General features: G+C 44.4%; 2 protein-coding genes and 1 long non-coding RNA gene across 8 annotated transcripts in view; 1 reads left to right on the top strand and 2 right to left on the bottom strand.

Moving 5' to 3' along the window:
• Window positions 1–174, top strand: part of LOC125439823 — a 7824-nt gene extending 7650 nt beyond the window's left edge. The window contains exon 3 of the long non-coding RNA XR_007245589.1: window positions 1–174. This exon is cut by the window's left edge and continues 3929 nt beyond it. This is a non-coding gene — a long non-coding RNA (uncharacterized LOC125439823).
• A 5946-nt stretch (window positions 175–6120) lies between these two features.
• KLHL8 (kelch like family member 8) lies at window positions 6121–31489 on the bottom strand. 6 transcript variants are annotated; one of them, XM_048509296.1, is made up of 11 exons: window positions 31442–31489; window positions 23766–24087; window positions 16425–16973; window positions 15187–15373; window positions 13712–13855; window positions 12448–12559; window positions 10718–10886; window positions 10249–10408; window positions 9096–9297; window positions 7199–7680; window positions 6121–7088 (listed from the first exon to the last, which is right to left on the bottom strand). In XM_048509296.1, exons 2-10 carry the CDS (start codon window positions 23967–23969, stop codon window positions 7557–7559), a joined length of 1851 nt encoding a protein of 616 aa, XP_048365253.1. In that variant the 5' UTR covers window positions 23970–24087; window positions 31442–31489; the 3' UTR covers window positions 6121–7088; window positions 7199–7556. The 6 variants fall into 6 exon arrangements, with proteins under 6 accessions (XP_048365253.1, XP_048365250.1, XP_048365252.1 ...); XM_048509293.1 differs by lacking the exon at window positions 31442–31489 and adding an exon at window positions 31141–31286; XM_048509295.1 differs by lacking the exon at window positions 31442–31489 and adding an exon at window positions 31173–31241.
• A 19035-nt stretch (window positions 31490–50524) lies between these two features.
• On the bottom strand, window positions 50525–61241 carry LOC125439929 (estradiol 17-beta-dehydrogenase 11-like). The gene is made up of 7 exons (XM_048509299.1): window positions 60976–61241; window positions 60411–60518; window positions 56711–56842; window positions 54755–54861; window positions 53220–53357; window positions 51624–51740; window positions 50525–50904 (listed from the first exon to the last, which is right to left on the bottom strand). The coding sequence occupies exons 1-7, from the start codon at window positions 61183–61185 to the stop codon at window positions 50805–50807; spliced, it is 912 nt and encodes a 303-aa protein (XP_048365256.1). The 5' UTR covers window positions 61186–61241; the 3' UTR covers window positions 50525–50804.
• Window positions 61242–71347: the final 10106 nt, after the last annotated feature.

The raw sequence follows: 71347 nt of genomic DNA, 5'->3' as shown, positions 1-71347 counted from the left end.
TCCCTCCCCCTCCTGTCTATTGTTTCTTTATCAAATCTGTACATTTAAATTTATTATGGGGTGTTGTGTCTCCATCTTGTAAATAACGTTTATTTTCCCCCCTGCCCTGTGCATTGGTGGTATTTCCAAGCCTGATTTGTTTAATTCATATGGGATAATAAATATTAAATGAAACGGTCTCTTCTTCCTTGAGAGTCGGTCCAGAAACATTTGAGCGTAGTGGTGGTTTTTATCTCAAGAGGCAGACTGGTAACATCTACAGTGGCGTAGGGAATCGTGTTTTGGTGGCTGTGTCGTGGCGATCGGGGCAGCGGGGTTCCGGTACGAGTGAAACGGTTGCCCAAATGAAGGGTTCCTTGCCATTTCGAAGCTTGATACTCAATGATGAGAGCTGTCCAACAAAAGAGGTGACTGAGAAGAAGGCCCACCTCTGAACCACTTGGGGCGAGGTCTGTGCGTTTGTCACCTGTCAAGCAAAGCGTGTCTCCCCTGCTTTGAATGGTACCCATTGATCATTCTGTTTTCCAGTACCTCATGAAAGGGCTGCATGGAACTGGGTAGACCACACAGCTGCAAGCTTCATTTGGGGTGTTCTCTTTTTCACTGTTTTTTTTAATCAAACAATTCAGATTTCCATCCAAATTTAGCTTTCTGCTTAGTCAGCGTGCAGGGTGCTCGTGTAAATTATATGATGAGCTTCTAATCTCTGAGGCAGCAGAAGGCAGCTGAACACAGAGCCAAAAGGTGAGCTGTTTTTCAGGTGTTAAGCCTTGAAATCATTTCTTCAACACATTTCTTTATGTGTGTTTTGAGGACCTGAGTGTGTGTGTGTGTGTTGAGGGCTTGGGGGGGTTGTTTGTGTGGGCTGGGTGGTTGCCTCAGGCCTCTAGAGCTAGGTCTCCAGCTCTACTTAACTGCCAGCCAGCTTTTCTGAGCACTCCTCTGACAGGACGCGGCACCCGCCTAGCAGTGCACACAGTGTGGTGGAGTCTTCTTTATTTTTTTATTTGTATCCCGCCCTTTCCAACAGGGCTCAAGGTGGCAATCTTCTTTGGAGGTTTTTGAACAGAGGCTGGATGGCCGTTGGGGGAGGGGGTAGAAGGGCTGGGTAGGAACGAAGACCCAGATGGAGCATTCTGCAACAAAGGAGGTCCAGCATGCTTTGTTCTGTGGCCGAGAAATATACAACCTTACTATCTTCTTCCTGTGGAACATAGTTACCAGTACCAGGATTAATGTGGAGTCATACATTTGAAAGAAAGAAAGAGCATACAGATTGGCATAGTTTACGTTAGGTGGAGGAATCACTTCCTCTTGACAAAGAATGTCGATACTTATTTTGATTAGGTGGTGCGTACCTCTCTCTCTCTCTCTCTCTCTCTGCAGTGGGAGGAGACAACCCTCCGTGATTCTTGTACTGTGTGAGCAAAGGAACTAGCACAGGGCCTGTCACAACCAAGCTGCTCCCTCCCCTTTCCAGCTGCATAGATTCTGTTTTAAAAGACTGGTTTTCGGAGCCATTAAACAAACAGCACCCGGATCAATTATTCAATTGTATACAGCCAATGAGGGGGTGCATGAAAACCAAAAACTTTCTACCACAATCTTGCTTTCTCCCTCCATAATCCATGCTAAGTTTATGTGACCATTCCAGACATAATTAATGCTACCTGGATAGCCATTCAGAATTAGCTTTCATTGAGTAGCTGGCTAGATCTTTGCCTACCCTGCAACAGTGCTTCCCCTCCCCCCCCCCCCAATACTGACTGTAGAGCACTGTTATCTGCGGCACTAGGGGAGAGGGTATGTTAAATTTTTAAGGGTAGCCCTACCGCCAGCTGGATAGTTCAGGTGTCTAGGCAGGGAGGATTTTTTCCCCCAGCCCTGATTGCATCTGGTTTAAATTCCAGAAGACGAGTTGTGTTCCGATGTAACAAGAACAACTGAGTCCTGTGGCACCTTTGAGACCTTTTGAGATGTCTCCAATGCATCTGCCTCTGAAAGCTTGTGGCTCGATACCTTCATTTGCCTCTAGAGTGCCAAAGGACTCCTTAATTAAAGCTCAGATAATGGGTAGCCTTGGGCACGGTCTCAACTCTGTCCGAGCGGGGGATTTCAAGACCAGCCTCCCAAGTTATAAGTCCCTGACGATTCAGAGCCAATTTCCATGTTCCTTGACTCTGTTTTGTAGGGAAGATTACGAGTCACAGCTCTTCTGCTCCCTCTACTGGAAAACAGGAGTCTTGTAGTACTGTATGAGTCAGTGATGGCGAACCTTTTTGAGACCGAGTGCCCAAATTGCAACCCAAAACCCACTTATTTATCGCAAAGTGCCAACACGGCAATTAAATCTGAATACTGAGGTTTTAGTTTAGAAAAAACAGTTGGCTTTGAGGCGCATGTTACTCAGGAGTAAGCTTGGTGAAGCAATTGTGCAACGCTTCGAATGGGTGAATCACCCTAGGAGGGTTTACTCAGAAGCAAGCCCCATTGCCAGCAACCGAGCTTACTCCCAGGTAAAGGATCATGCCCAGGCCAGCCTAGGTGTTTGTGTGGGTGTGATTTTCCGCCCCCCCCCCATGATGAACTCTGTGCACGCGTGCCCACAGAAAGGCTCTGAGTGCCATCTCTGGCACCCGTGCCATAGGTTCGCCATCGCTGGTATAAGTGAACCAAGTTTTAATTCCCAGACACTGTTCTGGATTAGGCCACACGATCCTTCTTATGCTGTTATTTTACACTGGAGGCTTGAAAAGCAAACAGAAGGGCCAAAAGACCATGAAATGCACCAAGTACAGGGTGGAGCATAATGTATCTCATTCTCTATATGGCAAAATCTTCAGAAACTTAAATCCAGAGTGGGGTCATGGACAGACAAGACAGATATCGCTACAAATTTGCAAAAAGGCCATCTATTGAAGAAAAAGCTGAAATCTTTTTTAAAATTGCATGTGGGAGGTTACGACCCTCCAAAATGATAGAAGCAGTAATAGCCTTAAACAAATGTCCTTAGTGGCTGTTGCTAGGCAACAGCACAGTATTGCCAACCTTCCACCCAGGGATTTTGTCAGTAAAAAGTGGGGTGGGGGGGGGAGGTATTTGAGGGCAGAGTTATCAGGGCCTGACACCCGGTTACTTGGTATCATCTGACTTGAATGGCCGCTTGCTACTGTTCAAATAGCTCTGTTTATACTGCACTGGATGTTTTTAAACTTGGACTGCTAAGGATGTGATATGCCACAGGTCAGCTAACCAAATACAAGCTGCAGCCAAGATTTATTTTTGAAATTGTATCTGTAGATAATTGGGCCACAGGAGTCCCGTGTGCTGCAAGTGTAAATCTTATGAGGGAGGCACGGTTTTAGAATTATACTACTTTCCAGCATAAATGTATGCTGAGTTTATTTTTTAAAAAATAGACAATGCAATGTTAAGCTTTAATAGACGGTCCAAAATTCATTATTGGCAGCCCAGAATTCAGGAGAGTATCTTCATTACTGAATTTCACAAAGCCGCATGGGCACCGACATGTGGAAAAGCAGCGCCTTCTGGCACTGAAATTCTTCCTTTGCAAATTATAACTGTGGGAGGTGGTAAGAAACGTTTAACATTTCAGCACTCTACTTTCTTATGAAAAACTATCAAGTGTTTTATTGCAGAACCGACGCTTCAGCTCCTATGCCAGCATTTTTTGGGGGGTAATACCCGCCTCAAAGTGAAAGTTATTTTTCCATTTATAATCATGCTTGGAGCTGAAAAGGCAGCACTGGAAGAAAGCAAGAATTGTGCATACATCAGCTGTAAAATAGCTATTCGAAGTAGCAGTCCATGCATTTTAACCTCCCTCCAACTCCCACAAGAACATTCTGTAGAAAGGGCAGAATACACTTTGTAAAATGCAATATTTGGCATGAGGGGACAGTTCAGATAGCTTCTGTTCCCTTGGTTTCATGTTTCCAAAGGTCACTGTCATAACGGCTTGCTGCAATGTGCTCCTAGGGATACCACTAAGCTGTACCACAAATATCCCTTTTAGCAGAACTCTGACAAATTCTAGCTCCTAGTGAATGTCAAGGAGCAGCTGATTACCCGAAGCTTATCCCCCAATAGCCAGTTAGACATAATCACTTCCAGCTCATAATGAACAGAGTATGTCTCATCCACATTCAGTACCTCACTAATATCTCTTATTAAGCACACTATTTCAAGCAATCAAATATTAGTTAAGGCGTGCTAGAAGGACACAGTTCTTATGCATAGCTGCTCTGCAGATGTGAATAAATCAGGGCCAGTTCCAGATTTTAATGGAGACATAGTGCTCACTCCCCTCCCCCATACACATCACCAGAAACTTCCCCCAATCACACCTACCTTCCTGCCCTCACCCACATACCTGCATCTACCCGCTCATGTCCTCTCCCAGAGTCCCCTGCATGTCCTTTACGGGACTGGGAGTGTTTGCAACTTGAAGGGCTCCCTTTGCAACCAGCCCCATGCTCACTCTCTTCCCTGGCAGCTCTGGGCAGCCCGGGCAGCTAGGAACACACAAGGTGGAACAATTGCAAGCGAACAATGAAAGGGTGCACAGGCAGGTGGCAGAAATGGTGTATAGGGGTGGTTGTGGGCCCTGCCTGAAGCCTGAGCCATGGTAGATGCTGACTCCAGCTCTGGATTAAGTTCTCAGGATTATCCAGATGCTTGGCAAACACGCTACCTGTCAGAAATGTCTCGCTTTAGTCTTTCTGCACAATCTCTAAATAAACACTCAAGGCTGATAAATAAAACGTGTTTTATTATAAAGTTCTACAGTTGTCATACAACACAATTCACCACTTCATTCTGCATTTTGTCCACTGGATACCACAGACTAATACAAAAACAGGTTTTCAAAGTGGCAGTGTAGTAGTACTTAAGCAGTGAGGTGTGCTTCGTGAACAGACTACAGACACACACAGTGGTGCTGAATACAAAGAATCGTTACGTAACTGTTTCTCTAAGAAACATGCTCTGGCACCGGCACCTTGCCCCCCTCTTAACCCCTCATGCAAAACGATTGCGGAATAAAACTTTGCTTGGGTTCGTCTCCCTTCCCCCAAAGTTGTCATCTTCAGAGTTTGCCAGTTCCGGTTCTCTGCCACAAGTTGTGCTTGAACCCATTTCTAAGTCCTCCTTTTTCTGGGCAACGATGCCTCACTTCTTCTCAGTTAAAAAGAAAACACAGTCTTAACACTGGTTGCCTTCCGAGCGGCTGCTGCCACGTCGAATTCTGTTTGCCTCAAGGACAAAGGCAAGCGCTTATTCTTATACTGCAGCTACTCATGCTGTTACATAACAGCAGCACATGCAAAGCATGACGCACAGACACAAAAGACAGCCTAGATGACTTCAGACAAGGAGCGTCAGCAGCAGAAGGACCAGATACATTAAACATGCAAATTCATATTTAATAAACAAACATTTTGCTTTAAAGGATATTTTTCATCTAGTCTGTAGGAAATCCAATTCCTTTTTTTCTTTCAAATGGCTGTTCAGGGGCATTTAACAATGTTGCCTGCCAGAAGTTGCACCTTCTGTAAGGAGAGCAGGATGCTTCTCAGCCCGTTCCTGATAGTGTCTCTCCAGAACCCATGCAAAGCCACCAGTAATCAAGCAAAATGTGTGCAGATGAACCGCTAGGCGTGGAGGGTCCATCTTTCTCTGAGAATAGCCTGTTCTCCAGGGAACCAAGGCTCCTAGAACAAACTGCAAGATGCCCAACATGCATGTGAGCAGAGTTACTAATGGACAAGGGTGGTTTAACTTCTCTTCCTTGAAGGCAGCGGTGTTATTAGGCAGCACACAAAGCAATAATTTTGGAGGGGAGGAGAAATCTTCACTTCACACACCAACCAGGTTTTAGAACCAACTACAACAGATTTCCAGCGATGTTGATATAGATATATATATATCAACATCGCTGGAAATCTGTTGTAGTTGGTTCTCTCTCTCTCTCTCTCTCTCTCTCTCTCTCTCTCTCTCTCTCTCTCTCTCTCTCTCTCTCTCTCTCTCTCTCTCTCTCTCTCTCTCTCTCTCTCTCTCTCTCTCTCTCTCTCTCTCTCTCTCTCTCTCTCTCTCTATATATTTGCTACCTCTTAGCTTGGCATATATACCCTCCCTTCAATCATGCCCCTTGCCACCTTTAAAAAAAATCTCATTCAAGGAAGACTTGGAACGGGTCTGCAACCTGCGGCTCTCCAGATGTTCATGGACTACAAATCCCATCAGCTGGCAGGGACAGCCGCAGGTTGCAGACCCCTGAAGGGAGTGGTGGGATCGAGCTCCAGAGTCATCACTGCACATAACCTTTCCGGTCACTCCAAAAGCAAAAAGCAGAACGGCAGCGGCAAAGGGCCTGAGGTGTGCCTTAGATCACAGGAGTCATTTCGAGGTCAGGAACACATCCGAACTAGCCAGCTAATAAGTGAATTGCTGAATGATTGTCTGAGACGCCTACCTGATTACTCTCCAATTACGCTGATGCATATCTTCTAGTTGTGGCTTACACATGTTCTAGGAATGCATGCGGGATATCAATGCCAGGCGGTTTGGAGAATGGGACATTACAAGATGGAGATGCAACGTTTACAAGCCTGGCAGAGCCAACCAACTGCCTTAGCACAGTTCACGGGCGACAAAATAAGTGTTCCAAATGGAGATAGGCTGTAGTGGACAAAGCCCTGGTTTTATTTCAGTGGTAGCTAACATTTTCCTTCCGGAACTGAAAAGCGTACCCCCGGCTTCTGTTGCAAACTTTCACCAGAAGGTGTGCAGCAGTGATTACATTCCACACAAAGCCAGCCACGTGACCTGAGCAAACGTAATCTCATGCTTTAGGATTTTGAAGACTGAAATGGATGTTAACAAGATCGATGGTTATTAGGTGCTTCACTCTGGCAAATGAAAGCTGTTAATTTACAAGTGCCCTTTCCATAACATGTTTCAGGAGGCCAGAGTCAACTGAGCTAGTTTAGGTTTGCATAGCAATAGCATTAGAACAGAACATGCTTATTCATAAATGCGGCTATTATGTTTAACCCCGGGGTGGTCAACTCTGGCGCTTCAGATGTTCATGGATTACAATTCCCATCAGCCAACTGGCCATGCCAGCAGGGACTGATGGGAATTGTAGTCCATGAACATCTGAGGGGCCAGAGTTAACCCCTGGGTTAACCAAAACATCCTTCAGATAAGAGATGTAAATGCTCAAGTACAAAGATTCTGGAGAAAAGCTCAGCCATTCAAAACGCCTGAACAGCATTTTCCGCACAACCTGTCCCCCTTGGTTAGACTACCAGATGCTGGAGATCAAAGGCTCTTCAGCTTCTGAACTACTTCTGGGCATTATGGTATCATCCAGCACGGAGGGCTTCTTGTTCTATGTCTGCCAAGCCTTCAGTTGCCAGATACTCAGATTCTCTTACAAAAGCACTGGTGCATATTTACAAATACAGATTTAGGAAATTCCTAGGGATTCTGAAGTCTTGTGACATCAACAGACGATAGACTTCAACCCAAATTCACATGCAGTCTACCACGTTGCTGGATCCTTGACCCACATCACGGATTTGGCTGCCCAGGCAGGCACACACCGCTACACCCGCTCCAGCTCTGCAGTGGGACACAGAACCCACAAGCTCCCACCTAAAAAGGAGGAAGGAATGCAAAAAAAGAGAGAAAGAAATCAGTTTGTTTCTACCTGAAGCTTCAGTACTAGACACAGATCTGATATATTGTAAAGCCCCCCCCCCCCCCACCCACAAAAAGAGACCAGCCTGGTGTAGTGACTCAGGCGTCAGACTAGGACCTGGGGAAACCAGGTTCAACAAGAAAACAAATCCTCTGCTGAGGAAGAAAATGGCTGCTGTGTCAGCGGACCCATGAAATATGAGCTTGGGAGCCACTCTGGCTTTGCTGAGATTTTTTATACCAGAGCAAAGCAGATTGGAGAAAGATCGGAGATGAGCTGGGGGGAAATCTGGGAGGTGTACAAATGCACTACGATGATGTGGGGATGAAGGGGGAAAGCCCACTTCCAAACACCAGAGAACGCCAGACAAATAACGTGTGCAGAAACAACCTGAGCAGCACAATCCAGATTTTTTGGGGAGGGGAGACACTGAGGTAGTTGGGGATGGGGAGGTGAAGGTGGGACCGTGCCACCTCCAAAGGGGTGACAGTGGAAAAACCCTCCTGCTGCCCAAATTGCCCCTTAGCCAAAACAAACTTGTTGTCTGTGGGCTCGGAAGGTGGCATTCCCACAGAAGCCAGCTAAAGTCGGCTCTACCCCCGGGAATGTCCCAGTCCGCCCACCCACCCATTCCCCTCACCCAATGAGACTCCAGAATAGCTCTGCAGCAATGCCTGCTTTCTGGTTTGGCCACTGCAGAGCTGTGAGGCACCAACATGTTAGCTCTCTCAGCCGGTGTGGGTGTCCCTTACATCGGCCGAGGGGGCAAATGCATTGGTGCAGTCCTCTGCCACTCCCAAATAATTTCCCTCCCATCTGGACTCGACAGAGAAGGGGAATTAATTGGAAGTTTTTGTAGTATTTTTTCCTTGCTTAATTGCACTGTATTACTCTGAGCACCTAGTGGATTACAGGCCTTGGAGGGGACACTTAAGAATACCTGGGAGGAGGCAGCACCGTAAGTTAACTAAAAACAAACAGAAAAACAAGTAGTCTAATATTTTATCTATAGTGTTATCAAGGTCTTTACTCAGGAAAAATTAGTTTAAATCAATCCATATCCCCCTCAGCGCTTTTGAACTCAGTGCAGAGAACAGTGGGGGAGAATATGAGCTGCTTGACTTCCTGACCTGTACAGAGGCTTGGTTAATTTTTAGTTGCAAATTTAGAAAGCCGTGAAATACGGCGGGAACCAGGCAGGACAGGCCATAGATGCACAAAATGCCCTGGAGTGGATCCAATTTTAATAAAAGGAACAGCTAACATGGGCCAGTTCCATAATGACTCAACGTTCTGTTAAACAAATTCCGTATATTATATATTCATCCAGTGTGGAGACTTAGTTTGGTAAAAGAAAGATTCCAATCACCTGTTCACCACTGGATCAAAGGCTTCCACTGTATTCAGATAAGCATTCCCATTGTGACCACCAACAGCAAAAATTTTCCCCATTAATGTTGCTATGCCAACGCCACCCCTAGGAGTGGTAAGCTCAGCTACATACTCCCATTTGTTACAGCGAGGGTCAAATCGTTCAACCGAGGTAAGTGGAGAATTATCATCAAAGCCACCTGCAACAAGAAGATACATATTTGTGTATACACACACCACGTTTCCTTTCAAACCTGAAAACAATCTAACCTTTGCATCCAGCTATTCAAGAACATGGGTATAAGTTACATACAGTGGCTACACATTCAGTCAAGGACAGAGGGATCTGGTGTGAATAAAACTCACCTTGAAGAAGAAGAGTTTGGATTTATACCCCACCTTTCTCTCCTGTAAGGAGACTCAAGGTGGCTTACAAACTCCTTTCCCTTCCTCTCCCCACAGCAGGCACCTTGTGAGGTAGGTGGGGCTGGGAGAGTTGTGACTAGCCCAAGGAGGAATGTAGGAGTGCGGAAATACATCTGGTTCACCAGATAAGCCACAGGAGGTGGTGATGGCTACTCACCTGGATAGCTTTAAAAGGGGCTTGGACAGATTTACGGAAAAGAAGTCGATTTATGGCTACCAATCTTGATCCTCTTTGATCTGAGATTGCAAATGCCTTAACAGTCCAGGTGCTCGGGAGCAACAGCCACAGAAGGCCATTGCTTTCACATCCTGCGAGTAGCAGAGAGCTGGACTAGATGGACTCTGGTCTGATCCAGCTGGCTTGTTCTTATGTTCTTAAGCCTCTGCCACTCAGGTGGAGGAGTGGGGAATCAAACCCGGTTCTCCAGATTAGAATCCACCTGCTCTTAACCTCTGCACCCTATACTAAGTCCCTATATTGATGTTCACAAAAAAGGGTGAACAAATGTAGCATGAGGACATGACATGTGTGCATCTAGTGGTGCACTTCATCACTCCATATTATTTTACACAGTTCCATTGCAAGAAAAATATAGCTTTTCCCAACGGGTCACCCACTTACAGGTTAAAATTAGATGTCATGATTGACTGCGGCTTTCTCAAACATGTAAGTTACTGCAGCTCTACAAAGTGATCCGCAGAAGGAGACTCTCAGCATGACTTACCTACTACATATAAGCAGCCGTGGAGTTCACTGACCCCATTGCCAGCTCTGCGCTGACCCATTTCTTTTACTTCTATCCATTTATCCAGATGAGGATCGTATTTCTCCACACTGGAAAGGGAAGCTACGCCATCATTACCACCAACGGCGTATACATAGTTCTGTAACAAACAAACAAAAGATCGAGTGGATTAGCTAATATTAAAGTGGCAAAAATAACTCCACCAGTGCTTTTTTACTCCCACAATACAAGGAATTATGCAACCAGCTGATTATGAAATAGCTGTTCGTCCCAGCTGTAAGGCTTTTATGGTAATGAGTCTGCCAACATATCTCGTCTGGTCACCTCCATTACATCTAATTTTATCCTTGCCGCAGATTGCTACGAAAGGTAGCACACGGAGCATGACGGTGGTGGCTGACATGCATTACACTCACTGCACTTTTCGCACTAGTGAAAGGACACTTACCACGAGGGCCACTGAGCCCACTCCCCCCCGAGGAGTGTTCATTGAGGCCACCGCGCTCCACTGATCGGATTCAATGTCGTATCTCTCCACATCACTGAAGCAAGTGTTGTCGTCTAGGCCTCCGATGGCATAGATGGGGCCTCCCAGAGAGGCAAGAGCAATTCCTCTCCTGACACACACACAAACAAAAAAATCACATACTCCGTTACTACACAACCGTAGCTGGCAAAAAAAAAGGTAACCGGAGATGATCGGTTTGAAAACAAAGATGCACAAACTGTAACAAAACAGCAACCCACAATTTAACCGTTTCATCCACAGCAGCGGCGCACAGATTAAAAGAGACGCTACTCTGGTTAGTATGCAAGTCTTCGTCCTGCTTTACATTAATGAAGAATGTGCTGAACTCGGCTCAAAAACAGAGTGAAACTATAAACAAGACGACCCTCTTCATCAAGCTTAACAGTCTAGGACAGAGGTGTCAAACTCGCGGCCCTCCAGATGTTATGGACTGCAGTTACCATCATCCCCTGCCAGCATCATGCTGGCAAGGGTTGATGGGAACTATAGTCCATAACATCTGGAGGGCCGTGAGTTTGACACCTGTGGTCTAGGAAGTTAAATATAGCAGTTAGATCCTCTTTTTTAAAAAAGGTAACGTTTCCCTTCAGTCATGTCCGACCCTGGGGTACCACTGCAAACAGTGATTGTATAGGCAAGCCGTTTTTTGTGGGGTAGTTTGCCACAGCTTTCCCTGGCTATTCTTTACCCCCTAGCTATGAGCTAGGTACTCATTTACCGATCAAGAATGGATGGATGACTGAGTTGACCATGAGCCAGCTGCCAGGACATCTGACCCACAGGGGGCTTGAACTCCTGACCATGTGAGTGGCAGTGCAAGCACTTAACCACTACACCACGCAGCTCCTGGATCCACTTTAGAGGATCTTTAGAAAGGTGTTTTCAAGGGTCAATTGTGGCTAATAAGTAACCTTTTGAAAAGATCCTCTTTAAAAATTACTTATTAGCCACAACTGCCCCTTGAAAACACTTCCCTAGGCGTGGCAGCCACACAGAAGAGCAACTTTTAAGACTTTATATAGCTTGCACTGAGACCAAGAATCAATGGCGCACAGTCAGGGCAGAAGGGAAAGAAGAGGGCTGACCATGGCATGCAAAACCTCCACCTGTTTCAAAACCATCAATGCATGCAGAATAAGCATAAGTATTACACGGATTACCACCCATCCAAGGAAGGCTATAAAACAGCCACCAGAGAGAAATACTGTTCAAATAGGCTGTTGGAGAAGGGAAGCGCTGCCAATGCACCTATTAAAAATATGAGCCTTGAGTGCGAGACCATTTACAGGCTTGGAATTCAGCCAACCGCACTGGGAAACGGTGTTCAAAAGAGCCACAGGTAGCCTCGGAGCATCACTACTGTAATCAATGCATTCTAATCTCTACCCCTGTCTGCTATCTGTATTGAGGACTGTTAGTACATTCTTAATCTTGCCTTGCAACAATTGTTACATTTAACTGTCTGATATCTCTCTCTCTCTCTCTACTTCCAGGCAAACTTCTTCCAGGCATGATATTTTCTCCATTAGTCATTTTCAGTTCGCTCCCTTGTTTTCCTCATGTCAACTTTAGATTAGGCACTTAAACATGTGTACCCCACGAACCTACTTGCTCTTAAATGGGGCAGGCACAGCCTGTGTTCAGCCTACCTTTTGGTATTCATAGATGCTTTCATCATCCACTTATTTGTAAGAGGGTCAAACACTTCCATACTTCCCAGGTGTTCATTTCCGTCATGCCCGCCCACTGCATAAACTTTACCTAAAACAGAAAAACCTTTGCGTTTAGGAAGACCTGAACGGGAACAATACCGCTTCAACCAATTTAAGCAATACAATTACAACTGAGGGAACAATAACTTACTTGTTTATATCCTATCCCCTAACCAAAAATCTGGCTCCTGGGAACAGTTAGCAATTAAAATAAATGAAATCGCAGTAGCAACAAAACATTAATATAACAAGGCAGCCAAACATAAAGATGCAACCAGCAAACTAAAAGCCAACAGCATAGAAGCAGTAATAAAATTAGGCTGTAATATGGTTTTCCAAAAGGCTTTTGAGAAAGTCCCTCACTAAAAATTCCTGAGAAACCTTCAGTGTCACGGGATAAGAGAACTGTTCTCCCTCTCCCATATTAGAACTCGGCATCGTCCACTGAAGTTGAAGAGTGGGAGATTCAGGACAGACAAAAGATAGCATTCCTTCACACAGAGTATAGTTAATTTGTGGGGCTCATTGCCACAGGATGTGGTCAACCAGCAACTTGGAAGGTTTTAAAAGGAAAGTGGACATCTTCATGGAGAACTGGACGATCAATGGCTACTAAGTATGATGGACATCAGCTCCCTCCAGTACCAGAGGTAGTATGACTCTTTAAATCAATTGGTGGGAATCATGGATCAGAAGATGCTGTCCCAGTTTTCCTGTTCATCGGCTTCCTAAAGGTAGCTAGTCCAGAATATTAGACTAGATGGGCCTTTGGTCTGATCCAGTATGACTGTTCTTATGAACCCAGGATTTAAGTACCCACAGATGGGGCCCTATTGAAAATTAGATATATTAATATATTGAGAGGGTCCCAATAAAAGGCATCATGTGGTTTTGGGATTTATCTGTGGCCCAGTGAGGCTACCTGTGATCTCTGTTAGCCTGCAGTCCTAACAGGACACAAATGCCACTGTGGGACTTACTCTAATAAACATACTCAGGGTAAGATTATTAGCCCTTTTTCTCAGCACTGGTCTGATCAAATCAAAGCCCACCACCCATCTTAAGAACAGTTGTACACTTTTTATCTCACCCCAGAACTCTTTATTTACAAAGGCTACAATTTTGGATTGTGGAATAACTGAGTCATTAAACGATAACAAAGCATAAAGTGATCTTAGAACAGAGATTTTTTTTCACCAACCTCCCACAGAGATGACACCCACGTGCCTTCTTCTACTGTTCATCTCGGGGCCAAAAAACCAGCTGTTCTTATTTATTGAGTAACATTCAATGCTGCGAAATGGGTCACCGGATCCACCACGACCACCAACACAGAAAAGAACACCTAGCAGGAAAAAGAACAAGGCAAAGGATTTCATTATTAGGCTGAGACTGAAGGCTGAGTCACTTTACACATGACTTGATGGATGACAAAGAACCAAACACTGAAGACAGCATGAACTAACAGCTCTGCCAAAACATAATTAAATAGCAGAAATCGGTCTGCTGACTTATATTTATTTATACTTGACACGCACAGTTCACAGTTCGACATTTGAACAATATAGGTTGTCGATTCTATTGCCTCTCAATATTAGCATTCAAGATTGCTCAAAGTTTATGTTACTGAACAGAAAAAATCACAGTTGTAAGTGACCAAAGACTCCAACAAATGTATACAAATGTTATTAGCTTCCTGCGTATCAACTAAGTTAGGCCCTTGTGGCAGTGCATCAATGCTATGACACAAAGAAGAAGAGTCTGGATTTATTCCCCACCTTTCTCTCCTGTAAGGAGACTCAAAGGAGCTTACAAGCTCCTTTCCTTTCCTCTCCCCACAACAGACACCTTGTGAGAGAGAGTTTGGAAGAACTGTGACTAGCACAGGGCTCTGCAACCTGCGGCTCTCCCGATGTTCATGGACTACAATTCCCATCAGCCAATTGGCCATGCTAGCAGGGGCTGATGGGCTTCGTAGTCCATGAACATCTGGAGAGCCGCAGGTTGCAGACCCCTGGACTAGCCCAAGGTCGTCCAGTGGAAATGAAGGAGTGGGAAAACAAATCTGGTTCACCAGATTAGACTCTGCTGCTTATGTGGAGGAGCTGGAAATCAAACCCCATTTCTCCAGATTAGAGTCCACCTGCTCTTAACCACTTCACCATGCCAAAGTTGCCTGGTCTAACTTGCTGAAGGTGTCCATTCAGAAGCAGGTTTTCAGTCCCATACATGACTCCAACATCTCTCTCCACCCCAAGAGATACACTCTATAGACCAACATGTCACCAGGTGACTGACAAAGGGAGTTATCTGGATCCTCTAACTATGGGATGATTAGCTACCAGTGTCAACTGAGATAATTATCAAAAATAGTAAGCCAGAAAATGCAATCTTATCTAAGCTGTTTGATCAGCAGCATTCATGTGATCAAGAACTGCTAAGATAGTGACCACATGTAATGTAATGAGCCCAGAGTCCCAAAGTATTAAAAACTCACTAAGATGTGAATGTCACTAAAACAATGAAGTAGTTATTTCTTAATTTCTAATATCTGAATTTCTTTAAATCCTTAGAATCATGGAGTTGGAAGAGACCCCAAGGGCCATCGAGTCCAACATAAATCTGCAGCACTGATTATGTCAGCTTTCACAGTATGTCTGGAGGCCAACACATCACCTGCCGTGTGCTTCCTGGGCGTAGTTCGGACGGAGTATTCAAAGTCCGGTACTGTGTGACTGCTCAGGTGCAGGTGGTAGTTTCTTGCTTCATCCAGCAAATCCCGACATTTTAGGTTCTGCTTGACAATCTCTTCTTTTGCCACTACGCCCATCAGGAAACAAACGGGCAGCAGCGGCAGACGCACCTGATTGAGGACAGGGGGAACAGACAGAAGACTCGTAATGTCAGTTCAGTTTAAAATCATGGGTCTAGGCAACTGCAAGGGAAACCTCCAAAAGAAATGAAGAACATACCCACATGTTATGGGGTAACAAGTTAGCTTCAAAGCCACCCCACTTTCCAGATAATTTCATTTCTTTGTCATATGTTCTTATCCATACAGCTGAGAACTACATGGAGATTTACCTCAACAAGAGATGAAACTATAGTCCAGCCATTCTCAACCAGGGTACCGTGGTACCCTGGGGTGCCGTGAGCATGTTCCAGGGGTACCACGGCAACACTACCGCCCCTCCCCCCTGATTATTGTGGTGTCTCCCACCGGCGCCAGCAAGGACATGGAGCTGGCCCATGGGGCAGGGCCAGCCACAAGGTCAGCAGCCACCCCCACCCCAGTGCTTCCCTTCACCCTGAGAGGGGAAGGTGGGGTGTGTGGCAAGCAGGGGCAATGGGAGGGGAAGGTGGAGGGTGGCGGCAGGGGTACCGTGAGATATGAAGAGTGAGGTCAAGGGTACCCTGACCTCGAAAAGGTTGGGAAACACTGCTGTAGTCAATTCCTCTTGGGTGTTAGAGAGGAACAACATGAACAACGACGACAAAAGCTAAGTAGATCTTGGTTACACATGCTCGATCATCAGTAGTTAACTTGCAAGTATCTAATTACATGTTTTGAGAACCATCACAGCTCATGACAGATGGACGTTCGTGGAATTAGTCTGGGTTTATTTGGGGAGGGGGGAGGAAGCAGCAAGAGAACTTGCTTTTGAGAAGCAATCGGCTCTTCTGAGGTTCCAGGCGGGAATGGTGAAGAGCCCTCCCAAGTTCAATCTGTCATACAGGATGACCACGAAAAGGTTGTTATGATTATCACCCGTTTAGACAAAACGGGTAATCCAATCCCAACAAAAGGTAATGCAACACTGACACTTTTACCCCGCAGATAGTTACTTCCCTGCAGGCTGAGACACGAACATCCTTTAGCAGCTACCTTGACCCTATTCTCCCGCGGGCCTCACCTGCGCGAGTATTTCATCTAACCACACGGCATGATGCTGAGGGTTGGCAAGAAGCCATTTGATAGCAGCCGTGTAGACCTGTTTTTCACTCTCAATGCTGAGGTCGTTGGAGGACAGCAGCCTATGCAGGTGCTGAGGCGACACGCTCACAAAGTCTTCACAGTCCACGACCTCGGCGAAATGCTCGCAGGCGTAGCGGTCGGCCATGTCCATCAAGTCAATGCGGTTGTGGCTCTCGGCAAAGGCGCGCACGGCCAGGCAGTTCGAAGGGTGGAAGTGCAGCTTCATGTACTCGCAGCAGGCTTTGGCCACCACCTCCACCTGGAGGATGCAAGCGGCGTACAGGAGGGGCTGGACGTTATCGACCGTCAGGGTCAGCCGGGACGAGTAGACGAACTTGATCAAATCTTCTATGGCGTCGCCGTCAAAGTCCTTGATCTCGATCAACGTCTGCTTGGCTTCGGCCATTTCGGAAAGGAACATGGCTCGGAAGTAAGGAATAACACAAGCCAGCACCAGCTTGTGACAGGAAATCAACTTTGATCCAACCTGCTGGCAGAACGTAATGGCGTCAATAACTTGACAGCTTTAAATTTATAAAAAACTGAACTGCATCTCAGCTCATGAACTCTAAGGCATTAACAGAATTAGGCTAGTGTTGTTATAGGTAAGGATGCAAAATTTTCCCCCCTCCCACACCAATCTATCACGAAAATGAGATACTAGTCATTCATATTATCTCATTTCACAAAAGTGGTGTATCATGGCCAGGTGGATAAACCTTATCTATTTTTTAAAAAATCACTTTTAAAAAATGTACACACTAATTTGCAAATATGGGGTTGGTCTTTGAAGCATGTGATTTTTTTCACCAGGATATTCCTCTGTCCACATTTGGTATGATGTCACAAAACCATGGTTGCTCATAACCAGATTTCTTTAAAACTGTTATTTGTAGAAATCTTTACAAACCATGGCTACAATTTTTGCAAGAGAATTAAGATTTGCACTGATGCACGTTAACAGAAAATCTTGGGGGAAGAGGGAGTCTTTTTGTTTCTCAGACTAGCATCAATGGCACATTTGGAATTCAGAGACAATGTAGTGGGAACAGCACAAAATAATGGCTACAAAATGGCTCTCACAGGATGTGGAGCCAGTCATAAAATGGCTGCTGCAGCTTATTTTTAGTCTCATAGGCCCTTTCCGCACAGGCCAAAAACAGCGCCCTACGGATGGCAAAAAAGCTGTCCCTAGGGAGCTGTTCACATGGAGGGGTGCTGATGCATCGCAGTAGTGCCGCCCTCGCTCCCCCCCAGCGGCGCGAAGCCGCTGTTTCCCAATCTCGCTCCCCGCGCGAGGTTTTCCGGAAACAGCGGCTTCCAACCGCTGCCGTGCGAACGGCAGCAGCTGGAAGGCGCCATGTCCCCCGCACCATCCCTGCAAGCTTACCTCGTCTCCTGGCTTCCGGCTCGTCGCAGAGGCTAGGGGACACGCGACTCTAGAGCCGTCGCTCCAGCCTGTGGGGGCGTGTTCCCTGGCCTCTATGACGAGCTGGAGGCCAGGGGACGAGGTAAGCTTGCAGGGACGGTGCAGCCTGTGCGAAGGCTGCGCTGCCGCCTGCCGCCCATCCATGCGAACGGATGCACCCCCGCACCGTTGTGGTGTGGAAAGGGCCAGAGTGAAGATCCTTGGGCTATGATGACAGCTGCTGCTGAAGTAACCTTTTTAAAAATCTCCAGTGGCCAATCAGAAGCCTAGCTGGGCAAAAGCCCCATCTACTTTCTAAAAACAGCACCAGGAAAGGTGTCAGCCGTCACTATGCCGCCAATGGGCACCCTGATCTTATCTCACTGATCCATTTTCCACTTCAAATACGAATTCCTGAATACATCAGGTTGCATCCAATCAGCTTTTTGACTAATAAAAGAGGAAATGGGGTCTCTTTTAACCACCAAAGATGCTGTACAGTCAAAGGACCTGCATATCCAAAATTCATGTTGGGTGGGAGCTATACCAAAAAGAGTAATTTGGCCAGACCGAGTGAAAGATCGTTAGATTTCAACCCATCACTCCGCCCCCCCCTTTTACAGACTGAAAATATGTATGCCATGTTGACCATACCACAGGCACGTCTGCACCTTTTGACGACTAAGGACCATTTTATTGGACGTTCCTGCAAAAATCTACATTTTGCTTTAGACGAAGTTACACATTCCTGTTTTTCCACCATTTTTACATTCCTCTAGATTATGAAGCAGTATTACCCACTTCAATTAGCTATTCGTTCAACCAGTTGGCTCTGGCCAGAAACCACAGCCAAAATGGTTTACTGCCAAAAGAGCGATGGGAAGGAATTAGCTGTACATGGCTTTAGACAAAGCACGGCCATGAAATACACAGACAGCATTATGCCCAGTTCTCAGCATTACAAAACTGGTGGATCTGTGTGTCTGTTCTGCACAAAAGAAAAGGCTGACACGCATACATTTTGGCCAAGTATTGTTAGGCCACAAAGAGCTAACACAAAATTGCCTGGCATTTCAACACAGCAATGGTTTATTTTCCAATAAATTGGAAGAACAGTCATCAGATAATACATCTGAAATAACAGGATAAACAGGCAAAGAGCACCCTGGCTGGACAAAATCTTACAACAGTGAAAAAAGGCGAACGACTAACGTCTTTCTACTGCTTAAAAGCATTTTATTGAAGACACTGAAGCATCCTGGAGCTACTGAAGTGTTTTGAAGTCAAGGGCTCAGGAAAATACAGATGAGTTTTGCATACTCACCAGAAAGAAGAGTTCAGAGCAAACAACTGCTAAAGTGCAATTAGTAGTTTAATTTCAATTGCTCAACCTATCAGGTTTATCTCACATGGAGATCTGTTCTGACATCACTAACTTGACTGAGTCCTTCAGACCCAATGCCCCAAAGTAACAAATAAAGGCTTCCATTCACGTAGTGGGGATGAGCAACTTTTACAAGGGTTTCTTAGTGCCAGATAGTTATGCAGTATTTTGTATTGTTCAGCTTTTGCGCACCTTCTCTTCTCAAAAGGCTGCTGAATCAATCACCACAGCACAGAGCAGTAAGCAGCAATACTACAGTTAAAGCTCTGCTCACAAGCTCTCTGTCCACTGAGTTCAATCCAATTAAAACTCCTAGTTGGAGCCTTTAGCAGGGACCATATAACACCAGTCCTGTACCATCTTCACTGACTGCCTATCAAGTATCGGGTTATCTTCAAGGTGTTGGTTTTAACCTTTAAGGCTGTGAGTGGTCTTGGACCCATATACCTTAGGAACCACCATTCCCCATATTGCCCAAGTATGCTCCTCCAAGGAGAACCATCTGGTAATTCCTGGCCCAAAAACTATACAGCTGGCCTCAACAAGGGCCAGGACCTATTTGGTCCTAGACCCGTGGTGGTGAACCTTTGGCACTCCAGATGTTATGGACTACAATTCCCATCATCCCCTGCCAGCATGGTCAATTGGCAGGGGCTGATGGGAATTGTAGTCCATAACATCTGGAGTGCCAAAGGTTCGCCACCACTGTCCTAGACTCTACCTAGATGAATATACTCCCAAATGAGATCAGGGCCCTACGGGACTTGAGTTCTTTCAGCACAGTCTGTAAGACGGAGCTGATCCGCCAGGCTTTCTCTGGAGGCTAGCCGGGCTGACATCTATCTTTCTGGCCTCCTGGGGGATAAATTGGGGGGGGGGGGGGTTTAAGTCTCCATCTTGATTGTTATTAGCTGTTATAGTGTATAAGTTGTTTTAGCATTATTGCACATGTATTGTTGTTTTAAATGTAGTAATGCTTTTAGGTTGTTGTATTGCTGCCCAAGCCCTTCGGGGATGGGCGGGGTAAAAATCTATAAATAAATAAATAAAATCCCGACAGAAGGTAGCTGTATCAAGGAGGACTCAAGTCTTCCATTGTTTGGAGATTGGTAAAATGAGTACCCAGTTTGCTGGGGATAAAGTGTAGACAACTGGGGGAGGCAACAGAACCCCCCCCCCCAAATAAACATTATCTACCTAGTAAACATTGTGATGCAGTAATGACCCAGTGCTTGCACAAGGGACTATCGTTACCTTTATAAACAGAGCACTCCAACATATTGTCAAAGGCTTTCACGGCCGGATTCAACTGGTTCTGGTGGGTTTTCCGGGCTGTGTGGCCGTGGTCTGGTGGATCTTGTTCCTAACATTTCACCTGTATCTGTGGCTGGCATCTTCAGAGGTGTATCACAGAGGGAAGTCTGTTACACACACTCTGAAGATGCCAGCCACAGATGCAGGCGAAACGTTTGGAACAAGATCCACCAGACCACGGCCACACAGCCCAGAAAACCCACCAGAACCAGAGCACTCCAACTTTACCACATTCAAGGCTGGGATCGAAGTGCTGGAAGTGGCAGAGCACCACACAGAAAGACGTCTTCCAGAGAAAGTGCAACTCCCCTGACTTGTAAGCTTTTATTGTAAAAACCAGCCCTTCAGCTCCTTGCTTTGAATATGAATAAGTTACATGCACAAGGGAAAAAAGAGTGTCTAGAATCTCTGACGCCTAGTTTTGTCCCACCCACCTCAATAAGGAAACAACACAAGAGAAACCTTTTCATCCACCCCTCCCTCTTTTTCTCCACCACGTATACACTTACACCTCCAGAGAAACTCTAGATGAAAACTAAACTGCTCTGCAATTATAGGAGCCAATGCTAATTAACATTAAGTCAATGGTTTATTCTGAGAAAGCTGTAAACCCAGCAACTGTAACCATTTGATATCCAAGGCAGCTAACAGCAGTACCTTAAAATGATCAACTATTTTGCAGAATTAAGCCCTTTCAGACAGCAGAAATAAAATTGAAAATATTTAAAAGTACTGAAATGGCAGAGCCGATAAGTATTAAGGAAAAGAGGAAGCAAGAGTACTAAAACACAGAGCACAGAACATTTAAAACGAATCATGCTTACTATTCTTCTAGAGATGAATACCATATTAAATTGATGCAACAAAAAGGAAAAAAGAGAGAATGTAAGGGAGGCATGTAATGGGATGAGTCCCATGACTGAAATGTAACAATTCAGGAATAAAACCTACTTCAGAGAAATAGACCAACTGGGAAAGGAGAAGTAGCATTGCACACCAGGGATGATTATACCTGTGAGCAAGACCATGACTTAAATCCTAGAAGCCAGGTTGAAAGGATCTGAGTAAAAATTAAGGGAAAGAGAAACAAAAGTGATCTCGGGGGGGGGGGGGGGGGCTATTACAAACCCCCAAGACAGACTGAAGAGTTGGATGGTGCCTTCCTGAAACAGATGGCCAAACTTTCAGACAGGAGAGAAGTAGCAGTAGTGGGAGATTGCAATTATCCTGATTTATTTTGGGAATCAACCTCTGCCAAGACTATAAAGTCCAACAAATTCCTCACTTGCCTTGCAGACAAATTCATGGTCCAGAAGGTGGAAGAGATCTGGTTAATGGGGTGGAAGTAGTAGGATCCTGGGTTAAGAATGAAAATGCTTTCCTAGAGTTTGTTATACAGTGAAAAGGGGATGCCAAGTATAGTCAGACACGCATTCTAGATTTTACGAAAGCAGATTTCAGAAAACTTAGAAAACTTTTGGGTGTGATCCCATGGTTAAGAATACTAAAAGAGAAGGGAGTGCATGATAGATGGGAGTTTCTTTAAAGTGAGATCTTGAAGGCACAATTTCAAACAGTTCCAACGAGGAGGAAAAATGGGAGGTATCTAAGGAAACCAGCATGGATGTCTAAAGACCTTTCAAGTAAGCTAAAATTTAAGAGACATGTACAAGAAATGGAAAAAGGGGGAAATCACCAAGGAGGAATTCAAACAAATAGTGAGGAAGCGTATGGAGAAAGTCAGAAAAGCTAAAATGCAGAACAAGTTGGTGGATGTAACATACCTTTACTTCGGTAAGGCCTTTGACAAGGTCCCCCATGATACTGCTGCTAGTGTTTTAATGTTTAATTTATTTATTGTTTTAACTGAAACTATTTGTTGTATTCAAATGTTGATTGGTTTGTGAACGCCCTGAGCCCTTCGGGGGTAAGGCGGTCTATTAAATTTAATAAATAATAATAATAATAAAATAATAATAATATTCTTGCAAGCAGGCTGGTAAAATGTGGGCTAGACAATGCTACTGTTAGATGGATTTGTTATTGGTTGACTGACCAAATGTAAAGGGTGCTCACCAATGGCTCATCTTCATCCTGGAAAGAAGTGACTAGTAGGGTGCCACAAGGGTCTGTCCTGGGCCCAGTGCTATTCAGTATTTTTATCAATGATTGATGATGAATAGAGGGCATGCTAGTCAAATCTGCAGATGACACCAAATTAGGAGAGGTAGCTAATATGCCACAGGACAGGATCAGAATTCAAAATAACCTGGACAGATTAGAGAGCTGGGCCAAAACTAACAAAATGAATTTCAACAGAGATCAATGCAGAAAAAAGTGAAATGCACAGATATAGGATGGGTGACATCTGGCTTGAAAACAGTACAAGTGAAAGGGATCTGGGAGTCTTAGTAGTAGTAATGTGGCAGGCAAGAAAGCCAATACAATTCTGGGCTGCATCAATAGCAGTATACTGTCTAGACTGAGGGGCATAATAGTACCTCTCTATTCTGCACTGGTCAGACCTCACCTGGAATACTGTTCTGGGCACCACAATTCAAGAGGGATATTGACCAGCTGGGTCAGGTCCACAGGAAGGTGACTAGAACAGTAAAAGGTTTGGATTCCATGCCCTATGAGAAGAGATTTAGGAAGCTAGGTATACTTAGTCTAGAGAAGAGAAGGTTAAGGGCCGACATGATAATCATGGCTAAATGTGCAAAGGAATGTCATGTTGAAGATGGAGCAAGCTTGTTCTCTGCTGCTCTGGATACTAGGACAAGGAGTAATTGATTCAAGGTGCAAGAAAAGAGGTTCCACCAAAACATTAGGAAGAACCTTCTGTTCAACAGTGGAATTCACTGCCTCGGAATGTGGTGGAGTCTCCTTCTTCGGAGGTTTTCAAACAAAGACTGGATGGCCATCTGTCAGGAGTGCTCTGATTGTGTGTTCCTGCACTGCAGGGGGTTGGACTGGAAGGCCCTTGTGGTCTCTTCTAACTCTCTAATTTTAACCAGCAGTTCTGCAGGATTTCTAGAGTCACATTTTTATATAGAGTCAAGAGCATTCGGCATGAATTTCTGGATGCAGTACAGTGACCCTAAACAATAAACACCTCTAGAAAACTCTGAAGATAAGCTCACACACACACAAAATGGAATATGTATCAGCACCTTCAGGGTGACATCAAACAGTTCCCCGGCTTCATAGAAGCGAAGCAGGGAGCTGTGAAAATCCTTCCACGCTTCATTCGCCTCAAACACAAATGTTTCTTCTTCGCCATCACTGTTCAGAGGGGTCTTTTCCTGATGATGCTGTCTCTTTCCTTTTACCCCACGATGCTCCACTTGCTCTGGGACCATGGAGTCAGAAGCCATTGGCTAGTTGCCTTCTTCCAAGCTGGTCATCAGTCTCCATGAAAAGACACAAAATAAATCCTGCCGAGTGAATCAGGGTAAACAAGCAGAGATGAGCAGCACTGCCCTCTTCTCATTCCTATGAAAAATTAAAAACAACAACACATTAGTCATTTTCCACAGCACAGCAGGGGCAGGTTATATGAAACACTCTGCCACAGAATACTTAATTGATAGTCAACATCTTCAAAGGCACCAGCACTCATAAGCAGGGACTTTGTACAGATGATATTTTAAAAGCAAACAGGTGGAATGCCATCTGCAGACAAATAATACCCAACAAAAACCATGGTTAGCAAGTTGGACTAGAACAAGGGTGGCCAACCTATGGCGCTCCACATGTGCAAGGACTACAATTCCCATCAGCCTCTGCCAGCATGGCGGGCAGATGGGAATTGTAGTCCATGAACATCTGGAGTGCCACAGGTTGGCCAGCCCTGGACTAGAACATCCCAAAGCTACCCTGTTTCCCTGAATATAAGACATCCCCTAAAAATAAGACATAGTAGAGGTTTTGCTGAAGTGCGAAATATAAGGCATCCCCCAAAAGTAAGACATAGCAAAGTTTTTGTTTGGAAGCATGCCCAACGAACAGAACACAGAAAAATAAGACATCCCCTGAAAATAAGACATAGCACATCTTTGGGAGCAAAAATTAATATAAGACACTGTCTTATATTCGGGGAAACACGGTATTATAAATGCAGCAGCAACACCCCTCAGTCCTTAAAAATACTCAAAACTTCCTATCGTTGTGATTCAGTTAGTTATGCTCAAATATCCACCAGTTTGGCTAACATCCTGCTTGGAAGCAGGAAGACAGATCTCGAACAAATGTTTGGAAACATCAAAGCAAATTTCTTATTTGCATATTATTTGTGCAATTAAACTGTTTTCTTGCACCTTTAGATTTTCACTGCCTCCGAGTCCTCTCATTGCCTCTGATTTTTAAACGGCACACAATTCTTTTTAATCGGTTGTATTCTGAATGGAGACGGACGACCTGCTATCCACGTGTGCCTTCAGCGTTTCTCTAGAGCCAGAATGGTTTAGTCGTTGGTTCAGGGCTGTGGGTTCTAATCTGGTGAACCATGAAGGCTGCTGTCACAGGTCTCTCTGAACTCTTTCCGCCTCGACAGCTTAGTGCTTTGATTGTGTGGTCCTGCATTGCACGGAGTTGGACTTGATGGCCCTTGGGGTCTCCTCCAACTCTATGAGTCTGTGAATTTCACAAGGTGGTGAAATTCTCTATGAGTCTGTGAATTTCACAAGGTGCCTGTTGTGGGGAGGTGTAGGGAAGGCGATTGTAAGCTGCTTTGGATCTCTCTCTTGTAGAGAAAAGTGCAGTACAAAAAAAACTACTCTTCCCCTATCTATGAACACAGCTAGTTTGATTACTGCTGGAATGGATGGATCTTAAATATTCTGAAGGAGGAAGTTATTCAAAACACTGAAGTAACACCTGCTAATGGCTAGAGGTGGCGGCGAGAACCCTCGTGGGAGGGGAGAAAAGAGCTCCCCTGGCCAGCAGGAGATGCACTTTATCTAATATTGGCCATTGAAAGGAAGTAACTAAACGTGCAGGCATAAACAAGGCACGATAAACTGCAAGAGACAGCAAGCTTTCCACAAATCAATCAATTCAATGACCCAAATAACCATGACCCAAGGGGCGATGTTGCCTCTTTTCCAGTAAATGAGATGGTTTAGTCCTTGGAATGGTTAAAAGCAGCCATAGTATCCAGTCACCAAGCAGCTACAAAGACGCTGAGCATGTTTCTGTGCCTGGCATGAACTTTGCCAGGGACCAAAGCAACCTGATCGGGATGTAATACAATAAAGGCAGTTCAAACCAGATACATCCACCTAGAGTTCTCGCTTGTGCCAAAGTTGTCAGCTGTTTCTCCTACAGCAGTGGTGGCGAACCTATGGCACGGGTGCCAGAGGTGGCACTCAAAGCCCTCTCTGTGGGCACGCGCAAACAGAGTCCCCCCACCCCCACACATCTAGGCTGGCCTGGGCTGCTGGGCTCAATTATTAGCATTAAACCTAAGACCGAGTTTTGGAGGAAGCAGTGTAGGTAACCCTGTTAAAGCGCTGTTAAACCTGACTGATTTTCATGCGAAGAACTACAGCGCGATCCTTTATCTGGGAGTATGCTCGTTTGCTGGCAATGGGGCTTGCTTCTGAGTAAACCCTCCTAGGGTCATGATTCACCAGTTGGAAGAGTTGAATGGTTGCTTCAAAGCAAAGCCACCAACTACCACCAAGCTGAGTTACGCACGCCTTGGAGCCAACTGTTTTTTTCTAAACTAAAACCTCAATATTCAGGTTAAATTGCTGCGTTGGCACTTTGCGATAAATAAGTGGGTTTGGGGTTGCAATTTGGGCACTCGATCTCAAAAAGGTTCGCTATCGCTGCCCTACAGTATTCCTGCCAGACTGTGAAAGGATCCAAATCAGAATAGAAATTAGAGGAAGTACAAAAGGACACAACAGCTGACAAGTAATACAAACTCTTGAATATGTGGTCACTTTCAACTTATACATGAATTAAGATGGCCAGATTCCCAGCCTTTGATTTAAAACATATTTGCAAATTTGGGTGACTTTGTAAAGTTGCCATTTTCTTTTAACACTTGTTAGCTCAACTTTCTAGACTTGTGTTTAACTCTGCAACATTCTGCTACCTGTTTTTAGCTCAGGCTTATACTGTGTAGCTCAAACAAGTGCGTGCACAATTGTTCCAATCTCGAACTACAACAATCATTATATTCCTAGCTTGCAAGATTACCCGTTCTAAGTAATTCTGACTTCTTGCTGTCATTATGCAGGGTCTGAACTGAAGTATCTATACAACAAATCCCATGGACTTGGAATTTCCCCCAACTGTGGGGTCTGTGGAGTTATTGAACAGGGTCCATGAATCCTTATAAGCACAAAGCAATGGCATTTTAATTTTGTTATCATTGTGTATTTGCTTAATCAATGGATACTAGCAGTATCACATGGGGGGGACGGTCTGTGAAAGTTTTTTACTTTAAAAGGGGCGCTCACACTCAAAAAGGTTCTGAGCCACTACCACAGAATGCAACCCAGAATTTTCTGAAATAAGCATGGTTCCTGGATAGCGAATCCTTTCGAAATGTGGGAAGTCAGTGATTGAATGCTGTCGAAGATGTCCTTGCTCCTGTTAAGAGAGGTCACTATTACTATTGGTTACCCTGTTTCCCCGAAAATAAGACATCCCCTGAAAATAAGACGTAGTAGAGGTTTTGCTGAAGTGCTAAATATAAAGCATCCCCCGAAAGTAAGGCATAGCAAAGTTTTTGTTTGGAAGCATGCCCGTCAAACAGAACACCAGAGCATGCAGCTGTGGAGCGGAAAAATAAGACCTCCCCTGAAAAGAAGACATAGCCCATCTTTGGGAGCAAAAATTAATATAAGACACTGTCATATTTTCAGGGAAACATGGTAAGAGAACAAGGCTGCACACAGGGAAATTCTTCCACCCAGCTTGTGAGCATCAGTTCATTTCTGCAAAAAACAAAGAAACAACCATGCGACTTTTCTAGTTCTTCATGTAAAACTACTGTCGTCACTCTCAGTACAAAAGGATCACAACCTACCGGTTCGACAGCAACTCCAGTCAAGTTCTGGCTGCCCCAAATACCCCATTTTGTTGGTCCACTGACAAAACGCCTGCCCCCCCCCAAAAGCTTACAACAGAAGGAAGCTTCGAACTAGCCTTTTAAAACACACTACTTACATCAGCAACAACCAGGTCATCTAAGAGGGGGGAAAAACCTCTATTACAGAAGAGTGAGATTTTCACAGCCACTGAAATCCAGAATACCTGCTAAACTCGCTTAGGCTTGCTGGGGGCAAGAGGGTGGGGGAGAAGCCTCCTGTATTTCCTCGCTGTATATGAAAAACTGCTGATACTGCACATGAGCCAGCTTTATTTTTTTCCCCCTTGCTCAGAGCCCAGAAGTTGCAAGATAAATTTGAGGTTTGCTGCACAACACAGCGATGAAAGCAAAATGTGCACGTTTTGTTCACCTTGCAGCAAATAAGAATAAAAGAAAAGCCACACTGGATCAGACCAATGCTCATCGAGTCCAGCAGTCGTCACACAGCGGCCAATCAGATGCCTCTAGCAAGCCCCCAAGCAAGGTGACTGCAGCAGCATTTTTGTTCCTGCAGGGTAGGAACAAACAACTCAAAACATCTAACATGCGAGTACTTTTTAACCCTTTGCCCACTTCTGTTCTAGAAAACCGCCAGGCCCCATGGCATCAACCATCGTTTTCCTACTTGTCACATACCTTTTAACAGCAGGTCCACTGCTTTTTTAAGCTATCAGGCAACCTATAACCAGAGTCCTCTCAAGTTAACAGAAGGACACTTGTGACAGCAACTCGGCATTGGGAGGGCTCTGCAAATTATGCTACTGACCTTCAACCTCTTGAAATTTCTCCAAGCTGTTCTAGCGATGCACACACACACAAACCCACATCACTGGAGAAGTTCAAGCTCCCTTTCAACAATGCTGCAATGTTCCATTCAGTTCACAAAACTGAACACAAGCCCTCCTCTCTTGTCTGCTAAAATGTGCATTTTTCACTGCTACACAAAGGAATGACAGATTCTGCGGTTTCAGTTTCCACTGCCATGCCAACTGCCCAGCGCTGTGCCCTTTTGGGCTCATAATATTGAAATCCAACCACAAGCAGGACTAATGAGTACTGTGGCTTTAACCAGCATATCTCAGCATTTCACTTTGTGACCTACTTTGGGCTATTTCAAGGAAGCTCAGATACAAACAATACCAAAAAAATAATAATCACACATCCACTGCTTTATAAAATTGCCTGAAGTACAACTAACCCCCCAGCCCCTGGCTGATTTAGATTGGACTATCAGATGTATGTTCTGGCATGTCTAGCAAACATTATTCTATCCCCCCCACCACCCAATGTTTTAAAAAGGGAAAGATCTTCAAGATAAAGATGTTTTTAACCTAATGGTTTGTCACAACTCTTCTGAAAAACCATTATTTATTTCTAAAAATCAATCAATGTCAACAGGGCTACGTACCGGGTACACAAGAATCAATTATATTTTTTTAAACAATAAAAAAATCAAAGTAAAAAAAACATTTTTTTGGAAAAATCCAATCTTGACTTTTTAACTAAAATATATCATAGCTCAAAGACATCTTGTAATAGAATATAGGTAATTAATTTATAATTCTATGGTACAAGACAATATATTTACGGAATGTTTAAGAAAAGTTTTTGTAAATGAGTTCCAGTAATTCATGGCTCATGGGCCCAATTTCATGCTCTCCCACAGGCTTCTGTAAAGATTATTTAGGCTAATCTTTTCTATCTACCAAAAAGGACTTAGTGCTCTGTCTAGACAATACCATCACAGGTGCTTAGCTTTGCAGCTCTTCTCTCAGACTGTAGATCTGTGTCTTCATTTTCTGCCGCCACTGTAATTTGCTGCACAAAAAACCAGGAGAGTATATTGGCCCAGCTACAGCAGACAAGCGACTCTACAATCCCTTCCCGACTCTCCCGCCTTGCTGTGCTGTTTGTGCCTCAGGCGACACCACACCAAAGCACTGGGGTGGGGAGGCTGCATATGAAATGTAGCATGCAGTGAAGTCGCACTCTTGGCAACACAGCATGTGGCACACTTGTCAAAGAAGCTGGGAGCATCTACAATTCAGAATGGAATTTTAAGCAAAATTGTTATTTGATGCACAAAATTGTTATTTGATGCACACATATACAAAGATAATATGGTTAGGGTCCTGGCCTCTGCATCAAGATTGATGCAGAAAGACTTAGCTATGAGAACTCCTGCATCTGATGTAGCACGCAGCACTGTAGAGAAAGTTTCTCTGCAGCAGCTAGCAAAGAAGGCAGGGAAAGGCAAGAAATCCAACAGAAAATGGCACCGATGGGGTTAAATGCCCAGAGTCTGTCTCCCACCACATTATATGATGGTTCTAAATATTGACAGAGCTGTTGATGTTTTCAGTGCTTTTTCACTGTAAGAAGCAGGAACGTCGCAGACAAGATTACCGGTATGACACCATGAAGAATGAAGATCTGCCAAGCTCTCCAAACAGGCCTGCTTAAAAGAAGACACTTATCTTTCCACCCCCTTTTACTGTTCAATCGGAAGAGGATCTCAACCTTCACTAGCACAAAATGCCTCTCACAATCCCCGTTTATCTCTCTCAATAGTGGATTCCGCACAGCACAGTTATAACAAGTTGCAATCATTATAAATGAACTCGTTTCCCCTTTTTATAAACAGAAAACGAATCCATTTATAACGATTGCAACTCGTTATAAATATCCCGTGCAGAATCCACTGATGGTTTTGCTCTCCTCTTAAACTACAATCCCAGCCTAATTCCACTTTTCATCTTACTGGGAGATGCTCTGAAAATGTTACTCACCAGTTGACTGAAAATAATTTTTATCAGGCTAGAAACGAAAATAAAAAACAAGCATGCTATGCATATGCACGAAGTCTATTTCTTTATCTGCCTGTTCCCCTCACATCTCTCCTTTGCCTAAACATTGTTTGTCCTGTTAATTTCTAGGGTTTTTCCCACCAGCTTCTCTCTTTGTTGCCTCCTTAATCACAAGGAAACCTTCACGCAGGATTTTTTTTAAAAAAAGCAGGGAACAAGCAAAAAGTTTCCCAAAGACCACCCCTCACACTTTTAAAGGCTTCAGCAAAACAATATCTGTTTCCTTTCCATCCTCCCAACGTCTGCTCCTGGTCAGAAATCCCACAGCACAAGAACAGCCCCAGACAAATATGCTCTGCTAAAACAACACTGCAATACTGACTTTTCACAACTCTGATGCTCTCCAGTACATATTTTTTCCCTCCAGCCCCTCAAAACACCATCACCCGGGCTTACACTGCGTCGGGGCACAGAGCCCCAGAACTTCCTTTATAGAAGTCTCTGAACATGTACAGAGTGTTTTCTCCCTCTTGCCCAGGCAGCAAAGCACAGTCAGTCCCCAAACTTCTTGCATGCCTCTTGGAAAGCTTCGACCACATCCCTTCTAAACCCCTTCTTCCTTGCCCGGCCTACCTGAACACGGGAGGCTGACTTCCGACCGTTACCTTTCGCACGTGCCACACCGAGGCACACACTGGCCGCTATATTGAGGACACCGCCAGCAACACGGGACGCCAACGCAACCTGACCTGTTGCGCATGCGCCCTTATGAACGACCCATCTTCGAAGGCGGAACCTGAACGAAGGGGGAAGGGTGCGGGGGGGGGGCGCGTCTGGCAAGTGAATAAAGGAGGGCGGTTGGACGCATGCGCCACAGAATCGGCGCCTTAAAACCGAAATGACTCAACACTGCCCTTCGTTCGTTACAACATACCTGAAGAGGTAAAAAAAGAGAGGTAAAAAAAGAAAAAGCGGTCGCCTGAAAAAACTGAATGATATTTCTGCGCATGCGTCATGTTTTGCTGTTGAGGCTTCTGGGAGTTGTAGTTTTTGCTGTTTAGAACAGTGAATGGAGTTTTGGCTTGTTTGGGGACTACATTTTACAGCACGACAGGTGGCATTTATTATCCAATATCAGAGGTGGTAAGCAGAGCAGGTGTCTATAAATATCTGTTTTAAAACCGTCTAAATTCCTGATCAGTATTAGTCTGCTGCAGTGAAAATAGGATCTGAAGAAATGTTGCTGTGGTTTACTAAAATTTGTGTTAGAATACAGTTCTGGTCGTTTTTAAGGTTCTAGATTTTGTCTACATCCCTATTCCAATTCACAGTCATCTTCTTAAATTAAATCAATTTCTGTTTATTGACATTTCTCTGACATGCAAAATTAGCATGGGATAACTTCTGTTTCGCCACTGCTCTCGAACAGAGATCCTGTAGGATTGTTTTATGCTTCAGCTGTCTCCTTATAAGAAATTCTAGCCCTTACATTTTCAGCTGGTTTCAAGAGCAGCTGACATTCTAGTACTCACAAGGCACGAGGGCATTGTGAAACACAAGAAAGTTTAAAAGGAGATTGTAAATAATCCTTCCTACATGGCTATCAGTTGTTTCTAAAACCTGGAATAAATACATTTAAAACCATGCCCCTGATGCATAATATAACAGAGGAACAAGCACTGAAAAGCATCGGAAGTAGACAGTGTTAAACCCAAATGTATCAAATTAAGACAAATAATTCCCAAAGCCATCAAGATTTGAAAGAACAGTTTCCTGAGAGTAAGCCCTATTGAGTAGACACACACGGAGCTGCATTAATCTGAATCAGGTCATCAGAACATCAGTGTGAGTGTTGTTTACACAGATTGGCAGTGTCCCTCCAGGGTCCCAGGTAGAGATCTTTTACATCACCTGCTACATCATCTGGGTTGCCAACTCCAGGTCTGAGATTTTCAGGGTGGGACCTGGGGAGGGGAGAGACCTTAGTAAGGTACTATAAAGCCATAGCACAGATATTCCCAAACTTTTTGAGTTTCTGAGCACTTTTCAGGAGATAAATTTGTCACAAAGCACTATTGTTACTCTTCAGCCAAAGACACATATGGGCCTTCTTGGCTGTTTTTATCTAACCATTAGTATTTTCTCAAATATTTATATAGCAAAAGTGTGGATTATTTTTCCAATTCTAAATAGCTTAAATTTTGTTCCAAATTTAATTTCCCATTGAAAGTCATTAAAAAATGGAACTTTATCTTTTTCTTAAAACAAGTTGTCACATTTAAGAAGGAATAAAGGCCTTGCCCAAAAGAGTGGGCAGTTCACTCCTAGAGAGCGGGCGTGGCTGCTACAGATGGAGGGATTCTGCATCCAGTGGCGTAGCTAGGAGGTGAAAGGGGGGGAGCTGGAGCCCTGGACACCACTTCCTCAGGGTGTACTATAGGGTCTCACACCCTTGCTCATAACTGTGCTCTGGTCCCGAACTCCAGGGGTGGGGTGCAGTTGAACATCAGAGGACTGAGCTTGTTCTGCCCCCAATCTCCAGTGCTCAACTGCTCCCCTACCTCAAACTTAATGGAGAGTTTGGGGCCGGGGCACGGTGCCCAGGGAAGCCCCGGGCACTGTTTAATAAAGCTGTGTCCCTGCCTGCTTCCAGGAAGGGGTGAGCTGGCCTGAAGCCTAATTCCAGGAGATGATTAGGATCAGTAAAGATAGACATGTTAGGATTTTTATTAGTTTGCTTACCAAACTTTACTGATCTCATCATCCTATGTGTCTCTTGAATGATTGATGTTATCAGAACTCTTTAATAAACTGTTTGTTATTCTGCCTGGAGCTTCATGCCTCATTCGGTCACCTAGAAGGTATATCCTGTTGAGAGAAGAAATAGGCAGGAGCAGAGATAGTACTCTGAGCCTTCCTGAGTTAGACTCATGCCAGAGTGGTGGCAGCCAATAGAGATCCCCCCCCCCTGGATTTTAATAGACCTTCTGCATGCAAGACAGAGGGTCTGCCACTGAACCACAGCCCCTAAATGTGAGGAGGATTCTGAGTATACCTCAGGGTATCCCTGCTACTTGTTTTCTTATAGCTCTGTCTACATTGCTGCTAAACTAAGGCCCCTTCCGCACACACAAAATAATGCGTTTTCAAACCACTTTCACAACTGTTTACAAGTGGATTTTGCCATTCCGCACAGCTTCAAAGAGCACAGAAAGCAGTTTGAAAGTGCATTATTCTGCATGTGCGGAATGAGCCAAAGAGAGATGGGATTAGTGGAGGTTGTGACAGAAGATCCACATTAGATAGACCTCCTCTTGATGTGCTTCTATAGACCTGAACTGGCACAGACTATAAGTTCTAGGGCCTCCCACCTCATACCTGTTTAATAATGTAAGCTTCTCTAGGTTCTTGCTGGGGAGAAAAGTAGGGTGTAAATAAATAAACAGTCTGACTGTTTTCAAGGCTGGGCGTATGGATAGCAGGCCAGAACAACTGGAGACAGGAAATACACGTTGAACTCCCAAGAGGTGAAGCATAATGAGGAAAAATACAAGGATCCAGAACCGTAATAAATGATTGACTGATTGGAGCCAAGGATCAGAGCTGTGGAGGTATCTTCTGCACCACTGAGCAATCTCATCTTACCACCCTGCTGCTCTTCCCAGCATGTAAATGAAAACAGAAGAAGGCCCAGCACCATTGCTCTTGGCTTATTCTTCCAGAAATCAGCTAAATGGACACTTATCACCCAGCAGGATAGTGTTTGAGTACTCACCAGAGCAGGGGTAGGGAACCTGCGGCTCGAGAGCCGCATGCGGCTCTTCTGCCCTTGCACTGTGGCTCCACGAGCCGAGCCGCTGGCCTCATCCTTGCCCACCCTGCAGGCAGCAGAGCGGGCGCACCAACTGCCCACGGCCAGCTGGGCCGTGCAGTGGGCTTCCCTCTCTCGCCTGCCCCATTGGAGCCAGGCAGGCGCTTTCCCGAGGCCGAGCCGCTGGCCCCATCCTTGCCCGCCCTGCAGGCAGCAGGACGGACGCATCCATGCACTTCTCAGAATGAGTGGAGTAAAAGGTAAAAAAACCCCAATATATACAGTGTTATCTTTATTTTAAATGTCAAAAATTATTTGCGGCTCCAAGTGTTTTCTTTTCCCATGGAAAATGGGTCCAAATGGCTCTTTGAGTGTTAAAGGTTCCCTACCCCTGCACCAGAGGGTCCTTACCCATGAGTTTCAGACCATGGAAATCACCAAATTTAGCTCCTACCAGCTGGACTATGAAAGCTCGCCAGGACCTTGATACTTCCTATAATTTGCTGCCTATCTGTTTCAGCAATGGTACCCTTAAAGCTATGCAATGTTCTTCACTTACCCCAATGCATCCCCCCTCCACATTTGTCAGATATAGAATTGGGAGCCTGCTCCAGGTGTAAAAGAATGTCTGCTTACAGCATGACTTGAAAAAAATATAGGAGCTCTGTTCCCTTCAGTATCTGGTCCACCCGAGTAGAAAAGAAAAGATTTCCACAACTCACTGAGAAAAAGAGTCCCTGCTGGAAAATCTTCTTTTATACAATGTGACTTACCTAACGAAACAATCTAAGGAATGTTATCTTTACAGGAAAAGCAGGACTTTGCACTTGATCCGCCTATCCCTTAACAGCAGGCAAGCTGAGTTGATTTTAGTCTTGGCAGTTTCCTTCCACATTGTTGTGCATGAGCGCACCAAGGAGTGAGCACGGCTGGCCCGAACAATCCTGGCACCAGCTGAAAGAATTCTGGGAGATTCTGGGAAAGGACAACTTCCCCAGGACAGCGCTAATCTTCCCCATTCATGTTCAGGGACCATGAAAAGAAGGTTACAGCTCTCATAACTGGTCTGTTTGCTCCACGCTTCCCTTTTTTCGGTAATGTCAGGTCTTCCTGCTGGTTCTTGCCACAAAATATTGGCCGCTGCCATATGAACAACTTTGATGGAAGTTATTCATTTACCAGAAGTCAAGACTGTGCTGTCCCAGGGTGGATACAGATATAGTTACAGGATAGCTGTAATTCTAAAGATGTGCAGTGACATTTACTGTTTAGATCAAGATAAGCATTATTTGCAAATGGACTGGCTTCTCGGCACCGGATAATCCAGCTCGGCACCGGATAATCCAGCTCTGAACAATTGCTACGGCACAGTGATAGCACAGTGATAGCATAATCCTGTAACCCTTCTGAAGCCATTTACATGCTTTTGGTCTCCTTCACACTGAGCTCGCATACCTTTGGATTTAATTAATTTAACCTGTTATCCCAGGTTTGAGGCAGAGAGGGCAACAAACAAGGCTTTCAGGAGGCAGAGAGGGCAACAAACAAGGCTTTCAGGGACCCAGCAGCCGGGTCCCACTCCCAAGGTGACATCTCTTCAGATGTCATGGAGAATGAGAGTCTGGGTGACAGAGGGTGCCAGTCTGCGGTGGGGGAAGATGTTCCCTTAGATGGGACCCCTTCCTTAGTTGGTGGTCAGATATCCTCTCGCACTGAGGATACCCCTCGGGGAGGTGGGGGGATCCTTGTGATGAATGATCGATCATCAGAATATAGAGTTAGGTTTGTGACGAAGCGTGATGACCATGGTGACTTACCTGCCTGGTCGCGAAAGGATTCGCGGATGTCACTTCGTCTAGATAGGCTGTTAGACAGTGCTGGGGTGGAGTCAGCAGTTGTGGTCCACATTGGTACCAATGACGACGGGAATGTAGCCGGAAGGTTCTGGAAGCTAAATTTAGGCTGCTAGGAAAAAAGGTTAAAATCAGGACCCCAAGGTGGCATTCTCTGAAATGCTACCTGTTCCGCAGCGCCAAGGCATTTTAAAACTAGCGGAGATACAGGAGTCTCAATGCGTGGATGAAAAGGTGAGGTGCAAGGCCAGAGGGTTTCAGATTTGTCAGGAACTTCAGGGAACCTTTTGGGATAAGGCGAGCCTGTACAAAGGGGCCGGGCTTCATCTTAACAAGAGGAACCAGGCTGCTGTGGCGCTCAACATTAAAAGGTGGCAGAACAGCTTTTAAGCTGATCCTGAAGCGACAGGAGCTGAGGTGACTTAGGTTGAATACAGGAGATCCATGGGGATGCAGACAGAAGGAGGTTTTTTTAATCAACCACATACAAGTGAAAGAGCACAGCAATGTGATAAGTGATAGTGTCTACAAAGGCTAGAGGGCAAAACACATAAATCCCAGGTTAGGGACAGAGACAGAGTATACAAGTGTCTCTATGCTAATAGTAGAAGCGATACGACCTAAAATGGGGGGAGCTGAATTACAGAGTTTTGAAGGAGGACATTGATATAGTGGGCATCCCACAGAGACATGGTGGAATGAGGGAGAACCAGTGGGATGCTGTTATCAGGTTACAGAGCTCTACAGGAAGAGGATAGGACAGAGGCGTATTGGGGGGTGAGTGGCCCTCTACATCAAAGAGGCATAGTGTCACATAAAATAGACAATGCAGGGGAGCTGAGGATTCCCCTACAGAGAAGCACTGTGGATATGCAATACCAGGGGTGAAGCATAGTTTAACATTAGGAATATATTATCGTCCCTGACCAAAGCACAAGAGGATTCTATGAGATGGAAAAAGAAATTAGAGGCCAACAAAGAAAGCAAAAATGTATATACCATTAGTATTAGGCGTTTTAGCTATCCCCATATAAACTGGAAAAAATGCATGTTCGGGTCACTTAGTAAGGAGAACATTCCTGGATATGCTAAATGACTTAGAGCAGATGGTTGTAGAACCAACCAGGGGAGTGTGATCCTAGATCTAATTCTATGTGGGACCCAGGACCTGGTCGCGGGGAAGTCAGTGTTGTTGAGCCGATAGAACAGCGACCACAATGCTGTCGAATTCGAGCTCTCTGCATCTTGAACAAGTGACAACTACTACTAATGTAGTTACACATTTGCCTTCAGAAAGGAAATTTCTCTCAAAGATGAGGGGATAGTCTGAAGCTGAAAGGGAAAATCAGAAGGGTCAAAAATGTCCAAGATGCTTGGAGTTATTTAAAAACACAGTCTACAAAAGCTCAGCTGGAATGTGTTCCTTGGAGTTAGGAAAAGGCAGCCAGTCCAAAGCCACCATGGTTAACAAAGGGGCGTTGAGGGAAATTATTAGGAAAAAAAAAAAGATGTCTTTTAGAAATGGAGATCCAACTTAACTGATAAAAGAATACCAGAGAACACAAATGGTGGCAAAGAGAAGCAAGTTAGCTGTAAGGGGAGGCAAAAAAGGTTATGAGGGAACACATGGCTGTGAACATCAAAACCAGCAACAAACAGTTCTTCAAGTACATCAAAGCAGGAAGCCAGCAGGGAAGCGGTAGGCCGTTAGATGACAAAGGAACAAAGGGTGTGCTAAAAGATGACAGGAGATTACTGAAAAGCTGAATGAATTCTTTGCGTCTGTCTTCACCCAAGAGGTGAGGAAAATTCCTGCACCTGAACCAAGCTTCTTAGAGGCCGAATCGAGGAGCTAACAGGAATGGTGGTAGACAAGGAAGAAGTTCTGGCAGCCGATGATAAACTAAATGTTACCAAATCTGGCCCAGATTGCATTCACCAAGAGTTCTTAAGAGCTCAAGCATGAAGTGCTGATCTTCTCACTTTAATATGCAACTTATCCTTGAAATCAGGCTCCATCCCTGAAGACTGGAAGATGGCCAATGTCACACCAATCTTTAGAAAGGATCTAGGGGGGGACCGGGAAATTACAGGCCAGTCCAGTTTGACATCTGTTCCTGGTAAATTAGTAGAATCTGTGTCATTAAAGATAAAATTATAAAACATGTAGAAAAGCAAGACCTGCTGAGAGAAAAGGAGGAGTCAGCATGTGGCTTTGCAGAGGCAAATCCTGTCTTACAACTTACTAGAGTTCTTTGAGGGTGTAAACAGGCATGTGGATAGGGGAACCAGTGGACATTGTCTACTTGGATTTCCAAAGGCTTTTGACAAAGTTCCTCACCAGGCTATTGAAAACTCAGCAATGAAGAAGGAAAGGAATAAGAGGGAAGTCCTCTATGGATTAAAACTTGGTTGAGAAACAGGAAGCAAAGTGGGTGTAAATGGGAAATTCTCACAATGGAGATGTAGGGAGTGGTGTCCCCAAGGATCGTGTGGGACCAGTGCTCTTTAACCTATTCATAAATGACCTGGAAGTAGGGGTGGGTAGCGTGGTGGCCAAGTTTTAGATGATACCAAATTATGTAGAGGTGGTGAGAACCACAAAGGATTAGCGAGGGAGCTCAGGACCTTGATAAATTAGGTGAGTGGGCTAGAAATGGCAAATGCAGTTCAATGTAGCAAAATGCAAAGTGATGCACATAGGGGCAAAAAATCCAAGCACATACATGCTACAGGGGTCAGTGCTATCCAGTGGATGGGAAAGGAGACTGAAGTCTTAGTTGATAGTTCCATGGGAATGTCAACTCAATGTATGGCAGCTGTGAAAAGGCAAACTCTATGCAGGGATAATTAGGAAAGAGGTGAGAGAATAAAACTGCAAAGATTGTCATGCCCTTATATAAAGCTGTGGTGCGACCTTACAGGTACTGTGTTCAGTTCTGGTAGCCACATCTCAAAAAGGATATTGAAAGAGATAGAAAAAAAGTGCAGAGAAAGAGGCGGCGAGGGATGATTGAGGACTGCAGCACCTTCCTTATGAGGAAAGGCTGCAGCGTTTGGAACTCTTTAGTTTGGAGAGGAGACGTCTGAGGGGGGATATGATTGAAGTCTATAAAATTATGCATGGGGTAGAAAATGTTGACAGAGAGAAATTTTTCTCTCTTTCTCCACAATACTAGAACCAGGGGGGCATTCATTGAAAATGCTGGGGGAAAAGAATTAGAACTAATAAAGGAAACACTTCTTCCCCTTAGCGTGTGATTGGTGTTTGGAATATGCTGCCACAGGAGGTGGTGATGGCCACTAACCTGGATAGCTTTAAAAGGGGCTTGGACAGATTTATGGAGGAGAATGGGATTTATGGCTGCAATCTTGATCCTCTTGATCTGAGATTGCAAATGCCTTAACAGTCCAGGTGCTCGGGAGCAACAGCCACAGAAGGCCATTGCTTTCACATCCTACATGTGAACTCCCAAAGGCACCTGGTGGGCCACTGCGAGTAGCAGAGAGCTGGACTAGATGGACTCTGGTCTGATCCAGCTGGCTTGTTCTTATGTTCTTATGTTCTTAATTCTTGGTTACGCACACGTTTCAGGGAGGTCATTTGGGATTTTATGTGGTTGGTTTTAAAATTGTGATGGTTTTAATTAGGATTTGTAAGTCACCTTGAGACAGGAGGAGAAGTCTGGTATAAGTATTTTAATTAATAAATATATAGCATGTATGTTGGGTTACTAAGGTTGCAGGGTCCCCCCGGCTACTGGTAGGGTTGCCGGATTCAGGTCGGAAAACTTCTGGATATTTGGGGATGGAGCCTGGGGAAGACAGGACAGGGACCTCAATGGAGTACAGTGTCATAGAGTCCACCCCAAAGCATCCATTTTCTCCAAAAGAACTGATCTCTGTAGTTTGGAGGCAGAGGCGTTTCTAGGCAAACTGGCGCCCGGGGACAAAACCTGAGTTTGGGGCCCCTCTCCCCCCCCATATGGGCGGCCACCCTCCCACACTACACCCAAACAATGATTTTTTTTCACCAGCTCACAAAACACCCCTCCCCAGCAAAACATACATGGCTCTCTCCCCACCAACTCTCTCTCCTAATTTTATCCTCACACCAACCCTGTGAGGTAGGTTGTTAATCTGAGAAACAGCTCCAAGCCAGTGCAAGTGGGTATTAAACCTCTCGAGGCCACCTCACCCGCCACCAGCAGGCACCCCCAGCATTTTACCTCCAAGTACATAGTTTCAATATATTTTGAGGTTGAATATGACATTTGTCATGTTTTTGGTTGAAAGCATTGGCTCTTAACTTGATAAAGGCAGGTTTACTTAAGAAGGGGACATGGCTCAGTGACAGTGTCTTATATTAATTTTTGCTCCCAAAGATGCGCTATGTCTTATTTTCAGGGGATGTCTTATTTTTCTGTGTTCTGTTCATCAGGCATGCTTCCAAACAAAAACTTTGCTATGTATTACTTTCGGGGGGGTGCCTTATATTTCGCACTTCAGCAAAACCTCTACTATGTCTTATTTTTAGGGGATGTCTTATATTCAGGGAAACAGGGTAAGAGTATCAGCTTTGCATGCAGAAGATTCCAGGTTCAATCCTTAGCATTAAAGGGAACAGGCAGTGAGTGAGTTACTGGGGGTCTGAAGCAGTTCACACACACCTATTTGAGCTATAATTCCAGGGAATCCCAAAATCTCACCTGTAGGGTGGCACCCCTATGGGTTACCAGCTTCCTGCTATGGCAGCAGGCCTCCTGCCGATCATCTGTTGTTCAATAAATTAAAAAAAATACTACTGGCCTCTGCACCAGTGGGTCACTTCAGCATACAGCTTATAAGCAACAATGGACAGCTCTAGGAATTGCCAGAAAACAAGTTGTTTTGTGAAAACCATAAACGTTCCCTGGGAATGTCTAGTTTTACCCATTGCCAGTTAACACATTTTACCCACTGCCATTTTACCCATTGCCAGTTAACACATTTTACCCACTGCCATTTTACCCATTGCCAGTTACACGTTGTAGCCAGAAGTGAAATAGTGATGTCAGCAACCTTACTGACATCATACGTCCCTAGGGTTGCCAACCTCCATTTAGGACCTGGAGACCTTTTGCTATTACAATTGATATCCAGACAATACAGGTCAGTTCCTTGGAGAAAATGGCTGCTTTGGAGGGTGGACTTAATGGTCCCTCCCCAAACCCTCCCCTTCCTAAGCTCCACCCCCCAAAATCTCCAGTTATTTTCTGACCCAGAACTGGCAACCCTACATGTCTGCCCCATTGTGAATAGTTGGATCCCTCCCCTTGTCAAACAACTTCATGGAGGCCAGACTAGTCTCCAAGAACTGACACCAGAGGAGGGCACTGATCCCACAAAATGGACATCCTTCAGAGTTTTGGGGATCCATTTTGTTGTGTTTAAGCCTGGGCAGAAGGAGGCTGGTAGCTCACCTTTTCCCCCTGGCCTAAAAGGTGCACCTGGCTTAATAACAGAGCTAACTAAACTTCACTGTTGTTGGAAGTGAAGGGCTTTGCTGCTGCCTCAACAACAGAGGGAATCTGATCAGTGAGTCAGATGGCTAGAGGGGTCAAGGCACTGGGCACCTTTTCTCTACTCCTCTGACACAATCCCTTCAATGTGTGGATTGCTACTCTCAGGGAACCTCCTTCCTTGCTGCTTCTCCTCCCCTCGCCACCATTCTGGCACACACCCTCCATCTTGCGCCATGTGTGCAGAGAGAGATGCAGACGGCGTCCCTCGCCATCCAGCTAGATAGATTGGAACAGAGAACCCGTCTCTCCACTTTTCTATCCAGAATGGAGTTCACTAATAAAGACTCCTCTTATTAGACGATGAATTGGCTCTGAGTTTCTTTTGTTATCAGCACACACGCATGCCTGGGTAAGTTCCTCTGTGTTTTGCCTCTGCGTGCTCTGCTGTAATGAAAAAGGAATCTCTTACCAAAGAGAATTGCCAACAACTGTGTCCTGCTAAGGTGACTCTGAGTGGACCATTACTCACCCTATCTGCAGCCATCCCTCCAGTCAATCAGCATTCAAGGGAATAATAAGCCCAGGCATTCTCTTGGGGCCTCTAAAGACCCATTATGCCTTTCCTACCCTTTTGTCCAGAGCCCTGGAAAAGCAATTCATTCTTTATTCTCTGGTTTTTCTGCCAGAATACCTCATATGGCCTGAGTAACAATTTTAGAGTTTAAAAACCTGTCCTTTGGCCATCATAATGTGTGTCCTGGATCCATACACTCACCCCCGTTGTCCTTTACGTACAGAAATGCTGCTTATTCTCTTCTTCATTGCTGCTTTTGTGGATGTCTGTTCAAGACTGGTAACTTTTATCCTTCCATAAATCCCATACAACCTCCTTTCTTTTCTCCAAGTGAGCTCTTGTATGTGTAAGGAATTCCATAGAAGCAGAAATAAAAGGCTTTTTGGTGTAAAAGACCGTTTATTCAGACATCCTAGAAAGCTCACGTACACGACGTGGCAGGAATAAAGTCTCCCGCCAGAAGCACAGGTTATAACTCTGTCCATCCCATCCCCCTTCCCGGATTCTCATGGGAACGGAGTTCTCATCTCTCTCGAAGAGATAAGGCCTCCGCCCGAGTCTCCGCCGCAGATGCTGGCCCATCGCCCGGGTTATGGAATTCAGTCAAGGCCAGGCGGCTGTCCTGAACATCAACACCATTAGCAGATCAGCACACTCTGCTATCCTTAAAGAAAACTTCTCCCCCCCAGGTTTGTGCGGAAAGGTGCGGTGAAAAGCAGAAATGAGGGCAGGGGCGTCGGCATATTTTCGGAATAGACCCATTGATGATTATACCCAGACGAATATCGCACCCAATAGCCTAAATATGGCAAGCGTTTGCGATTAAAACGCGAGTCCACGATGGCGTCAATCTCGTAATGCTTGTGGCCATCAATTATAATTCGGGGGTCTCTCCGGTGAGGTCATGCCAGGCATCGGAAGCAGGAGCCTCGCCAGGCAAACTGGAATGAAAGACAGGATGGATATTACTTAGAGAATTAGGCAGGTCCAATGGAGACATTGACATCATTAATCACTTTAGTAATCTTAAAAGGTCCCGCGAGTCTTTTGCCCAGTTTTGAAGAATTTATGTGCGTCTCTGAGATTTTTGGTAGACAAATACGCCCAGAAGCCCACACGTAAAGGGAAATCCGAGCGGTGCTTATCCGCTTGAAGTTTGTGGGAGTCTTTAGCCTGCTGTAGAAGCCCGGTCTGGACCGTTTTCCACCCCTCGGCCAGAGATAGAAATCCACTGTTGGAACTCCGGAGGATTCAGCGCTTCCGCCAGGTGGATTCGCGACAGCGGGGAGGAAGGATCGACCAGACACAACCCGAAGGGGGTTTTTTTTGTACTGCTATGAACCGCATTATTATAGGCGTATTCTGCAATGAATTAACTTCGCACCAGTTGTCTTGGTGATAGTTGGTGTAACAAGCGTAAATACTGCTCCAGGGTTCTGTTAAGTTCTCTCCGACTGCCGTCACTTTGAGGCGTGGTAGAGAGCGGCAATTGCCGGGGCGGCCCCCAACAAGCCAGGAGGAAAGCTTTCCAAGAACTTTGAAATGAATTGGGGCCCTTGGTCGGAGACCACCTTATAGCGAGAGTGTAGGCGATAAATATGCTGAATGAACAGACGCAGCTAACTTAGGAGCGGAGGGGATGGAAGCACATGGGATGAAATGGGCTTGTTTAGAAAATAAGTCCACCACCACCCACAAGACCGTGTTGCCTTGACTTTCTGGTAAATCCGTAATAAAATCCATGGAGATGACTTCCCAGGGGCGGGAGGCCACCGGGAGAGGCTTCAACAGACCATGGGGTTTTCCCGGAACGGATTTGGCTTCCGCACAAACAGAGAAACCTTTGATATATGTCTCAATGTCTTTGCGCATCGCGCGCCACCAAAATTGACGGCGGGCCAAATGCAGAGTCTTAAGGAAGCCAAAATGTCCAGCCGAGCGGGCTGTGCCACAATGTAAGGAATTCCATAGAAGCAGAAATAAAAGGCTTTTTGGTGTAAAAGACCGTTTATTCAGACATCCTAGAAAGCTCACGTACACGACGTGGCAGGAATAAAGTCTCCCGCCAGAAGCACAGGTTATAACTCTGTCCATCCCATCCCCCTTCCCGGATTCTCATGGGAACGGAGTTCTCATCTCTCTCGAAGAGATAAGGCCTCCGCCCGAGTCTCCGCCGCAGATGCTGGCCCATCGCCCGGGTTATGGAATTCAGTCAAGGCCAGGCGGCTGTCCTGAACATCAACACCATTGAATCCTTTACAGTATGCTTTACATGTGTATGTTCACTGCATGAAATATATTCCTTGTGGTTTTTTTTAAAGTATTCTTTAATAAAACCAATTTCAATTGAAACTACTGTTGGCTCATTTGAGAGATCTCACCTGGGACAATCCTACTATCTGCAATTATCAGTCCTACAGAAGTTAGGGGGGTTGGGGGTTGCCTGAAGGACCTTCTCTACAGTAGCCCCTTCACTATGGAATATCCCCCTCCAGAGGTTCACCAGGTACTTACCCTCTTGGACTGTCCTCTTCACCCAGACACTTGGTTGACTTCCCCCACTGGGAGGAGGACTCCCCCTCCTAGTGTCCGAACACCCCTCCCCTTTGGGGAGTTGGGGGGTGTATGAGTGATATTTTAGATAGTTAAGGTTTTTAGCTTGGGATTTCATTGTGATTTTACAATTGCTGGATTTTGTTTGGTTTTTTATTGTCACCCACCCTGAGACTACAGTAAAGGGAGGGGAATAAATGCAAATAAAAATAAAAACCCAGCCCCCCTGTCTCCAGCTCATTTCACCAGTTGAAGTAGAGACTGCCTACTCACAGTAATACCATGTCCCCACCCCAATCCTCCTGCTGATTATTTATTTATTATTTACTTTATTTGTTTATTATTTAATTTTGAAGAAGAAGAGTTTGGATTTATATCCCCCCTTTCTCTCCTGCAGGAGACTCAAAGGGGCTTACAATCTCCCTGCCCTTCCCCCCTCACAACAAACCCCCTGTGAGGTGGGTGGGGCTGAGAGAGCTCTGAAAAGCTGTGACTAGCCCAAGGTCACCCAGCTGGCGTGTGTTGGAGTGCACAGGCTAATCTGAATTCCCCAGATAAGCCTCCACAATTCAAGTGGCAGAGCGGGGAATCAAACCCGGTTCCTCCAGATCAGAGTGCACCTGCTCTTAGCCACTGCTCTTAGCCACTACGCCACTGCTGCATGGGAAATTTATACCCTGCCTTTATCCTGGTGGGGACCCCAAGTAGCTTATGTCACGTTCTCTCATCGTAAAGCGATCGTCAGGTGTTGTTGGAATTTTATTTTTTATGACCTGATTGAAATATTTTTAATCTAAGTAGATTCTTGACTGTTCAGAGATTGCGAGTCCAGAGCTCTAGACACCACCTGGAGATTGCCAAGCATTGACACCTTGAATGGCCAGGGCAGATGCTGTAAACCAGCTGGATCTTACTGGTACTTCACTTGCCATGTCAGATACTGAAGAAGGTAAGAAAGTGATGGCGAACCTATGGAACCGGTGCCAGAGGTGGCACTCAGAGCCCTCTCTGTGGGCACGCACAAACAGAGTTCATCATGTGGGGGGGGGAATTGCCCCCCCTTCACATCTAGGCTGGCCTGGGCCGCTGGGCTCAATTATTAGCATTAAACCTAAGACCTAGTTTTGGGGAAGCAGCATAGGTAGCCCAGTTAAGCACTGTTAAACCCCACTGATTTTCATGCAAAGAACTAAAACGTGATCCTTTACCTGGGAGTAAGCTCAGTTGCTGCCAATGGGCTTTCTTCTGAGCAAACCCTCCTAGGGTCGTGATTCACCCGTTGGAAGAGTTGCACAGTTGCTTCAAAGCAAAGCCAACAACTACCACCAAGCTAACTCCCGAGTAACGCATGCCTCAGAGCCAACCATTTTTTCAAAACTAAAACCTCAGTATTCAGGTTAAATTGCCGTGTTGGCACTTTGCGATAAATAAGTGGGTTTTGGGTTGCAGTTTGGGCACTCGGTCTCAAAAAGGTTCGCCATCACTGAGGTAAGAGGTACATCCACCAGGACTGAAGAAAGCTATCGGTTTAACGTGGACTGTTAGGAAAGAGCGCCACCTGCTGAGTTTTTGCTGCCATCTCCTCTACTTACTAGGAGAGAGGAGTGTTGACAGGCGCAAAAACGAGACCTTCCTTTCTAGATCAATGGATCTGGCTCTTATACACACACATAATCATTAATATTGATCAGAGTCCTCCACCCCACATACAAACAGAAGATAAGGGTAATATTGATCTGCAACTGTTTTTGAGACCTTATTTTCTAGGACAACTTTTATTGTTTTATATAAAGACTCTAGCATATATGAGAAGCATTTCTCTCTGGCTGTGTGCAGGGCAATCTGAATCCCAAAGTCGAATCCTAAAGGCTTGTTAAACTTCGTTTATGAGAAACAAAACCCCTTTCCCCACCCACTACCATTGAGCTTTCCCGGACACTGCAAATTGCCCTACTTTCCTGGATGCTTTTAACAATTTATGATACCCTGTTTTATTTGAGCTCTTCTTTATAATTCCAGGAAATCGCTATCATCTTTTACAATATATTGCTCTGGATGGTTTCGTTTTACTGAAAAATTCATCATCTTTACGATCCCAGATGGATGCATTTTCTGGGACACCAACTGTTCAGTGAATTAATATATACTTGTTTACTGGCAGAAAAGAGGCTTGAAGATGTAACAGGTGCAGAAAGGGGTTTGCGATGTTCATCTGACTCCATAATCACAGGTTGCTTTTTGAAATTGCCTAAAATTATATACCCCTTTTTGTATCTTTGAAGGCTTCCCAACACAATTATTTTTCATATCAACTTTCTGCTCCCAGCATTGCACGTATTTTACATCTGTGTTTAAAGCGGTGACATGTACTGGGGAATTTGGGCATGAAATCATGCCCTCTCCTGCCTGCTGTGCTATCCTGTACCCCACAATTGAACATAGTGTAACTTCTAAAAATGAATTGAGTGGCTTACACTGAAGTCCTACGCAGAGTGGCCTTGGTTAAAGCCTACTCGTGAGTAACTCTGTATAGGACTGCAGCGTAAGGCCCCTTCCACACATGCAGAATAACGCGCTTTCAGTCCACTTGGCAGCTGGATTTTACCGCACGGAATAGTAAAATTCACTTGCAAACAATTGTGAAAATGGATTGAAAGTGTGTTATTCTGCATGTGCGGAAGGGACCTAAGTCTCTTAGCCCACACGTTGGGACCCACAAGTGAATCCTGAAGCCTAAGAAATTGGGTTACGGGCTCTCGTCAGCTTATGGCAACTGTTTCCTTAAACTCCTTCCCTGGAGTCCAGCAAGACTTACACTGAAACGGTAGAGAACACAGCCAGCCAACCAGCAGTCTGTGATGAGCAAGGCTCAAGTTGCAGCTGCGCCTGGAAACTGGCATTTGTACCTCCCCCCCCCCCACCTTTCTTTGGCTGGACTTCTGTTCCCATTTCCTTTGATGGCGATGTCACCTAGCAGTTTCTCAGCAGTTGCTAAGGTGTTTGTTTTTTTAAAAAAACCACTTGTGAGCTGGGCCTGTTGTTGCAGTGGCAACTGACGGCCAAAGCAACTTTTTCCAAGAAAGTTTCAGTACCATTGTTCACGCCTGCTTCAGATGTGCTGTTTCTTTACTCCTGCTTGGTCCAGCCCTGCTTGATGCAGCCGCAGCTTCCAGGCTGTGTGTATGCAAGGGAGCTTGGGTGCTTTGTTGGGGGATCATGGGCAATAATGCTGATATCATACTTCTGTAGCCCACGGGGGAGAAACATGTGGATCAACCTCTCCTCAAGTCATAGTCTTTGATTGCTGTAGAGGGCATAATATGTACCCATCTTCTGGCTCCACTTCCCCCTTCTGTATTGGAAGAGGCAATCGTATGAGGGTTCTTGGTCCCTATCCAGGAGGCAGATGAGCACTTAGCAGCTGTTAACACTAGTCTGTTTCATTACTAACACTCCATTTCATTTGTAAAAATAATTAACAGCACAGTTCGGGGGTGGGGGCTGAAGGGAGTTATGGAGGCAGCATCGTCCTACTTGCCCTGGTGACCTTGGGCTATTCACAGTTCTTTGGAAGTCTCTCATCTCCGCCTACCTCACAAGGTGTCTGTGGTGGGGAGAGGAAGGGAAAGGAGCTTGTAAGCCACCTTGAATCTCCTTACAGGAGAGAAAGGTGGGGTATAAATCCAAACTCCTCCTCCTCCTCTTCTTGGGCAAATCCACTGGCAGGGGGCCACCGCAGCTTCCTAGAATGGCCCAATGCGGAACAGAACACCATATCAATACCCCAACATCACTGTTGGCAATCCTTTAAAGTTTCCAAGAAACTAAGACCTTTTCTGCACGCTGGAGTCACTCCTGATTTTCTTGGCAGCAATTGGCGAGCATTAGTATCAGTTTGGGCAGGATTCTTCCACACATCTACCCACCCTGTGAATTTTTACAGTTGTGGAGGCAGTTTATTTTATTTTCCATGTGCCTTAAGTGGGTTTTCAAGGGAGGGTCTGCCATCCTCGATGCTGTTATCCACGGCATCACGGCATCACACTTATTTTATTAAATGGCCCTGAACTATAGGTGTAATGTTGTAATAATGTAATGACAATGATAACACTTTGGAAAGTGTTTTGCTTGGAAACTGGTCATCTTAAAATGTAGGAAAAAGTGGGGTTTTAATTGAGAAACCTACAAGCCAGCAAAGATGTTTGCAGGAGGAACAGACAGCTGTGATATGATATGACAGTAATGTTTTTTTGGTCAGTAGTCCCCTGGATCGTTCTCTCCTACAAGTAACTCAGTGAAGTTACACATAAAGAGAACACTTTCTGATTCAGTGGTATAGAGGCAAGAACTCTGTTATATCCCAAACCAACTTGCACTGTTGGGAAAAGGCTGAACAAAATGCAATGGGAGTTTATTCTATTATCATCAGTATTTGATGCTTGTGATGATCTCATTGTATGGGCATGCTCTACTGCAGTGGTGGCGAACCTATGGCACGGGTGCCACAGGTAGCAGAGCCCTCTCTGTGGGCACGCACAAACAGAGTTGCCCCCCCCCCCACACACACACCCATCTAGGCTGGCCTGAGCCACTGGGCTCGATTATTAGCATTAAACCTAAGACCTAGTTTTGGGGAAGCAGTGTAGGTAACCCTGTTAAGCACTGTTAAACCCCACTGATTTTCATGCGAAGAACTTAAGCACGATCCTTTACCTGGGAGTAAGCTCAGTTGCTGGCAATGGGGCTTGCTTCTGAGTAAACCCTCCTAGGGTCGTGATTCACCTGTTGGAAGAGTTGCACGGTTGCTTCAAAGGAAAGCCACCAACTACCACCAAGTTTACTCCCGAGTAACGCACGCCTCGGAGCCAACTGTTTTTTCTAAACTTAAACCTCAGTGTTCAGGTTAAATTACCGGCACTTTGCAATAAATAAATGGGTTTTGGGTTGCAGTTTGGGCACTCGGTCTCAAAAAGGTTTGCCATCACTTTTCTACTGGATATAGATCAAACAACTATGGTGGTGATAGTGACATTGTCAAATAGCCAGTCAGATACGGCAGGGTCAGCATCAGCAGTTGGCATTCTTGGTCTAGACTATGAATGTTGGGAGAGTTCATTGCGGCCCTCGCCCCTGCTCCTAATTACCTCCATTGTTGCATGGTCCTAGGAAAGCCTACTGGGCATGTGTGGTTTGCCATGTTCATTTAAGGTGCCCAAGAAGGGAAAGCTGCTTTGAGTTCTGGATGGGGATGCAGAGATGGGGGGGGGGGCACCTTAGTAGCAGAGGCTATCACCGCCTCTGGCCACTGCCTCATCTCACTTCAGCAGCAGGAGCAGCAGTGGTGTAGTGGTTAAGAGCAGGTGTACTCTAATCTGGAGGAACCAGGTTTGATTCCCCGCTCTTCTGTCTGAGCTGCGGAGGCTTATCTGGGGAATTCAGATTAGCCTGTACACTCCCACACACGACCTTGGGCTAGTCACAGTTCTTCTGAGCTCTCTCAGCCTCACCTACCTCACAGGGTGTTTGTTATGAGGGGGGAAGGGAAAGGAGTTTTCAAGCCCCTTTGAGTGTCCTATAGGAGAGAAAGGGGGGATATAAATCCAACTCTTCTTCTTCTTCTTTTTCTTTCCTGGGATTTCCTTCAAACAGTGGATGATATTTTTATTAAATCTTGCTTGTGAAGTAAAGAGATCCACTCCCAGATGTTGGTAATACACAAATATTTTGCAATGTAGTTGATTTAATTGGTAGAAGTATGGTCAAATACTAAATCTCAGACTGGTTAACAGCCACAGCATATCAGCATTAAGGACAAGCATAAGTTGTACAAATACAACATCAACCATAAAAAGCGAGTTTGGATTTCCTGGATTTCCTTTTGAATCCTTCTAGTTCAAAGCTTCTTTGTTCTAGAAGTCAAGATCTTCCAAACATCTCCAAATGGGTAAACTGATTGCTCCGGTCAGCTGCATGCTCCCTTCTGCAAACACTGCTGCTAGTCATCAGCTAATTTGATTATTCCTTTGGTACTGATTTCTGTGTTTATTAACCCACTCTGTTTCAGCCCTTTCACAAAATCGTAAAACACTTTCTGGCAGAAGTCTGGAAGGGAAAATGTAAAATAGGAGGGGACGTTACAGTGACACATTGAACGTATTTATTGTTTAGTATCCCTTTTTGTCCTAGTTTGAGAGCAATGAGAAACTTTTTTTTAACGTAAAAGAATAAATGGATAAGCTATGGATAGTTTGACTTTGAAACTTCTTTCCTTTGACCAATCCCATTATGTCCCCCGAGAGCACTGTGGTCCGCAAACAATAACTTGGATCTAATGGGAACTGGAATTGGACCTAGTGGAAGCTGGAATACATGAACACTTTTTCACATTCCCACAGTGAAAGGGCTGTTTCTGTAATCTTCTTGCAGATCTGCAGAGACATTCTGGAATTGTGCGAGGTCAAACTTACGTTCACATTCTGCTCTGACCCATGTTTGCACAAGTTCAGAAACGAGCCAAGCGCATTGTGGCTTGACCTATAATCTGGGCATATGTTCTATTCATAAGAGTTACTTGTGCATGGATATTTGTCACAAGCACACACACAAAAATAGCTGTCAGTAGGGAAACTGTCCACTTTCCTCTTGGAAATCAAACCTAAATTGCATCGTGCTCAATTAAAAGGTGGCCATGTCAATCCTTCGCGGTCAATAGCAGGAAATTATCCATCTCTAGCATTAACCTGCTTGCACTCTAAATTATACACACGTACCAAACTTCAATATCGGACAAAGATAACTTTTCTTTATTATAGTCATCTTACCTTTCTATTGAGAAAAAGAATTTAAACCCTTGTGGAACGACAATCATTTTCTGATCTGTCAGTATTCCATCCATCAGTTTATTGACAACGTGCTCAGTTTCCAAAAGGGGAAAAGTTCTGTAGCAAAATGAAAAGGACAACAAAAACCGTTGGTGGGTTAGCGGGGCCCACCAAGGGGGCTAACCCCTCCTGCCTTTCCTCCCACTTTGCCCAGCATCACCTGCTCCTTCCTCATCCTCCACCTCTTCTCAGACATTTGCATCAGCATGCAAGAGTTAATGATGTCCACCAAGTGACCCCTGCATTTCTTCCCCCCTTGGCTCCATGTTACCAGCTTTCTTATCCTCCTCTTCCTGGACACCTGTATTGCCATACAACAGGTGATCGCACAGTTGTAGCCGCCAGCCATCACAACCCTCCCACAGGGAGTGGCCATTGCCTGCACCTGCTCCTCCTCAGGCAACTGCAGATGGTACACTGACTGTAATTATCAGCTGTGGGGGAGAAGGGTGAGCGCACAAGAGAGTAATCGCCATAATCTGCTGTTTTGTTTGGGTTGTTTTTAATCTGTTCTGTGTAAGCCCCACCCCAAGCTGTTTTTGAATGGTGATTGGCTGGAAGTGAGTCGTCACCACCATGGCTAGCCTTCTAGATGATAGGATATCTATGTGTATGCAAATTTCTTATTCACTGTCTTTCACGAGACCCCAAATGCTTAAAGTTCTGATATTTGGCGTGAATTAAAACCTATGCTATGGATATTTATGGAACTCCTGAGCCACAGTATACTAATTTAATGCTGACAACTATTCTCTGACTGGTATCAAGGCTAAGTAACTTCCTTTTACAAGTATGTATAGGATTCACATCATACTTCAAGGGAGGGGGTTGCCAAATCAGGGATTAAAATTCCTGTAGCATCTCAGTGAATTAAGCACTATCATATTATATAGTCATGGGGATTGAATTTGCAGTGGCGTAGTGGTTAAGAGCAGGTGTACTCTAATCTGGAGGAACTGGATTTGATTCCCCGCTCTGCTGCCTGTGCTGTGGAGGCTTATCTGGGGAATTCATATTAGCCTGTACACCCCAACACACGCCAACTGGGTGACCTTGGGCTAGTCACAGTTCTTCTGAGCTCTCTCAGCCCCACCTACCTCACAGGGTGTTTGTTGTGAGGGAGGAAGGGAAAGGAGTTTGTAAGCCCCTTTGAGTCTCCTACGGGAGAGAAAGGGGGGGGATATAAATCTAACTCTTCTTCTTCTTCAAACAAATTGGCTGCTAGTAAAGATTGGAGTGCTATGACCATAAAAGCATGCCCCTTTCATGTGAATCCAAACATTTGCCAACTTTGCAATGTTGGAGTTTTCTGCTTCCCCCCTCCTACTTCTGAGCTCTGTGAAATTTGGTTTAACAGACCCTCAGAAGCAGCATAGAGGCAAAGTAGGGGTCTACAATGGGAGACAATGATTAGTGGAAATGCACTACTCCACCTTCCACAAATGGAAATGCCATTCAGTTAGAGGAACAGTATAGCTGGATATGTGCTAGTGGTAGCTATGGGATTGTGGACATTTTCCTGTCTGCTGTACTTACCGTGTAGGTGTATCCTTCACAAAACCAGTGTTAATAAAAAAGGGGCACAGACATGATGTTTTGATTCCATCTTTTCGCAACCAATACAGTTCTTCTGTCAGAGACCTATGAAATCCAATAGCACTATGTTTGGATGAGCTGGGGGAATGGGAGGGAAGAAAAGTAAGAAATTATTCAGATTCTGTGACCAGAAGATAATACTCCTGCCTTTCCTCATCTTCAATTTTGACTGATTTTTGTCTGACAAATTTTTATTTTTGGGAATGTTGGACCTTGGAGGGGGTGGGGCTGACTGGTCTGTGTCTATGTTTGGAAGGTGCCAGTGTTTCAATGTGCCTCCCTCTGTCTGTAAACAGTGTGGTGATGGCTTGAACAAGGTGAAGACTTGCACATACTCTTATCTACAGCCCACTGAAACCCCCCTACTTCTCTAAGATATATATTGTATGATTTTGAGTTTATGCAGAAGACATCCCTCCACATCCCTAATTACATATTCGCAAAAACCTTTGATGAAGACCCAGAATGGAAAGCTTCAGATAAATGTTGGGAGTTTCTCAGTGAAAAATGCTTAGGGGACTTTATTGCTGCTATCACAATGCAAAACAGTTTAGAAACACCACTTTCATAGCCTGTAACACTAAATCTTAATGATTATTATTTTGTTGGTCAGCAACTCATTGAGGAGAGATTAGACTCAGAACTGGTGGCTATTGGGGGGAAGCTCATGGTGTGACTATTGATACATAATCCATTGATTCTTTGAATCATCTGCCCCTTGCATTAGCAAAGCTCCCTTCTGTTCTTGGGTTTGAACAACACAAGGGGTACTTTTGAGATTATTTTAATACTCATGAAAATCAATAGTATGTGGGACCAATGCTTGATGGCTAAAGAAAGATCAACTTTCTAGGCACAATATGAGGAAAGCAGGTGTTGCCTCCGGGCGCCATTTCCCCGATATGCCTCTGGGGTCAGCCATGGTTGGTTCTTGGATTAGTGACCACTAAGGAAGTTTGGGGCTGCAATGCAAAGGCAGGCAATAGAAAATCACCTCTTATCTGGAAAACCCTATGAGGTTGCCATAGGTCAGCAGAGATTTTATGGCACTTTCCACCACCACACAGGACTGAGCAGGTGAGGCTCATGTAAAGGGGAGCATTTTGCTAAAGCCTCTTCCACTCTTCCCACTAAAAGAAGTCAATTTCCAGAGTCTCCATTTGGTTTCAGGTCATGATAGTGTGCCTATCTGTCATTGGAGGGATCAGGGGCTATTCTCTGGGCCAGATGGGAACTTTCTGGGGACTGAATTCAGACTTCAGGTCTGCAATGGTCTGTTCTTATATAATCAATAATTTTATCCACACACTAGGTTGAATCCTGTGGCACTAACACTGGTGCCTCAAGCAAAAGATTCTCTTGGATCAAGGAAAAGCACCTGGTTCCATGGGGAAGCACTCCATAGCTGAACAGATCAATGGGATCCAACCCACTAATTCTGAATTTGTTGCTATGATGTATCAGGGTATACATACGCATAAGTCACCATGAAAGGCACAGCCGCAAAACCAGCACATGAAGCAACTGTGACAATATGGCCGTGGTTCCTCTCCAACATCGCTGGCAGGAATGCTTTCACTGTCTTGAAAACAGTCAAATGTAAAACAAACAAGCCAATGTTAGAAGCCAAAGTTGAGGAAGTTTTCAATTTAAAATGTGTCTGTTTTCAGACAATCATTCATTCATTCATCTTATCTTAGGTCTTTTCCACACAGACACTTTAAAATGTTTTGAGTCAGGAAATAAAATGTTTCCTTCATGGAGTTCTGCATTGCTTTTCCACCTTTCATCCTCAGAACGTTTTATTCCAGTTTGGGCAGAAGGGCACCGGGGCGGGGCTGGATTTTGCCCCGGGTGCCATTTCCCCCCCTACACACACCATTTTCCCACCCTACACCTCTAACTCAGGGAATCACAGGATGAGGATGCAAAGCATAGAAGCACCAATTTGTCAGCACACTGGGGGGAAAAAACCCAGGGAAAACCAAAAAATAGCAGTCAGGAATAGTTTCGAAGGTGTGAGTGTGAGCAAAAAACATTTGTATTGGGGGGATTGAAAAAGTTTTTAAAATGTTTTAGGTGACTTGTGTGGAAACAGCCCATGTTATACGCCACCTTTCTCAGTGAGGTTCGAGGCAAGTCACACAATAAAAGACAATGCAATCAATAAGATAAGAAATCTGTTAAGCACCATAATAGGACTTATTACATATGACAAGGATGATGATTTCAAGCAAGAAGCTGGGAGTGATCAAATGGATTTGGGCACTGCTCAGAAATTTGGAACAGAGTACTGCTGCCAGTGGGCATAATGACCGCGGTGAACACAGTTGGCTTTTAAAAAGAGTCATGGTGGAGAGGAATCTGCCTATCTTCATGCACGCAAGTGTATCTTAGAAATTAGAAGTTTTTATCTTCTGCATCTCCTTGCTCGTACCTGAACCTTTTTATAGTCCTTTCAGTAAAACCTAATGCTTTTATCCGTGTGGTCTGCCGTGTTTGCACAAGTCTTACCCAGTCTTGATTGATCTATCTAAAGAGGATTAATCTCAGGGTCCCGAGTTCAGGATGGGAGAATTGAATCACCCAAGTGGGTTGGAAAACCTGAAGTCCTTGACAGACTACTACCCGTGGTGGCTAAGAGGAACATTTGGAGACAACAAACTTCTGAATACTGGAGCTTGGAAGCAACATCATGACCATCTTACACACTGAAGGCAACGGATTTGAGACAAAAAAAATCTGTTCAGATGTTATCTCTCTTCAGATTGCTACAGTGGGAAATGCTATGATTAAATCTTAGTCAAGATTTGTGTGGCAATACATGAACCAGTTGTCACTAATTAATGGGAAGGTTTAAAGCAAATGGGAGGAAACCACTTCGAAATGAGTAGTAGGCAAGAACTTGTCTTATGCTACTTAAGCAACCTTTACATTACCTTAAAATGCATATTTCAGTGGTGTTTTTGATACTGTTACAGACTACATATGGCAACATTATTACTCAGCCATCGAGTACATGTTTGAAGTGTTGATGGGACATTTTGTTTTGATATTAGATACACACTTTTGGATTTTTGTGATTTGCCATGGAAATATATGTACATATTATTATTTATGAGTGGTTATTTTGATTACACTTGTGAGGCTTGCAAGGTCTCCTGGAAGTGTAGATCCAACCAGGCTGCAGAGATCTTAAAAGGGTAACAGGCATCAAAGGTTGCATAGTACCCATGGTACAGACCATGAATGATAGCGTAATAAGGTGAAGGGCCAAATGTTAACATTAACTTGAAAGTAATAATAGATTTAAAATATTAACTACAAAAAGTCACACTGGGCATATCCTGATACCATATGTGTGATTATAACATGGTATTAGTAATTTCTTAATGTTACAGTTAAAGCTTTAAGATACCAACAACAATTACCCAGTAATGAGCAAGAGCGTTAACTTCAAACATGCTCTGGATCTGTTCATCCTTGATTGAAAGAAGATGTCCTGTAGCTATCACTCCGGCATTATTAATTAAGATACTGATGTCCCCAATGTCTTTTTTCACCTATAAAATGCAAATAAATCCACAGGGATTGAAATGGCAGAGGGAATTAAGATTGAACTATTTTCAAGTTATAGGAGTACAGTTCATCCCAACTCTGTGGTGGTGATAGACAATGTTTTATTCCGGTTCAAAACACAACCAGCAGGATCCAGTACAGTGTGAAGAACTCTAAACACCAATTGAGGTCAGGGGGATTTGCAGCTCAATCCAGAGTTGTCGGGTGGGTGGGGACAACACTGCTCCAGTGCCTTTTCGCCCCCTCCCCCCGAGACAGCTTTCCCACAGTGTGAGGGGGAAAGTCGAGAATTTCTCCATAGCGGGGAATAGGGATATGCTGCAAAAATTGTAGCCTATCTCCACCGGCAGCTCCACCAGCGTGAGGGGGCTGAGTAGGATCTGGAGGCCAAGTTCAGCCCCGCCCCTCAGAACGTCCCCAGAATAGCTTGGGATGGCATCGTGGGCGGGCATTGCAAGGCACCACAGTGACTGGGTGCCATCGGATTTACCCCTCCACAGTCATAAGTGCCCCAGAGAGGGCAAATCTGCCAGCATAAGCCCATGTCACTTCTGGGGGTGGGGTTTTCACTTCCTCCAGATTGAGATGTAAGGGAGCTTCAGACTTAAAATGGGTTCTCAAGTGCCAGTCTATGAGCCATGATTATTTCATTTTGCCATATTAAACATATGTTAAGAACATAAGAACAAGCCAGCTGGATCAGACCAGAGTCCATCTAGTCCAGCTCTCTGCTACTCGCGGTGGCCCACCAGGTGCCTTTGGGAGCTCACATGCAGGAGGTGAAAGCAATGGCCTGCTGCTGCTGCTGCTCCTGAGCACCTGGTCTGCTAAGGCATTTGCAATCTCAGATCAAAGAGGATCAAGATTGGTAGCCATAAATCGACTTCTCCTCCATAAATCTGTCCAAGCCCTTTTTAAAGCTATCCAGGTTAGTGGCCATCACCACCTCCTGTGGCAGCATATTCCAAACACCAATCACACGTTGTGTGAAGAAGTGTTTCCTTTTATTAGTCCTAATTCTTCCCCCCAGCATTTTCAATGAATGCCCCCTGGTTCTAATTAAATTTGGCATAACTATTTTAAAAAGATAGCGCACAAAAAAGTTGGCAAGACGGGGCCAAAGGAGTGAATACCGGTAAATGTCCAAGAAAAAAAAAAGCCAGTTTGTTTTCCAATATGAAACTTTTCAATTAATGTGTGATTAATGATTGATTTACACATTTAAGCATATAAATGTAACGTGGGCTGGTTGGTAGAATGGTTCCCTATAATACACACTCTACTTCTGGATACAGGGACAATTTTAGGAATGGCAATAATCACAGCAATTCTCCCTAATAACGATAAATTGGAGTATGTTCCACCTTGACAAATCTTTCTTAACTTCATTCCCTGTTTTGAAATAACTTACAATTCATATCTGGCAACATATTTCACTTTTTTTCAGCTTTAAATCCTGTTTTACTCACCAGCTCTCTTGGATCTTGTAATTTCATATTTTTTGTTAAAACTGCAGTTTCTGTTTATTAATTTTAAAATCTGCTAATGCATCAATTTTTCTCATTTTCACCATTAACAATTCAGCTCCCTTTAAAGGGTTTTCTAAAACAGGCACCAAATCATCAATAAATGCTCTTAATGTATAAGTCTTTTTTTCAATTTTTATACCCCCAATCTTCTCATCGAGTCTTATATCTCTATTCAATACTTCCAGAAATAGTATGAGCTAGTAGGCAACCTTGTCTTGGTCCTTTCTCTATTTCACATGGTTTTGTCAAATCTCAGTTAACAATTATTTGAGCTGACTGTGACATATAAATCAATTTCATCCATTTTATAAAAATGTTTCCAAAATCCATATTTTCCAAGACCTTTAACGAAAAAAGAACAATTCAAATTATCAAACACTGTCTCTGCATCTAGAAAGATAGAAGCAGCTTGATTTCATTATGTTTCACCAAGTATTCCAAGCTGTCCAATACCATTTTAGCATTGTCTTTAGACTGTCTTTTAGCTAAAAATCCACACTGATCTTCATGGACGAACTCTTGTAGCAGTATTTTCAAACTGTCAGCTAAAATTGTAGTAAACAACTTAAAGTTGTTATTCAGTAATTATATTGGTTTATAATTTCTTGTAAAGTTAAGTTTTGTCCTTCTTTAGGTATTAATGTTATGTTAGCCTCTTTCTATGGTTCTGGCATCTTTTCTCCTTTCAAGATGGAGTTCGTTGTATTTTGCAGTGGTTGTAAAATTTCATCTTCAAAACACTTATAATACAAACTGACAAACCAGGGACTTTTCCAGGTTTAATTCTTTTAAAGCCTCCATCACTTCTCTGACTGTTATTTGTAATATTTGTAATATGCCTCTGCTCTTCTATAATCTTAAGAAGGTTTTGCTTCTAAAGATAATCTTCTATTTCTACCAGCATAATCTCTTGTCCTTTATATAAGTTCATATAATAGTTATTTTAAAAGTTTTGAATTAACACATTCTCCATTAAGATACAGTTGCAATTTCAGTATCATTTTCTTTTTCTCTCTCTTTTCTCGGTTTGTATCCTAACAATGTTCCTGGTCTGTTGGCAAATTCAAAATTCTTTTGCTTTGCACATTTCATTTTCCCCCCATTTCTCGTAGTTAACATAGATAACTGTTGTAAAATAGTTATTGTGAAATCTTCTTGTCTCTTGGATGTTTTTTAAGTTGCTCCTTTTTTTCTAATCTCAGAGGCCCCTTCCGCACACGCAAAATAATGCGTTTTCAAACCACTTTCACAACTGTTTGCAAGTGGATTTTGCTATTCCGCACAGCTTCAAAGAGCACTGAAAGCAGTTTGAAAGTGCATTATTCTGCATGTGTGGAATGAGCCAGAAATATTCTGCATTTTCACTTGTCTTTTTTTCTGAAGTTCACAGTTATGTTGTATCAGATATCCTGTCATAAAAGCTTTACTTTACCAAACCATTCTCAAGTCTGTTTTCTTAAATAAATTGAGTTTTAAAATTATTTTAAATTTGTATTGTCGAAGGCTTTCACGGCCGGAATCACTTGGGTGCTGTGTGGTTTCCGGGCTGTATGGCCGTGTAAGGAGAGAATGCTGCTAGAACACGGCCATACAGCCCGGAAACCACACAGCACCCAAACTATTTTAAATTTTTTTTACAGTCCTAAATATTTGTGTCCCCTTGAAGTAAAGTTTCATTTAATCTCTATCTAAAAGTATTGGGTTTTCTCTCAAAAAACAGAGGCCCCTTCCGCACACGCAAAATAATGCATTTTCAAACCACTTTCACAACTGTTTGCAAGTGGATCTTGCCATTCCGCACAGCTTCAAAGAGCATTGAAAGCAGTTTGAAAGTGCATTATTCTGCATGTGCGGAATGAGCCAGTGTTACAGGATTATGATCTGAAAAGTATTTGGTAAAGCCAAGCCCCTAGAAACTCAGAACATGGGACCATCTGAATGCTCTTCCACTGAACCATGGCCCTTTCTATGATGCCTGAGCAGACTTGGAAAACTGTATAGATCTGCCTCCGTGACATCTTACCTTAGCTGCAGTTCTGTAGATATCCTCCCTTTTCCTGCAATCCACCACGTACGTATGAACCACAGCACCCAGCTTTCTGCATTCCTCTGCCGTTTCCTCAATACCCTGCTACAAGTAAAAAGCAAAGAAACTTCCATAACCCACAGAATATGCAAAACACGTAATAAGAAAAGCAGAACAAATAATAAGGCATCACACATCTTATATCTGTGCATTTCAATTTTTTCTGCCTAAATGCAGAAACTTATATTTATCTCTGCTGAAATTCATTTTATTAGTTTTGACCCAGCTCTCTAATCAATACCGATCATTTTAAATCCTGCCCCATTCTCCAGGGTCTTAGCTACCGCTCCTAATTTGGTACCATCTGCAAATTTGATTAACATGCCCTCTATTTCATTATCCAAGTCACTGATAAAAATATTGAATAGCACTGGGGCCAAGGCAAAACCCTTTGGCACTCCATTACCCACCTCTCTCCATGGATGAAAATAAGCCACTGTTTTGGACTGGACCCTAAAAGAAAGGAAGGTGAGCCACAAGGAGAAAGATAATCTGCAAATACCTTATTGATGTCCCAGAGAACCAGTTTGCATTGGTGCTTGGAAAATGCACAAGCCATTTCCCTTCCAAGTCCATGGGCAGCTCCAGTGATCAGAACAATCTCTCCGGTCAGAGATTTTTTCTTTTTCGGAATGAAAAGTTTCACCAGCTCCTGCACATAATGATATAACGCAATTGGAACCATCATAACAACACATAATAGAACATGCATTATTCTTCCCCTTTAAGCGTTCACTTTCACACTTGTCTGTTGTATGGGAGGGAAGACTAGCTGTGTGAGCTTGGGAGGCCGGCAGCACATGCCTTAAAATGCAAAAAGGTTGGCACAGTTCACTCTGAAGAAATAAAGCACGTGGTGATGTTAAATCCTGCAGGTCAAACATATTGCATAATGGAAGTATAGCAACCGTAATGTGGGTGTAAAGTGCTGTAAAATTGCAACTGACTCGTGGTCAGAGGTGGGATCCAGCAGGTTCTCACCAGTTCCCGAGAGTGGGTTACTAATTATTTGTGTGTGCTGAGAGGGGGTTACTAATTTGGTCCGCTTTTCCATCTGCACGCCCTCGCCTCCCCAAGAGGCATACTGCCTTTGAACGTGAAGGTTCCATATAGCAATTGTGACTAATAATGGGCCCAGCAATTATTATATGGAGTCCCACTTTGGATAGGCTCCTGGTCCAACACAGCTGAGCGAGTACAATCTCACTTTTTATTTAAACTTTTGGGCATGCCTCACTGCGTGCCTTACGCCACCCTGTGCCTCAAAACTGGGCAACATCTCTTAGAGACAAGAGCATGGCTTGCCACACTCAAATATTGGCTGCGCATCTGTTTCAACCGCGATGCACCCTCCTTGTCATATAAAGCCCTCAAGACTTCCTGTCACTCAGAATGGTGGGGCATTATAGAAAACAAAAATTAAATAAATTAGGCCATTTTTTGGGATTATCTTGACCATGCTACCATCCAAAGAGACCTTCCAACTCTGAGGAGAAGGCTGCTTGACCAGGAACATCAGATCTTACCAAAGGCTTCCAGGACTTGCTCAATAACTCTTAGCCTCTAGGTATCAAGTCCTACATTGCAATATGGGGCTCCATACCTGCACCAGATAATCCTGTGCCTAGTCTCCAGAGGAGCAATGATGTTGGTCTCGCTGTACTGCCCCTTCCATCAGCTGTATCAACAGGGAGATTTACTAAAACCCCTTACTGGCCAAAGGCATATGGTATATGCAATGGGAATTGTAAGACTCTATAGACCATATTTTACTTTATTGTCCACTTTACACAGGACCCAGAGTCAAATACTTGTCACCTCTGCTACTCAAAAAAGAGTATGCTTCTGACTTGCAAAAGATCACCTTTCTGTTGGACAACTCCAGTAGTGATGCAAACGATGCAGTCACCAAATTTTTGGATTTGTATATAAAACAGCGCTTTAGGAGCAAATCCTGAACATCAGCCTTCTCTACCTGTACATTTATTTTAGTTTCCCTCTACTTGGTTAAGTGGATCTGTGTATATAATGTTGTTATGCCAATAAAGGTTCTTTGTTGTTGTTGACTAATAATGTAACTCCCTGAACTGGGTTAATCCCTTTCAGGTACTGCAATTCATTGATTCTCAGCTTTTCGTACCTTTTATCTCACCAGTCTCTATCAAAGAGCCTGTGTGTTTCACCATTGCTGTGTTCAGATTTGTGAGTTGGGGCATTTTCTATAATGTGATGATGATTTAGAAATGACCTGGTGCAAAAAAGTTTTGGGGGGTCATGGTGGTGTGGCTGCCCATGGGGGGGCATCCAACTCAGGTTTTGCCCAGGGCTCAGGTTTGCCTAGGTACGCCTCTGCCCCATTTGCTGAGGGCGGGCTGGCGAGGGAACCTGTTACTAAAATTTTTGGATCCCACCACTGCTCGTGGTGTTCTATTCCCCAGGTAGAACAGTCTTAGGTGCCCTGTACTCGGCCAGAACAGAGTGGGAAACTCACAAGCCAAGATGTAATAGTTCAAAAAAAGGTTTATTGCTTAGAAGAATTGAGACCCTAATTCCTCCCAGGGTCTGACAAAAATAAAGTACTTGCTTGACTGGAACAACTTGAGACTTTTGATTCTTTTTTGACTTCTTCCAAGAAAGTCCACTTTGTCTGTGCTTTCTCTTGGTTCCTTCAGTGTCCTTTATCTGGATTCTACTTTCTGTTGTCAGGCCAGACCCTGTATCTGGCCCTGTGCAGTGATGTTCATAAAGACTGGTAAGGAAATAATACCAAAGAATGAGGCTTTAAACAGAAAGAAATGTTTTTACTATGCAGAGTTAGATCTCTGACAGGGTGCTCTCTATAAGAGTCGCACCCACCAGACAAAGGCTTCCTCTTTTTAGAGATACAAAGAATACATATGTCATAATTCATAATCATACCAGCATACATACCCCGTATAATCATATTTCTCCCACATATGCTTTCTTCTGCAGAGCCTTCCTTGGTAGTCTCCATTCCAAGTACCGATCCTGATTAGCTTCTGAGATCTGATGAGATCAGGCTATACCCGTGGTGGCGAACCTTTGGCACTCCAGATGTTATGGACTACAATTCCCATCAGCCCATTGGCCATGCTGGAAGGGGCTGATGGGAATTCCCATCAGCCAATTGGCCATGCTGGAAGGGGCTGATGGGAATTGTAGTCCATAACATCTGGAGTGCCAAAGGTTCGCCACCACTGGGCTATACTGAGTGCCAGTGTGGTATAGAGGTTAAGAGCAGGTAGATTCTAATCTGGAAAACTGGGTTTGATTCTCCACTCCTCCACATGAGTGGCAGAGGCTTATCTGGTAAACCACATACGTTTCTGCACTTCTACATTCCTGCTGGGTGACCTTGGGCTAGTCCCAGTTCTTCGGAACTCTCTCAGCCCCACCTACCTCACAAGTGTTTGTTGTGGGGAGAGGAAGGAAAAGGAGCTTGTAAGCCACCTTGAATCTCCTTATAGGAGAGAAAGGTGGGGTCTACATCCAAATTCCTCCTCCTCCTCCTCCTCCTCCTCCTCCTCCTCTATGCCGTCTTCTCTCCCAACAACAGTAATATAGACTCTATAATATGGTGTTCATCTTTTTACAAGGCCGGAAATGAACTGAATGTAGGATGTCCCACAGCTATATTCCATGTTCCATGTCCAGTGTGGTAGGACACGACAGAAAGCATTTCAAACAAAATGTGACAGCCAATGTCATTACTAAATAGCAATTTCCCACTCAGCTGGCATTTTGCAAATAATGCAAAATTGAATTATTCAGGGGGGCATTTTTACAAATCAACACATAATTTACTGAATATTCTGTTGGTAATGTCATCTGGCAGATTGCAGGTTTGCTGTGGCAGGATTATTGATGAAATATTGATTGTTCATACGAATGAACAAAATTCAGCTGAAGTGCAGGAGTTCTTACCTGAAAGGTGTCTTTTTTGGACATAAAACAGGAGAATATCCAGAAACCCTGAAGCAAGCTTCATATATTCGCCATGTGCATTTTGCATATGGTAGAAATATATACAGTGGAACCTCGGTTTACAACAACTTCAGATTTCGTCAGTTTCAGATATTGTCGATCGTCACCAGCCATTGAATTGCCTTGGTTTTTGTCAGTCGCCTTGAATTTCGTCATCCGAGGCATCTTTTGTGTAACTAAGCTGCATCATTTGCGTTGTGCCTGCGCAAACAAGCGTACCTCGGTTTTCGCCGGTTTCAGTTTTCGTCTGGTGTTTCCGAACAGATCACCGACGAAAACCGAGGTTCCACTGTAACTGGGTTTCTAATGGATTCTAGTTGTATGATTGTTATATAGAAAAGATACACTATTTTGTCATATGTTCTATGTTACTGAGTTATTGAGAATGAATGAATGAATGAATGAATGAATGAATGAATGAATGAATGAATGAATGAATGAATGAATGAATGAATGAATGAATGAATGAATGAATGAATGAATGAGCCTTTATTTGGCAAAAATTTAGAACAGTATAAAAAGAGGATAAAATACAATTTACAGTTGATAAGCATAAAAACCATTAAAATATATCATTTACACTTAATTATTTCAGGAAGGAAATTTGCTAGGTAGTCATTGTAGACAGGGTCAGGATTTTTCAAAAGACTTGAGATTACAACTGAATCAGCAGAATTAGTATTAAGCAATGGAATATGGATGGCATACTTTTCTCTGACTCCGTCAGTTCTTGAGCAATGAAGAAGGGACTCGGCTAAAAATTCAATCCTTCCCGATTTACAGGGACATAGCCTTTGGGCTTTGTCCAGTTTGTTAAATCTTCCAGAGAAAAGAGCTAAAGGCAAAATGTTGAATCTGGCGAGTGCCATGGCTTGCCTTTGCGCTGGATTGGCCAGAGTGATTAAGTATTTGGCTATTTGACATTTGGTGGGAGGAATTGCTCGGTTTAAAGGGGAGCAAGGTTGTTGTTGTTTTTTGCCATACTTGTCAGTGATTGAAATTCCCAGTCTAGAAGTTTGGTTTTTAAAGACTGATAGACCTCTTCGGAGATAAGCACGTGAAGAGCTTCTGTCAAGAGGCCAATACTTTCTATTTTCTCCTGGATGGTACTGCACCAACTTATGGACTTTGTATCTGATATTATTGAGTATGACTGAATGCATATCTACATAGGAACAGATATTCTGGTCTGTGCATATGGAATTTGACCTGGAAAAGTGTGCCACTCCAGCGATAAAGAGGGGCAAGATCACTGACAATGATGGCATAGAAATGCCTGATGGCCAACTAATCAACCAAAAAGAGAGTAAGGCTCCTGTGAGCTAAGGCTGCTGAATCTGGAAGGTGGGGCTTAACAGGGGTTAACAGAGTTCATCTCTTGTTCCTCTTTGTCCTGGGCTCCTGAGAGGTGGGGCTTTAGTTCAGTCTCTGGAACCAGAGAGGTGGGGCATTAGTTCAGTCTCTGGAACCAGCAGAGAGGAGTAGCAGCAGTGGAGAAGAAGACTTGGCCAGGAAGAGCAGAGTGACCTGCTGGTGTTCATTTTGGAGGGCTTTTCTCAAAGCCACAGCTTTTAAAACAGTGTATTTTAACAGGGGTTATCTCTTTTCTCCTTGTAAAGCTCCTGTGAGCTAAGCCTGCTGAATCTGGAAGGTGGGGCTTAACAGGGGTTAACAGAGTTCATCTCTTGTTCCTCTTTGTCCTGGGCTCCTGAGAGGTGGGGCTTTAGTTCAGTCTCTGAAACCAGCGGCGTGCGCCTAACGGCGCGCACAATGTTAATTTTTTTTGTTTTTTAAATTAATAAGGACATATTTGACAGATAGTACGTGCAGATAGCTCCAGGGGGAGGCACTGACTAAAAGCTTAATATTTAAATATCTAAACAAATCAGATATGAAGGCAGAAAGCCAGCAGGGTATGGGGCTTTCCAGTGTTTTGCACTCGAGTGTCACATGTATGACTATCTGCCACTAGGACAGAAGTCGGGTGTGCCCTCAGCTGTAATGAAAGCTCCTGGCACTCAAGGAACATGTGCTGCTCTCTTTGAAGCCAAGGTGGTAGACCTGGAGAAGCTGAAAGAGGCAGGAGAGGGTGACAGACGAGGCTTTCAGGGACCTAATAGCCGGGTCCCATCTTCCCAAGGTGACATCTCTTCAGATGTCAGCGGAGAATGAAGGTCTTGGGGACGGAGGGTGCCAGTTCGAGGTGGGGGAAGATGTCTCCTTAGATGTGATCCCTTCCTTAACTGGTTATCACCTATCCTCTCGCACTGAGAATACCCCTCAGGGAGGTGGGGGCCTCGTAGTGGGTGATTTGATCATTAAGAAATGTAGAGAGTTGGGCTTGTGAGAGGCGTGATGACCGGGTGATGGTGACTTGCCTGGCTGGTGCTAAGGTTGTGGGATGCTCAACGCCTCGCCTAGATAGGCTTTGTAGACAGTGCAGCTGGGGGTGGAGTCAGCAGTTGTGGGATCCGGCACATTGGGCACCAACGACATTGGGAAATGGTAGCCGGAGGTTCTGGAAGCCAAATTTAGGTCTGCTAGGAAACAGGTTGAAGTCCAGGACCTCCAAGGTGGCATTCTCAGAAATGCTACCCGGCTCCACGTGCCAGGGCAAGTTGTGGCAAGCCGGAGATACAGGGTCTCAATGCGCGGATGAGAAGGTGGTGTAAGGCAGAGGGTTTCAGATTTGCTCAGGGAACTGGGGAACCTTTTGGGACAAAGGTACCCAGGCCTGTACAAACGTGGACGGGCTTCATCTTTAACCACAAAGAGGGAACCAGGGCTGCTGGCCAACAACATTAAAAAAAAGGGTGGCAGAAACAGCTTTTAAAACTTCGATCCCTTGGGGAAAAAAAAGCCGACAGGAGCTGAGGTGGACTTCGGTTCAGGAATACAGTATCCTAAGTGGGATGCAGACAGAGAGGGAGGTTTAAATCAACCACATACAAGTGAGGGAACATAGCAATGTGCATGTGACAAGGGATAGTGTCTACAAAAGTACTTGAGGATAAAGCACATAAAATCCCAGGTTAAGGACACAGAGACAGGAGTATACAGGTGTCTCCTATGCTAATAGTAGCATCTCGACCTAAAAAAAATGGGGAGCTGGAGTAACAGAGTCTTTGGAAGGAGGACTTTGATATAGTGGGCTATACTACAGAGACATGGTGGAGCCTGAGGAGAACCAGTGGGATGCTGTTATGCTACAGGCTCCTATAGGAAGCTGGGATAGGACATTATGGGCGCATTGGGGTGTGGAGTTGCCCCTTACATCAAAGAGAGCATAGTATCACATAAAATAGACAATGCATGGAGTCCGGTTCCCCACACAGAATCACTGTGGATATCAATACCAGTGTGTGAAGGGACAGTTTAATATTAGGAATATATTATCGTCCCCCCTAACCAAAGTGCACAAGAGGATTCTGAGAGGGAAAAGAAATTAGAGAGGCCAACAAAAACAAAAAAATGTAGTGGTAATGGGTGATTTTAACTATCCCCATATAAACTGGAAAAAATGCATGTTCAGGTCATAGTAAGGGAGAGAACATTCCTGGATATGCTAAATGACTGTGGTTTAGAGCAGATGGTTGTGGAACCAACCAGGGGAGAGGTGATCCTAGATCTAATTCTATGTGGTACGCAACCAGGACCTGGTGCAGGAAGTCAGTGTTGTTGGAGCCGATAGGGGAACAGCGCACTTCACAATGCTGTCAGATTCAGTATCTCAGTGCTAATGCTAACAAGTGGCAACTACTAATGTAGTTACACATTCTCGGCCTTCAGAAAGGGAAATTTCTCAAAGATGAGGGGGGGGGGATAGTGCGCAGGAAGCTGAAAGGGAAAATCAAGAGAGTCAAACTACTGTCCAGGGATGCTTGGAGGTTATTTAAAACACACAGTAATAAAAGCTCAGCTTCGGAATGTAAGTCTCCACAGGTTAGAAAAAAAAGGCAGCACCTCCAGTCCAAAAGAAAGCCACCCATGGTTAACAAGAGAGATTGGAGGAAATTATCAGAAAAAAAAGAAAATGTCTTTTAGAAAATGGAAGTCCAGTTTGACTGATGAAGAATGTGAGAGGGGACACAAATGGTGGCAAAAGAGAAGCAAGTTAGCTATAAGGGAGGCAAAAAAGGATTATGATGGCTGCGAACATCAAGACCAACACACAGCAAAACAAACAAGTTCTTTCAAGTACATCAAAAAGCAGGAAGCCAGCAAGGGAAGCGGTAGGTTCCCAAGTTAGATGACAAAGGAACAAAGGGTGCATGTTAAAAGATGGCAGGGAGATTGCAGAGAAGCTGAATGAATTCTTTTGCATCTGCTGTCTTCACTCCAAGAGGAGAGGTGAGGGAACATTCCTGCACCTTAACTCAAGCTTCTTAGGAGGCTAATCCGAGGAACTAGCCGGGCTAAGATAGTGGTAGAGTCATGGAAGAAGTTCTGGCAGCCATTGATAAACTAAATGTTACCAAATCCCCTGGCCCAGATTGCATCTCACCAATTCAAGAGTTCTTAAAGAGCATCAAGCATGAAATTGTTGATCTCTTGTCACTTCCTTTTAATATGCAACTTATCCCTGAAATCAGGCTCCATCCCCTGAAGACTGGAAGATGGCCAATGTCACACCACAATCTTTAAGAAAGGGATCTAGGGGGACCTGAAATTACAGGCCAGCTCAGTTTGACATCTGTTCCTGGTAAATTAGTATAATCTATCATTAAAGATAAAATTATTAAACATGTAGAAAAGCAAGACCTGCTGGAGAGAAAGAGAGTCAAAGCATGGCTTTTGCAGAGGCAAATCCTGTCTTTTTTTAGCAAACTTACTAGAGTTCTTTTGAGGGGTGTAAACAGGGCATGTGGGATAAGGGTGAACCGTGGACATTGGTTCTACTTGGATTTCCAAAAGGCTTTTTGACAAAGTTCCCTCACTCAGAGACTGTTGAGAAAACTCAGCAATGAAGGAATAAGAGGGGGGAAGTCCCTCCTATGGATTAAAAACTGGTTGGAGAAACAGGGAAACAAAGAGTGGGTGTAAATGGGAAGTTCTCACAATGGAGAGATGTCGGGAATGGTGGTCCCCAAGGATCCAGCTATTGGGACCAGTGCTCTTTAACCTATTCATAAAATGACCTGGAAGTAGGGGTGGGTAGCGTGGTGGCCAAGCTTTGCAGATTGATGTTCTCACCAAATTATGTAGGGTGGTGAGAACCAACAAAGTGATTGGCTAAGAGCTCCAAGCGACCTTGATAGCAATTAGGGTGAAAGTGGGCTCAGAAATGGCAAATGCAGTTCAATATAGCAAAATGTAAAGTGATGCACATAGGGGGGGCAAAAAAAATCCAAACTTCACATTTAATCACGCCACAGGGGGGTCAGTGCTATTAGTCACAAGACCAGGAAAGGGATTTCTAGCGCTGCTCTTAGTTGGATAGTTCCAAGCTGGGAATGTCAACAATGCATGGTGAAGCAAGGTAAAAAAGGCAAACCTCTAATACGCTTGGGGATCATTAGAAAAGGAATTGATAATAAAACTGCAAAGATTGTCATGCCCTTCTTATATAAAACAACAGTGGCATGCGACCGCGACTTGAGTACTACCAGTGTCCAGTTCTGGTCACTTCATCCTCAAAAAAGGATGTATTGAGGAGATAGAAAAAGTGCAGAGAAGGGCAACAAGGATGATTGAGGGACTGGAGCACCTTCCCTATGAGGAGAAGCTGCAGCGTTTGGGACTCTTTAGTTTGGAGAGGAGGCGGCTGAGGGGGGGGTAATGATTGAAGCTCTACAAAAATTATGCATGGGGTAGAAAATGTTGACAGAGAGAAATTTTTCTCTCTTTCTCACAATACTAGAACCAGGGGGCATTCATTGAAAATGCTGGGGGGAAGAATTAGAACTAATAAAAGGAAACACTTCTTCACGCAACATGTGATTGGTGTTTGGAATATGCTGCCACAGGAGGTGGTGATGGCCACTAACCTGGATAGCTGTAAAAGGGGCTTGGACAGATTTATGGAGAAGTCGATTTATGGCTACCAATCTTGATCCTCCTTGATCTGAGATTGCAAATGCCTCAACAGACCAGGTGATCGGGAGCAGCAGCAGCAGAAGGCCATTGCGTTCACATCCTACATGTGAGCTCCCCAAGGCACCTGGTGGGCAGAGGCGTTCCTCCCATTGGGCAAAGTGGGCAGTTGCCCTGGGCGCCGCCTGGTGAGGGGCGCAAAAACTGCAGGTTCGCCTGTGGGATTTTTGGCCTGCAGATGGCGCAGTTTTTAGGCTAGCAGCACCAAAATTTCAGGGATTTTTCGGGAGTCTATCCAGATTATATAACCCAGGTTTGGTGAGGTTTGGTTCAGGGAGTCCAAAGTTATGGACTCCCAAAGGGAGTGCCTCATCCCCCATTGTTTCCAACGGGAGCTAATAGGAGATGGGGGCTACACCTTTGAGGGTTGATAACTTTGGACCCCCTGATCCAAACTTCACCAAACCTGGGTGGTATCATGAGTAGGGTCTCATGAAGATACTTGGAAATTTTGGTGCTGCTATCTTAATAATTTCACCCCTGACATCAGGCACCCCCTGACAGCAAGCATTTCCCCAGATTTTCCTTTTAAATCCACCCCCTTCCTGCCACCCCCTTTCTTTATTTCTTTTATTCTCTCAATGCCTAATAAAGGTTATTATTACTATTTTGAAAGCATTTTGAAAATGTTTTCAAAAAATATTTCTGCTGTGTTCAGATTTGTGAGTTGGGGCATGTTCTATAATGTGATGGTGACTTTGAAACGACCTAGTGGTAAAAAAATTTTGTTTGGTCACGGTGGGGGAGGGTGGCTGTCCATGGGGGGGCATCAAACT

This window comes from Sphaerodactylus townsendi, linkage group LG10, assembly GCF_021028975.2.
Source record: "Sphaerodactylus townsendi isolate TG3544 linkage group LG10, MPM_Stown_v2.3, whole genome shotgun sequence".
Lineage (NCBI taxonomy): Eukaryota > Metazoa > Chordata > Lepidosauria > Squamata > Sphaerodactylidae > Sphaerodactylus > Sphaerodactylus townsendi.
This window is presented reverse-complemented; position numbering and strand designations above follow the sequence as displayed.

What these genes read in the sequence shown, in the direction of transcription:
- KLHL8 (XM_048509296.1), bottom strand. Translation starts at nt 23,969, where the DNA reads ATGGCTTCTGACTCCATGGTCCCAGAGCAAGTGGAGCATCGTGGGGTA. An exon ending in GCCCAGGAAGCACACGGCAG is followed by an intron (nt 13,856 to 15,186) that starts GTGATGTGTTGG and finishes TTTTCCTGCTAG; the next exon opens with GTGTTCTTTTCTGTGTTGGT. An exon ending in TTTGATCCAGTGGTGAACAG is followed by an intron (nt 7,681 to 9,095) that starts GTGATTGGAATC and finishes CCTCCTTTTTAG; the next exon opens with GTGGGAGCTTGTGGGTTCTG.
- LOC125439929 (XM_048509299.1), bottom strand. Translation starts at nt 61,185, where the DNA reads ATGCATGTTCTATTATGTGTTGTTATGATGGTTCCAATTGCGTTATAT. An exon ending in CCTTTCATGGTGACTTATGC is followed by an intron (nt 53,358 to 54,754) that starts GTATGTATACCC and finishes CCATTCCCCCAG; the next exon opens with CTCATCCAAACATAGTGCTA. An exon ending in GTGAAGGATACACCTACACG is followed by an intron (nt 51,741 to 53,219) that starts GTAAGTACAGCA and finishes ATTTTGCTACAG; the next exon opens with AACTTTTCCCCTTTTGGAAA.